General features: G+C 31.8%; 5 protein-coding genes across 6 annotated transcripts in view; 1 reads left to right on the top strand and 4 right to left on the bottom strand.

The window, feature by feature from the left end:
* Nucleotides 1-205, bottom strand: part of LOC123195672 (probable disease resistance protein At4g27220) — a 2,232-nt gene extending 2,027 nt beyond the window's left edge. The window contains exon 1 of the mRNA XM_044609489.1: nucleotides 1-205. This exon is cut by the window's left edge and continues 59 nt beyond it. Within this exon, the coding sequence (XP_044465424.1) occupies nucleotides 1-205 (205 nt within the window).
* Nucleotides 206-280: 75 nt separating this feature from the next.
* Nucleotides 281-2,588, bottom strand: LOC123196644. The gene is made up of 2 exons (XM_044610703.1): nucleotides 1,598-2,588; nucleotides 281-977 (listed from the first exon to the last, which is right to left on the bottom strand). Exons 1-2 carry the CDS (start codon nucleotides 2,586-2,588, stop codon nucleotides 415-417), a joined length of 1,554 nt encoding a protein of 517 aa, XP_044466638.1. The 3' UTR covers nucleotides 281-414.
* Nucleotides 2,589-15,262: 12,674 nt separating this feature from the next.
* Nucleotides 15,263-18,508, top strand: LOC123197022. Its single transcript, XM_044611199.1, has 3 exons — nucleotides 15,263-15,544; nucleotides 16,472-17,287; nucleotides 17,443-18,508. The coding sequence occupies exons 2-3, from the start codon at nucleotides 16,520-16,522 to the stop codon at nucleotides 17,497-17,499; spliced, it is 825 nt and encodes a 274-aa protein (XP_044467134.1). The 5' UTR covers nucleotides 15,263-15,544; nucleotides 16,472-16,519; the 3' UTR covers nucleotides 17,500-18,508.
* A 29,671-nt stretch (nucleotides 18,509-48,179) lies between these two features.
* On the bottom strand, nucleotides 48,180-50,545 carry LOC123195726 (zinc finger BED domain-containing protein RICESLEEPER 1-like). Of its 2 annotated transcripts, XM_044609543.1 has the most exons (4): nucleotides 50,366-50,545; nucleotides 50,153-50,293; nucleotides 49,696-49,897; nucleotides 48,180-49,626 (listed from the first exon to the last, which is right to left on the bottom strand). In XM_044609543.1, the coding sequence occupies exons 1-4, from the start codon at nucleotides 50,408-50,410 to the stop codon at nucleotides 48,203-48,205; spliced, it is 1,812 nt and encodes a 603-aa protein (XP_044465478.1). In that variant the 5' UTR covers nucleotides 50,411-50,545; the 3' UTR covers nucleotides 48,180-48,202. The 2 variants fall into 2 exon arrangements, with proteins under 2 accessions (XP_044465478.1, XP_044465477.1); XM_044609542.1 differs by having other exon boundaries at nucleotides 48,180-49,897; nucleotides 50,366-50,544.
* Nucleotides 50,546-58,192: 7,647 nt separating this feature from the next.
* LOC123195814 (zinc finger BED domain-containing protein RICESLEEPER 3-like) lies at nucleotides 58,193-60,612 on the bottom strand. The gene is made up of 3 exons (XM_044609659.1): nucleotides 60,420-60,612; nucleotides 60,207-60,347; nucleotides 58,193-59,948 (listed from the first exon to the last, which is right to left on the bottom strand). The coding sequence occupies exon 3, from the start codon at nucleotides 59,457-59,459 to the stop codon at nucleotides 58,236-58,238; it is 1,224 nt and encodes a 407-aa protein (XP_044465594.1). The 5' UTR covers nucleotides 59,460-59,948; nucleotides 60,207-60,347; nucleotides 60,420-60,612; the 3' UTR covers nucleotides 58,193-58,235.
* Nucleotides 60,613-72,089: the final 11,477 nt, after the last annotated feature.

The following is a 72,089-nucleotide window of genomic DNA, read 5'->3' as shown; positions in this document are numbered from 1 at the left end:
TCCATATGGAAACATCATTTTTCTCTCCTAAGGCTCTTCCAGTAACAATAATCAGCAGTGGCAAACCACCACAGCCCTTAACTATAGTTTCAGCAAAGGACTTGACATCTGACAGTGGAATGTCTCTACTCACTTGTTCATAGAACAGTTCCCTAGCTTCCTTCCAAGAGATACTTTTTACTTCAACCACCTTAAACAAATTCATGTCATGACAAACATCACGCTTTCTGGATGCTATTACTATCTTGCAGCCATTTTCTGAACTGGGACCAGGAATACCCAGTGCCTCTAAATTAATCTGCTCCCAAACATCATCCAAAATCAACAAAAACTTCTTCCCCTTCAGAACTTTATATAATCTTTCTGCAACTTCAGCATCAGTTTCAGAATACTCACAACCTAATGATAACTGTCTTAAAACCTCGTTTGGACCTTTCTTGTGTTCCAAGATCTAGAAACAGGCACTGAAATTACCACATCAAACATACCTTTTGTGCCTGGGAAGTTGATCAAGGCCTTGAGCACAGTAGTCTTTCCAATACCACCAGTTCCAATAACAGCAATTTTTGTAGTTCTAACATTATTTATGTGGCTGAAAATCTTCTGTACAGTTGTCTTAATTGATTTCTTTGCAAATAAAACTGATTCTTGCAACAACTGATCTTCCATTGAAATTTCATTTTCTACGTTGAGATGTTCTACTGCAACTTCAATGGCTTCTTTTGTGGCAACCGTAACTGATTGCTGGGCACTTGCCTTCAATCTGCACTTCATCTTATGCTCTCCTTCAGTTTGAGAAGGTATAATCTCAGATTCCATGTTATAAATAGATGGCATCTTTTCTCTTGCTTCAAGAGATACAATCTGAATTTCAGATTTACGAGCTGGCGGTGTACCCATTTGTGGAGGAAATGGCACCACATCTTCTTCCACAATCTCTGAGCTGGGATCAAGATCTTGTAACAGTTGGACAATTGCTGCAACAAAAAGAACAATTATTAGTATGACACCCCAGTCATGTAAGAAGATAAAGTTTTGCCACCAGTAATGTTTCTCACAAAAGTAAAGAAAAACCATCTCCATCATCCTTGAAAAAGAACCAAGGACAAAAAGAATGGAATCATAATCTAAACTCCACCAGCAGAGGACAAGATATCAGTAGAAAGACACCTTTGCACATTTTCTAATCATTAATTATAACAACTTATAACTTTAAATTGTACCATAGCAATTAGCGACCTCTCCATTAATAATTGTATTTGAAGAGATATCTGTTATGAATTTTCATAACAGAAGTACCATAGCAATTACTAACCTTTCCATTAATAATTGTATTTGAAAAGATATTAACTATGAATTTTCAAAACAGACTAACAGTCTTTCCCCCAGCAACCATTAAGCTACTTATCATAACTGATAAGCGAATAACTGTATAAAGTCTACAAAATGTAAACCAGCTAACACCTTATTGTTTAAAATACCAAACTCCTTATGACACAATTAAAGCTCAAGGCACAATTAAACCTTTCAACCTTATGCTATTTTAGAATACTCAAATTTCCCATCATAAAGTAAAAGCATGGAATAACAGAATTACCATGATGCCCTCTGATTGCAGCAATATGCAAGGGATCAAGCATGGACTTATTCTTCCTTGTAAGACCCTCTTTGGTCAAATACTTCAACAACTCCTTCACAACTTCTATATGCCCTTTATCAGCAGCTGTAAAAAGTGCAGTTTCCCCAAAGTCATTCACCTCATTCACAACTGATGCCCTTATCTCTGCAACTTCTGCATCAAAATCAGCCCCACTTAAGGTATCCACCATTTGGGAATCTATGTCAGTAAGAATCTGTTTAACTGCTCCTAAATCTCCACGCTGAGCAGCCAAATGCAGCTCAGTGTCACTGTGATGACCTGTTACTTGTTTCACATACTTCTTCTTTTCTGCTTGGTCTATGTTTTTACCTGAGTTGGAAAGGACCAAAGCTGGTGCTGTTGCTGAAGAACGTAAAAGGGATGGTGAAGCTGTCGATGACCTCTGCGAAGGTTTACCTATTTGTGGAGGAAATGGCACCACATCTTCTTCCACAATCTCCAAGCTTGATGTAGGAGCCTGATACCCAAAGGTCAGAGATGTTGTATCTGAAGCTTTTATTTTCTCATCCCGAACCTCAAAGTGACCTGCCACAGCAGAAGTTGGCTCATATTTACTTCCACAAGATGAAGCCCACGCGACAGCTTCCTGTGTCAGAGATGTACCTGCAGCTTGTACTCTCTCACTTTCAGCCTCAAAATCCAAAATAGCAGAACGCCATGGATCTTTACTTTCAGAAGTTGAAGCCATTACCACAGGTTCTGGTGCCGGAGATGTTGCGAGAGCACTCAGCAATCTCTCACTCTTAACCTCAAAGTGACCTGATACAGCAGAAGTCGACTCATCTTTACCTCTGGAAGTTGATGCCATCCCTACAGAGTCTAATACCACAGGTTCCAAACCCTGTTCATGTTCAAGCCCTGGAGCTGGACGAAGCAAAGGAACTTCAATTGAAGAATACGACAAGTGCTGCTCTGGTACTGTCCCCATGACATCAGCCACACGTCTAAACCGAGTAGTCACTAAAACACAAGATCCCTCGACTTATAACCACTTCTTTAACCATGATTTTAATTTCTCCAATCTTATATCATCTGCTTCCGAAACATCATCCAATACAAGCAAGAATCTATTATGCGGTAACACATTCTCGCTGCTTCGAGCATTGACTATTGCCTCTACAATTTTATCGATTTCAAGATTTTCACCAACAGAAACCCAAGCCCTAGATTGGAAATAAGATTCACCATCTCATCATTGTAAATTCTTTGAGCAAGAAGAGTACTCTTCTCAGCTCCATGTATCCCCACAAAAGGAATAAAACGCAAAATTTGCTCATCGTTCCGTAGTAACAAAGAAATTATAGTATTAAAATGCAATAATTCAAGATCAACAAAATCTCCTAATCCTGGAAAACTCACATCAGGAATTGCACTAATTTCTTCATCTTCACCAGCAATAAGTTTATGAAACGATTCCAAGACACGTAACAATCGGACAACGATTCTCCGGACCTGTTGCTCGATTTTACCTTTTGACTTTTCAGATTGCTCCCAGTCATCAATCAATTCATCGACTCCATATGCAATTTCTTCAAGTTCAGAGAATCGTGAGGCCACCGACGGAATTTTTTCGTCAAATTCAAAGAGGTGTCTGTCCTGATTTAGCAGATCTTGAACTTCTTCCAGTTTTAGACGCAGCAGCTTCCGTTGCTTGGTGTTCCAGAAAGCTTTAGTGTGGGAGTCCAGTCTGTTGCAGACCGTCTCGAAGACAAGCGCCACTCGATCGGCCATTGATGACACCAAGAGTTTATAAACGAACGGAAGAAAACTGGTTTGAAGTGTTTTCCCGACTATGATGATGATGGGAAAAGTCAGATTCGATCTTTGTTTTGGAATCTAGTGAACCATGAAAAATTGACCGTACGTGCTCAGAAAATTTAACTGTTTAATTTTGAATTTCGAATTGAATCATATTCCTCTCTAATATTATTAATGATATATCTAAAAATAAGTAAATTCGAATATCCTATAAAAATTTAAAAAATTGGAATCAAAATTGACTAATTCCTTAAAATAGACATTGAACCTGGAATTAATAATATAATATATATATATATATATATATATATATATATATATATATATATATATATATAATGAGTACGTACAGATGTGCATATTTCTTCTCATTTGTGCATACCTTTACACACCTGAACGTACCTATATGTATCCACCTATACTTGCACGTAATTGCACATATTCACATGCATCCGAATACATCTACACACACTTGTACATATTTGTGCATACTTGCACATACTCACATGTATCCGCTCGCACTAGTATCAATTCTTTACACTTATGTTTATTTTTTCGTTTTGATTTATATTATACCAAAAATTAATCTATTTGTAAATAAATGTTTAAACCTTCATATCATGATTTATCAAATATAGAGTATGCTTTGAAAGAAAAAATTGTCAAAAAAATATATCAAATCTAACATAATTAACATTGAAAACAAAATTAAATTTACTTAGAAAAGTAAAATTACTTAAAGTTTACCTAAAATATTTAAGCAAAAATTTGTGTACATATTTTAATTAATATCCTCCTATTTTTACGGGTTTTAGATAAATTCTTAAAACTTATATCAAATGACATAAGAATTTAACATTTGTTAAATATTTGTTAAGATAACCATAAAAGTTATTACTTTAAAAAAAAAAAAACCCATTAAAGTTATTGCTTCATTTTGGAATTTAACATTTGTTAAATTTTTTTTTTAATAAGTACCTATTGTACAAACAAAAAGCAAGCAAGAACATTTGTTAAATATTTATTACTATAACCATGAAAATTATTGCTTCATGAAATCAACTATATTTGACCATGCTAACCATCCACAATCCATGAAACCAAATAAGTAAATGTTAAAAATAAAAAACATTTACAATTAGACCAAAAGACCTATTTTTATATAATGTTTTGTCTATTATCAAATTTTATTTATTAAGTTTTAAAAATCTAAATATTCATTTATTAGTTGTTAAAGTTAACAAAACTTATTCAATTTAAAAGTATAATTATAATTTAATTAATAATATTTAAAAAAAATAAAATTTTATTTTGTTTTCCCCTTTGTATTTTAAAAATTAATAATTTTTTCCAATCTAAATTTTAAAAACTTAACTTTTTCCTCTTGAGAATTTTTTTCTTTCTTCTTTAACAACCAGATTTTGATTGGTCGACTTCGTCTTCCCACACATCTTCTTTGTCAGTTTTTTTCTCTTTATTTTGAATTTCATTTCGTTAAAACTGAATGTGTCTACTATTCCCCCAAACAAAGATGAAGTCGACGCTATTCGTCCATTGGCACTCTCCCCCCAAACATCTACTTTCATTTGAATTGAGTGTGACACATTTGTTTGCTCTTTTGTCAACAAAACTAGAGCATTGAATTTGAATAAGAGTGTTGAACATGTCACTCTTGATTCAAGAGAAACTAAAGCAAACGAATGTCGAACTAGACAAAGAGCACTGTCTTCGTCTTTGTTAGGTGGAAGAGCAGACATGTTTAGTTTCGAAGGAGAAAGAATATTGGTTGTGGTCGAACAGATTTCAATTGTTGAAGAAGGAAGAAAAAAAAGCCCTGGGGGGGGGGGGGGGGGGATAGTTAAGTTTTTAAAACTTATCTTGGACAAAATTTGCTAGTTTTAAAAATTTAGATAGGAAAATTAGATAAATTTTATATTTTTAAATATTATTGGTTAAATAACAATTATATCTTTAAATTTAACAGATTTTGTTAATTTTAATAATTGATAATTAAACATTTAAATTTTTGAAATTTAGAATGTGAAAGTTTGACAATGAGTGGTGTTTGGTACATAATTAATGTAGAAGGAAAAGATTATTTTTTCAACCATGTAAAATATTGAACAATTTGAAAGAATAAGTATTAATTTGAACAATATTTGAATTTACCAATTGAGTAAACATTAATTAGAAGACTTTTAATATTTATTTATAGGTTTTGGTTTTAATTTCGATTTTTTATGAGGTGGAATTAGAATCGGGTCAGAGTTGGCCGATTCCATAAATTGGGAATCAAAACCTATTCGAGGAAAGCCATTTCCAAATAGAAATTGGAATGAAAAATCAAGTACCTACAGTTTTGGTTTTGGTTCCCTTTCTTTCGCTTACCCTATGGTAAAATTGTTTTAAAGGATTAAAATAGGAAAGTGATCTCATGTGTATTCTAGGGTATTATTATAATAAAAGCATGCAATATACAAAGTAATAGTATATGTATGAACAAAATTTACTAATTTAATCATATGTAATCATTTCAATTTGTAATTCATGATAGTTGAATTATGTATTATATTGTACATAAAAAACCTAATTTTTTATATTGTATATCGCATCATATAATATATATTTTTATAAAATAAAATAATAGAATTTTTTTAATTGACACGTGATTATTTTGGAAAATTTCATAAATTCTCTTAAAAATTTAAAATATGTCATATACACCTTAATATATTATCATTTTCTCTATAAAGTGTATCAATCCACGTTTGTAATTTGTATTATACTGTAGAATATGTATCATATCATATAATATATTCACTGTGTTATCTATATTGTATCATATCGTATTATAGGATGTATATTGTATATCATAAAATACTGATAACTATAATTTGTATGGATAAGTTAGACTAGTTAGTAATATTTGTTTGTACACATAATTATATATATAGATACTTAGGACTACAGATGAGACAAGTAGCTCATGAGTTGCTTATGGCTTGATTTGTGTTGAGTCAAACTTGATTTAATTATTTACTTGAGCGGAAGTCAAAGCAAGGTATGTCTCCACTTGATGAGCACATAAGTTTAGGCAAGCAATGCAACATCAGTAAATTTTTAAAAGTTTGAATTATTACATTTATACTCAAAAGCCGACCTAGACCTTTGTTAGGATAGCCTCAAGCCCACACTCAAATAAAAATAAGAATGAAAATTTGTCTCTAGGCCCACCATCACTTAAAAAAGGCCAACAGACTTATTCTCACCCAAGTTTTAGTCTAATCCCAAGCATCAATCTGTGAAGTTTCAAAAACTTAAATACCTATTTATAATCTAACTTTTACAAAAGTTTTCAGTTAGTTATCAGGGTAAAATTATTATTTTATAATTAGTATTAAAAAATAAAATTATATTTCATTTTAACCCCTTAGATTAAAAAACTAATAATTTTTCTTTATCCAAAAATTAAAAAAGTTGTATTTTCCTCTAAGGGCTTGATTTTTCTCCATTATAGTGACTACTCTAGGAAGGTCGTTGATTGACCTTCCCACCATCTTTCTCTCTAATGGTTTCTCGATGTGAAAATAATAAAAAAGTTTATTAAAATGGTTGGCCACATTGCACAAATGTCACATAGATTTGTGTGACATTGTATGGATTTGTGTGATGTTCCACCATTTTTGCGTTGGTTAGATGATGCATAGATATGACTCACATGTTTGTGCATTGTTTGACCAACACACAAGAGGATGCACAAATGACCAAATGTCGCACAGATCTGTGTAATGTTGCATATATCTGTGTAATGTCTATGCAATGTCGGCAACAATTTTAGTCTGCTTTTTGATGATTTTCACATCAAGAAACCATCAGGGAAAAAGGTGGTGGAAAGGGTAGTTGACGACCTTCGTAAAGTGGTTGCCAAATTTGGAAACATCAAACTCTAGGGGGAAAATGCAAATTTTCAAACTATTAGGTAGAAAAATTATTAGTTTTTTAAACTAAGAGAAAAATGAGATGTAATTTTATTTATTTAAATATTAATAATAAAATAATGATTTTATCTATATAACTAACTAAAAAATTTAATAAAAATTGAATAATAAATAAATAGTCGAGTTTTTAAAACTTTGCTGAGGGTTTTTACACATGGAGTAAAAGTTCGTTAGGACTAAGTCTTTTGACCCTTTAAAAAAACATATTCCTCTCATTTAATCTCATTGTAACCCACTTCAATTTTAAGATAGGACCAAGCCCTCCTGCCATCTTAAAGATTATTCCCAACCCAAATTGGTGGAGCCCACAAGCAATTTCTTTTAAATAAAAAATTGAATAAAACAACAAAAATTTTAAAAAAATTGAAATAGAATAAAAAAAAGGGTAATTAATTAAAATAAGCAAAATTTTAAGCGTTTATACGTTTTTAGGCCACTCTAGAAAAGTTTTACCAAAATAAGCAAACCGTATTTTTTTTACCCTTTTTACCCTTATATTGAAAAACCAAGTAAAAATATTTTTTCTGAGAATATGCATCGGTTTATGGTGGTTACGATGGTGGCTAGAGATTTTACAGTAAAACCTAAATATGTTGAATTATGTATATGAATGTTTTTGAATGTTTCGAACTCTTAAAATGATGTAGTTTCGGTGTTAATGGATGTCTGGAAGTGTCGCCGTTGAGAGACAAAAACGTGCAAATTTACAGTGTCGCGCAAACGATGAACAGTGTCACGCAAACTGCGCAAACTTATGAACAGTGCCACGCAAACTGCGCAAACACGGTTCAACTGCACAAACCGCTTGCAAAATCGCGCACAAAAATCCTGTTCACAGACTTGAAATCTACTTTTGCGCGATGTAAACAGTGTTTGCGTGGCACTGTTCATCAGTTTGTGCAGTTTGCGTGGCACTGTTCATTAGTTTGCGCAGTTTGCGTGACACTGTTCATCAGTTTGTGCAGTTTGTGTGACACTGTTCATCAGTTTGCGCAGTTTGCGTGATACTGTTCAACAGTTTGCGCGACACTGTAAATTTGCACGTTTTTGTCTCTCAACGGCGACACTTCCAGACATCCATTAACACCGAAACTACATCATTTTAAGCGTTCGAAACATTCAAAAACATCCATATATATAATTTTACATATTTAAGATTTCACTGTAAAATCCCTAGCCACCATCGTAACCACCATAAACCGACGCACATTCTTAGAAAAGTTATTTTTACTTGATTTTTCAATATAAGGGTAAAAAGGGTAAAAAAAATACGGTTTGCTTATTTTGGTAAAATTTTTATAAGGTGGCCTAAAAACGTATAAACGCTTAAAATTTTGCTTATTTTAATTAATTACCCTAAAAAAAAACCCTAATATTCCTATAAATTAAACAACAGAAAAAAATGAATTTGAATGCTCCAACTCCAATAGAAAAAAAAATTCTGTTTGATTATTAGGAAGATTTTTAATTTAATACAGTTTTAGTTATTAATGGAGATTTTGATTTTAAGTCTTCTAAATTATGTTGATGAATTTGTTATTATTGCAAGTTGTAATACATACATACATACATATATATATATATATTTGTATTTAGTTTATTAATTTGATAAATAAATTGATTATTTTTGGACTTGTTTTTTAATAAATGATGTGTAAAAATATTAGAAAGGTTAAAGCTCACAACTGTTTGATATTGCAACATTTGATTGATATTTTTGGTATTTATATTATTTTTAGACTTTATGTGTCTGATATATTATAAGTTGAATTAGAAAATTATATTTTAATTTGAATGGTATTTTGGCTTAGTTGTTAGCTGATTAATGTTGACATTTATTTATAAAATTTTTCATTTAAATGTTTTTAGCTTTGTGCTTGCAGATTAAGAATTTGTATTTGCTTCAACATAACAAAAACATATATATAAAATTTGCTATTAATTGTAAATGACTTTATGTAAGTGTCACCGAATACCATATAGTACAGTACTATAATTATTATAGTTTATTAACGTAAATGTTTGAGAATTAACAAATATATTACGAAATAGACTCTATTTGTAAAAGTAAAAATAACGTATAAATCCATTAACAAATTTTATAGCTCTCTTCACTTTAAAGAGGCTTTTCCATATAGAAAATTACATGGGTAATTACATTATTTCCTTTCATTTTTTTTTTTGATATTGAATCATTTCCTTTATTCAAGATTGGATGATTTTTAAAAATTTTTCACTAATTGATTGACAAATAATGATTAAGGTTAGACCTGAATCACACTAGATTGATTTCAAAAATTATCTTAACATGTTTTGTTTGGTTTGAATTTGTTTCAATTGAACTCAAATTGAGCTCGAGTTAGAAGAGTCAACTTATATTTAAAACTTGATTAAACTTGAGTTAGAAAAAATTCAGTTCGATTCAATTTACAAATTGGACAAATAACTTGATTTATTTTAAATTTGGCTCGTGACTCGATTGAAATTATGTCAAATAATTATTAAAATGATGTTCATTTATCCGTGATTGGATATAACAACATCATTTTGTCTATAAACTATGAACTATGAACTTGAATTATGAATCCAAGTCACAAATTTGAGTCATGAGCTTAAGTCAAATGTTAATCGAACTATTTTTTATTTGAACTATTTTTAACTTTAGTTCAATGAACTGAAATCCAACTATAACCCAAAGAATGTTTAGATTTGATTCGATTTATATCTATCATTGACAATGATAGAGTTACAAAAACTTTGTTTTCAATTAAAATCCTAGGTCCCGCCACTATTTATACCTTCAAAATCTTTTATTTACCCTTAAACTGCATAATTATCCTCCCAAAGTATGACTTTTAAAATTTGCTAATACAACCAATGTCAATTTTGAAATAAGTATATAAATTGTGAGCTTTTATTATAATCTTTTGACTGAAGTTCAAGTCAACAATTCTTACAACTCCCAAACTCATTGAGCTCAACTCTTGCATCCTATCAAATTAAGTTCAAGCCAAAAAACATTTAACTTGATTCAAAACCCATTACAATCCTGCAAATAACAAGTATTAATTACTCGAAACCCCTTAGGTTTTAAAAAACCTTCAAATAGCTCATAACCTTAGCATGTAAAATTTTTCTTGTAAGAAGTTATATAAGATATGTTATTTTTAAGATAACCCTAATATTATTATTTTATTCTTTCTTATTTAATTTTTAATAAATATTACTGTTTTTAATTAAATACTACAAACCACCCAATTTATTATGATTATTTTATTTTTATTTATTCAATTTTTAAAATATAATGTCCCTATTTTTAATTAAAATAACAAACCGTCTCACCTTCATTATTGTACAAAAATAGTATTGAGTTCAGAGTAATTCAAATTCATTTAAAAAAAGAGTTAAAACTCAAATTTATTTTAAATTCAGTTTAATTGGAAAAAATAAAAATCAAGCTTATATTTGATTTTATTTAATTTTTAATTTCAATATAATTTTAGTGGTTAAACTCGAATTCTATTTGAATTCATCTACACTATGGGGTTTAACTAAAAATTTAGTTTGAGTCCTATAAAAAAAAAATGATTAATCAAAATAAAATTAGTTTAATCATTCAGAATGAGTTTGTTCAAACTTGCAAGTCTACTGAGCTTAAGTTTGGGCTTCAGCTTGTCTAAATTACTTCACTCAGCTCCAGCTCGCCTAGGATTCTCGGCTCGAATCCAGCCGTCAACTCTATTCTTATTGTCAACGAAGCCCAAAACGCCATTTCTCCGTCGGATCCGGATCTCTTTCCTCCACCAAGAACCGCGTATTCTACTTTTGTAGTCAGAGGTGATTCGGTTGCTGCTGGAGCTGTGAGTAACCCATTCTTCGTTTGGATTTTAGTGGAGGTCTGAAGGACTTATTAAAGAGGTAATTTAAGTAAATATAATTGAAGTTAGTTGTTTCAATGACTGCTTCTTGATTTCTTCTGTTTGATGATTGTGGTTGCAGTTGTACTCTTACTGATTAAGGCTCGAATTTCCTTCAGATTTGCATATTGTTGTGTTATTGTTGACAATGGTCGACGCTGGGGTTGGAACTGTTGCCAAGAAGTTGGAAGAATCGACAAGACTTCGGTTGAGTTATTTGTGGAATCACAAAAGCAACCTTGAGGAACTTAAGAAAGAAGTTGAAAGGGTGAGGGATGTTAGAGCTGATTTGCTGAGTTCAATGGAGAGAGCTGAACGCCGAGGGGAACAGATAGAAAATGATGTTGAGAGGTGGCTGAAGAATGTTGAAGAGTGCATCAATAATGCGACGATGATTATTTGAGGACTTTGAGGGGAGAGCAGGTATTCGATGTTGCAAGGGGCTGTGTCCAGATTTGACAACCCGGTATCGGCTTATCAAGAAATTGGTGAAGGAGTTGAAGGCTGTAAGTGGACTCTTGAAAGATAGAAACTTTGATAGAGTTTCATATGTTATCCATCAACGGGACATATGGTCTAGATATTCTAAGGATTATGAGACCTTTGAGTCAAGATTGTCCATTTTTAATGATATATACAATGCTTTATGCAATGATGATACCAACATGATTGGAGTGTATGGGATGGGGGGCATTGGCAAGACTGCACTGGTGAAGCAAGTTGCCTTGCAAGCCAAGGAAGACAAGTTGTTTGATGAAGTGGTTCTGGCATTGGTAAGCCCAACTCCAGACATAAGAAAGATCCAAGGAGACATTGCAAATCAGCTAGGTCTTCAATTCCATGAGGAGAATGAATCTGGAAGAGCAAGGAGGCTACGTGATCGATTGAATCAAGAGAAGAGATTCCTTTTAATCTTTGATGATATCTGGGAAATTCTTGATTTGGAGAGAGTTGGAATTCCTTTAGGAAACGATCATCAGGGATGTAAAATTATGCTGACGTCAAGAATTCATGATGTATCAGGTAAGATGGGTTCTCAATGTAATTTCTTGGTTGCTGCTTTGAAGGAAGAAGAAGCTTTTAGTCTATTTAAGAATATAGTAGGTGATTCAGTTGAAAATTTTGAGTTCCAATCCTTGGCAATTGAATTTGTCAAGGCATGTGGAGGTCTGCCTATTGCCATTGTTAATATTGCAAATTCATTAAGAGGCAAGAGTCTATTTGAATGGAGGGGGGAATTCCAGACTTTGAGCCATCCTTCATCAAGGAAATTCACTAGAATGCTTGAGGATGTTTGTTCAACAATAGAGTTGAGTTACTACCATTTAGAAGATGAGGAACTCAAGTCAATATTTTTGCTTTGTGGTCTAATAAATTATACTGATGAAGCTTCTGTTATGGATTTATTGAAATATGGAACTGGTTTGGGTTTGTTTAAAGGCATCATTACTCTGGAAGAAACACGAGATAAGTTATATTCATTGGTTCATGAACTCAAAAGCTCTTGTTTACTGCTTGATGGTCATAACTGTGAATGGTTTTCTATGCATGCTATTGTTCGTTATGTTGCCTTATCAATTGTATATAGAGATCAACATGTTTCTGCACTGAGAATTAAGACTATCCCCAAGGATTGGCTAAATAGGGATACAGTAAAAAGTTGCAATGCAATCTGCAGTCATGGTGGTGACATTAGTGAGCTTACCGAAGGATTGGAATATCCAGAAGTTGAATTTGTCTATTTGAATCTGAAGGATTCTATTTCCGAAATCCCTGACAACTTTTTTTCAGGAATGACAAAACTCTGTTTTAAGTTTGACCAAAGTGCATTTAGTGCCACTACCTTCCTCACTTCATCTCTTAATAAACCTTCGAACACTTTGTTTCAATCAATGTATACTGGGAGACTTAGCTGGTATTGGAGACCTGAAGAAACTAGAAATCCTTAGTCTTGTCTGTTTGGATATTGAGCACTTGCCAAGAGAAATAGGTCAATTGACGAAGTTAAGGTTGTTAGATTTGAGCAATTGCTCTAATCTAAAAGCTATATCATCCAATGTTATATCTAGTTTATCACTATTAGAAGAATTGTATATGGGTAATAGCATTGTTGAATGGGCGTATGAAGGAATCAACAATGAAAGAAATGCTAGCCTTCATGAGTTGAAGTTTTTGTCTTTACTAACCACTTTAGAACTTCATATTCGAGATGCCAAACTACTACCAGTGGGCTTGTTCCCTAAAAAACTGAAAAGGTACAAAATATACATTGGAGATGAACGGGACTGGCATGATAAGTATGAGTACAAAAGAACTTTGAAGCTCAAACTCAATACCAACATTGGCCTGGAGAATGAGATTGTCATGCAGTTGAAGGAAATCGAAGAACTTTATCTAGATGAAGTCCAAGGTGTCAAGAATATACTTTATGATCTTGATGCAGGTGGTCTCCCAAAATTGAAGCATCTCTCTGTCCAAAATAATCCCTACATTTGGTGTATAGTTGACTCAGTGGAGTGGCTACCTTGTGACGCCTTCCCACTCTTGGAGTCATTGTTTCTTCGTAATTTAATTAACTTGGAGAAGATATGTCATGGTGAACTGACAACAACATTTTTCTCTAACTTAAGGATGATAAAAGTGAGAAACTGTGATAAATTAAGAGATTTCTTGTCGATCTCTGTTTTTAGAGGCCTTCCAAAACTTCAAAATTTTGAGTTGATTAAATGCAAGAATATGGAAGAGATTTTCACAATTGAAAGAGAAAGTGAAAAGATTGACTTTCATCAATTACGCTTCTTGAGTCTAAAATTTCTTCCACGGCTCACAAGCTTTTACCATGAAGTGAAGTCACATTCTGCTGTACAAATTACGCACAAGGAATTGACAACTGATAAATTATCTAATGAAGTCATTTCGGTGGATGACTTTGATGCTCCCATGCCATTTTTTAGTGGAAAGGTAGGTTAACAATAATTTTGTTCTTTATCATTTTATCTTTCTTGTTTGCATTTTTTTGTAGATATATATATGAAAAGGAATTCCTTGGAGAAAAGTAAAAGTAGTGCTACACATTCTTAAGGATTTGCACTATTTCTTTCTATTCCTTTTGGGTTTTGGTCCTTTTCATTCTTTTTTTTCTTGGTAAGTAATTTTTCTAGTGTTTCACAAGTGTGATAGAGATTCGAACTCAAATTTATTTGAAAGTTCTAATACTCTACCAATTTTGTTAACCCCTCGTTTTTATATGACTGAGGTCCTTTTATTTTTAGTCTCTATCAATTGTCAAAGATTTTTCTCCTTAGTAGTTCTTATATGATTTTGGATGCAAAAAGTACATCACAGTTCAAGAGCTTGTGTTTGCATATTTACTGTGTTAGTAATTTCTTTGTGGCTTTTTTTTTTTGAAGTTATCTGGATTACGGTAAACCTCAGTCTTCTATATGCTGCTTTTACTCATTAATCTAAAGCTACAATTAGGCATGCAATTGGTATGTTTCTATGGTGGTTTCTATGGTGGTTTTGCAAAATGAATATGACCTTCTTTACATTTTAAAAATGAAGGATTCTAACTTGGATGTCATAGGCTAAACTTTATGGTTGGAGAAGTTAAATATTTGCTTGTCTCGGTAGAAGGTTTTCAATCCTTGCGGCATGTCATTTCTCCATGATGAAAAGGAATATTTTATTTTATTTTATGGAAGAGTGTTAAAAAAAAATTTATTTTTCTCTGCAGGTTATGTTCCCTAACTTGGAGGCCTTGGAACTTTGTGCAATTAATTGTGAAAAGATTTGGCCTTGCCAACCTCCAGTACTGCTTTCTTTTCAAAATTTTACAAGCTTGATTGTGTGAGGCTGTGATAAACTAAAGCATCTTTTTCCATCCTTCGTAGCCAGAAGTTTTGTCCAGCTCCAACACCTTGAGATAAGTAACTGCAGGGTTTTGGAGGACATTTGTTACACAGGAAGACAAAGCAGAGTTTACTAAATTTGTCTTTCCACAAGTAACCTTTCTGAAACTCTGGGACCTACCAGAACTGAGAACTTTCTACTGTGGGAGGCATACTTCAGAATGGCCATTGTTAAAAAGGTTGGAGTTAAGTGGTTGTGACAAAGTAAATATATTCACTTCAGAGTCTTTTAACTACCAGGAAATTAATGAGGCCCTGCTGAATATTCCTGTGCAGGAAGCTCTCTTCTTGGTGGAGAAGGTACAAGAGTCATTTTCATTTTCTTCTTCAATTGACTGTGATTAGATATAAACTGAAAGGTGCTGCACTTTTGAATTGAATGATTTGTCTTTTTATTGCCATACTTAGTTACCTAAAATTTTAACATAACCACTTCAGCAAGTGTGACTCTGTCCATATTAAATGAAGATTTCTTAAAATTAAATGATCTATTGGTGGTACTTGCTGCAAATTTAGAGGCATTTTAGCCTTAGTCAGGGACATTGGTTTGCATTCAGTCTAGAAGTGGCCCTTAAGGGTGTAAATTTTGTGGCAATGAATTCTGCTAAAGGCTCAGTCTGATCCAATTTTCATCATTTTATTGAATTTCATCCATATTTAGATTAGTCAAACTAAATTTATTCCAAATTTAACTAGATTGAAATCTCTTCCTTTCCCCTCTAACCAAATTGAGCTTGCTCTTTGCTTCATGAATGGTTTGGTTCATACAGTTGCTTGTTATATGTTGCAACCTTTTTTTTCTCCTATTGGTTTGGGAGGTTTAATAATGGAACTGATAAATTTTGATTTCAAAAGCTCTGATCCAATCAAAATATATTTCAGATTAGGCTGATATCAAGTCTACTTAATTTGAAAATCCATTTGATAACAAGGGAAGTGGTAAGATTCTAATTTTCTTGTCTCTTCCTTTGATCCTCAATATGGGAGTGGAGAAAATTGAACTAGGACAGTCTAATCACATATCTTTCTCAGGCATTTCATATTTTTGTGTAAAGTTTGGGCTGGTCCTGGCTCAAACTTTGCCACATTAGTTGGTCTGCAGTCATACCATCAGTTCTACTTACTCCCCTTTTTTCTGTTGGTGAAGTATTAAACAAAACCACTATAACTACTATATTCTACGAAATTGGGGGAACTCCAACTTACTTTTTTCTGATTGGTGTTCAGGTTGTTACCGACTTGGAGGAATTGAAATTAAGTGGCAAGGAAATTACGATGATATTCCAGGGCCAATTCCCAGATCACCTTTTTCACAATCTTAAAATGCTTGAGATCATGAATGATAGGTCAGAAAATTTCCCACTTGGTATCCTTGAGACATTTCGCTGTCTGGAAAAGCTTGAAGTAAGATCAAGTTCATACAGAGGGATATTCCCTAATGGAGACGCTGTGAGACATGCTCCAATGCTTGAAAGCATAAAAAGTTTGAAGTTGTGGAAACTTCCTGATCTGAAGTGCATCTGGGAACAAGAATCTGAAGCAGATTCTATTCTTCAAAATCTTGAGATTCTGGAAGTATGGTGGTGTGATGATTTGATTAATCTGGTGCCATCCTCAGTTTCTTTCCAAAATCTTACAATTTTGGAGTTATGGTGTTGCAGAAGATTGAAAAGCCTTCTAGCACCATCCACAGCCAAAAGTCTTGTGAGACTCGAAAAAATAGGTATAGAAGGATGTGAAATGATGACAGAAATAATAGCAAGTGAGGTAGATGTGGGAGAACATGAGATTATTTTCAGAAAATTGAAGTTTTTGTCACTTGAAAATTTAGAATGTCTCGTAAGTTTCTGTTCTGGCAATAGCACCTTCACATTCCCATCTCTGGAAGATTTGTTTGTGATAGAATGTCCCATGATGAAGATTTTCTCTACAGGAGTCTTAGAGACACCAATGCTAAATAAAGTTAGACAAAATCAGGAAGTAGATGAAGGGTTTTGGCAAGGCGACCTCAACGCAACCATAAAATGGTTAAGCAAAGAAAAGGTATGAATCAAGTTTACAAAATATCACATTATTTTTATTCAAAGATACTTAGGACGTTAAAATGCCCATGACACTATTTTAATTTAAATAGTATGAAGTAACACTTTGGTAGTTCATAGGTTCGCCCTAAAATGTGTTATCTTTTATGGTTACAGAATGTCCAGAATTTTGAAGAAGGTTGTGATCATCCTTTTATTTATCATGTGGAGTAAGGCCATTTTGCAATTTGATTTGCGGGCGAGTACCACAATTTGCTTTTGTTCATCTTATGCAACCCTGTGGCTTGGCACTATTTGTATATGTAGTCCACATTTGCAAACACTGAGCTTTAGACTCAAACATGCTGAAGAAAGATAGGACCCATCATTTGTACAGCTGAGATACGTAATGATTTTCTGAGCAAGGCAAGCAGAAGTCTATAAAGAAACAACATTCTAAAGAATCTTACTGCCAGAAGCCTTGAAGTGCAAAAATTTCAGCTGGCCATGATAATCAGGTTCTGTAATTGCAAGATGAGTTATTGCTTACTATATTTCAACTCAGAAAATGCACCAAAATGAGACTTCTGAATATGGCAAATTTACTGTCCAGCTTTAGATGCACTAAGTGCTGTTTGGAAGATGGTGAAAGGTAGGGGTGGCTTTGAGCCCAGCTGGCCTCAGGCTTGAATCCACATTCGGATTGAACATGCTGAACTCAAGCTGGAACTTCAGTTCAACAGCTTGGCTCAAGTTTGGATCGATTTGCCCATCTGACAACACTGTTCTCTCCCCTAGCAACATAGCTCATCCCTCCGATGACACTGTTTACCCTTAGTTGGCAGAACTGCTCACTTTGTGGTAGGCCTAAGAAGATACGATACATCAGCACAAACGAGCTCGAGCTTGAGCTCAAGCTTAAATACGAGTTGGGCATTATGGATTCGAACCAAGTTTAAGTTGGGCTCTTGTTCAGCTTGGTTAAACTCAAGTCCACCCCTTGTTAAGGAGCCGTTCTGTATGTGTCTGCTGGAGGGATTGGATTTATAGTCTACTTATTAAACGTAATGGTCCCAATCCACCATATATATGGGCTCCTGTATGACAAATTCAGTAACATTTCTACATTTGTTCTGGACTTATTTGGTTATGTTTTGACCTTTTTTTTTGTTTATCTGATCAGAGTGAAAAACATCAGCTATATCCACAATATTGATAGATTTTAGTTCTTTTTATTTGTTCATGATCTATGATTTCCATACAAACCTTCAAAGAGTCTGTTGGTTAAGGCCAGAAGAGAGTTCTGAGTTTCAGCTTTAACTAAAATTTGGACAGTTTCTATATCATTATATAATTTTTTTTAAATGTTTTCTTATATATGTTTTTTTTAATATAAGAAAAAAGGTTTTTTTCACATCTTTGTAATAAAACTAATAAATATTAATAAAAATTCTACCTTGACCAGCCGAACTTTCATAGGCTCTACCAATCAAATCCACAACATCTAGTCTTCTAACGTTAGGAGTGTTTTTGCTATTTTCAAAACCTTTGGAGGGAATTGTAATTTAATCTTTATTTTTATAAACCGGAAAACGCTTGAGAAATACCCCAAGAGCCTGCAATCATCTAGACCTTTAACTATGGATCGGGTATATTAAGGATAACTTTATTGTAGAATATTACATTGATATCATTTGAATTCTAGAGGTTTTGCAAATAACCTTCGACCATTTAGGAGTTCTTTTATCTGTATTTTCTTAATTATATAATATATGTTAAAAATGATATGTATTTTAAGATAAATAAAAAATTGATATAATATAATATGATGGTTATATTGTGCAATATGATATATCTCAATTTGTATAAGTAATTTTACTATTCTCAATACATATTTTTAAAGAAGTGATAATATGAGAAGGGCACATTTATAAAATTTTAGAAAAGGTGTGATATTTTCTAAGACTATTTTGTGATAATTGACATATTATTCAAATAGGTTTTTGTGATAATTAGGTTTTTTTTTATTTTTAAACACAATATCTATGAAGATGTCTGAATTATTCAAATATCTCCCAAGATACATACCTAGGGAGGTCTAGGAAAGTCAGCTAAAATTTTACATATAAGATATCAATATGAGATGTAAAATTCTATTTTTAGATTTCATTATTTTTTTATTGACCTTTTATATTTTTAATAATATTACATGTATAATTTGTGTATATAAATAATGATGTATTATTATATGATTATGTTGTTTTATCTTTAATTTTTAATTATCTAATCATTTGAGGACCAGTTATTGTTTGTACATAAAATTATGCAAAAAAATTGTTCACGTAACACGGCTTTTATATTTTATTTCTTCAAAATTTGATTAACTGGAGAAAATATTTCATGTTCAATCCACTACCATAATATAACCCTTTCGACAACTAAAAAACACTTGACATAGAGAACAATGAAGTGTTTGATATGTCAGAATTAACTTTGAAATCTCTTCCACAACATAGGAGATCTTTGAAAGAAATCTGGTCTGGAATGTGGTCAAATGAAGCCGTTTTGGAGTATCACCTATAAGCCACATAGTCAAGAAAGCGAGATGCACAACCACTGCCTGGTTAATAGGCGGAGGCTCCAATCTCCGGTGATAAGTATATATACATATTATTCTTACAAATGAATGATATGATAATCCACTAGCAAACACATTCATTATAACGAAAGAAGTTTGAAGATATTGATATAATATTCTCCCAATTGATTTGACCAAGACTCGGTGGCCAGTTTGGTCTGGGTGGCAGTCTAATGGCTATGTGGTGGCTATTCTGCTTTGAGTGAACGGTCTAATTGCTCTAGTCATTAGACCACATGGAACCGCAGTTCAACTTAGTTAACTGCATCAATTCACAGTTGAAGTTGCAAATATTAAGGCTTGAAGTTTCATTTGTGGAACTGCACAAACAAGCTTGATTTGCTAGACATAGGTAGCACCATCAGACCCCAAGTTTTACTTGTGGTATACTATAAAATATTTGTGTATTTAAACAGTGTTATTTTCTTAGTGTTAGTTGAATTGATCATATCTGAAAAAACTAAAAGTGGGCCTTCGCCTGGGTCAAAGATTGGTCTGGTAATTTAAAATATTAGAGTTCATACGTGTAGAACAAAAAGTTATTACTTTTTCGATTTATACCAAAAAATATTAAAACAATTTCTGCAGGATATGTTTCCAAGTTGAGGGCCCTTGGAACTGCCCGAAATTAATATTCAAAAGATTTGTCACAATGGATTCCAAAGAATAATTTGAATGATAAAAATGAGACTCTCCAATAAAAAAATAAAGCATGGGTGTGTGGGTTCGCACCCCTAAACAGTGATAAAGACAAATATTCTTTAAGTAAGACGAATTTGATTATGGCCACACATCTACCATTTGGTGAGATATTCAAGTTAATGGAACAGACACTTTGTCAAATTCAATGTGGAGTGTCAATACTAATTTGGTAACACATTAAATATAAAGTGGTTGAATCGATTAAATAACATGTATCACAATGTAAAATGATAGAGATACACCCAACTATCTTTAACATGTATTGATCTTGATTATATATATATTTTCTTAATTGAATGAACATATAGACTGAGGATAACCTCCAAACACTATTTACCCTTAGATGATGGCAATGTCCTCTCCACTTAAGTAAACAAACCAAGAGGGAGACAATGGTAAGAAAGATTCTATTTATCTTTTTAAGATCATTCTCTATTCAACAAAGATATTTTCTAAATTGTGTCTAAGATTCATTCGAAAATCTATAAGACTCAATTAACATAAACACTCTTCATTATTGTTTCGGTAAACATATTATAAAAAAAAGAGTAAAAACATAATAATAGATGTAAGTTTGCTCAGGCAATCAAAACATTATTTTATTGCTTCATGTTTCTCACATGCATGCCCTTTTCAATGCAGTTTTATCACAAATCTCACGTATCATCTCTAGATAGCTACATTACTATGGTAGTTCAATTTTCTGCATCAACATATGCAATCCTCTATCTATACTTCATAGAAATTTGTCATGCTGAGTGCAATATATATAATATATATATGGGGGGTTCATGACTAAAAATGGAAGTTGGGGTACTTTGTTAGATCAAAAATTGGGGTGTTGTGACATTGTTGTCTATTAGACTTGCTTGAGAAAAACATAGAATCTCAAATCGGTTCATGAGTTGACCGTTGGGTACTCATAAAGCCAAAAATTCTGAAGGCATCCATCTCCATCTAACTCTCGAACTCAGCCTTCCTTCTCAGAATTTCATTTATGGATTGCGATTTGAATCCGCCGAGTTTGAAGAAACGACTGCGTTTGAAGAATTGGGCAACGGTTGATTCAACCGAAACAAATTGTTTCATTGAAAATGGTAAGGGAGTATACGACGACGTTTTGCGAACGCGTAGCAGTTAAGACGCTTCATATAGAATCTTTTAAAAATGCATTTTGTAATCAGTGGAATTAGTTATGAAAAAGTGCACAGGAAATTCACTGTTTTTCTTCCTCCTCTTTCTCTGGTTTTCTGAATTCGTTCTCTCTCTAGAATTCTGCTTCTCTTATCATTCTTCTGATCTGAATTGTCTGGATAATTGTTTAATTTGTATCATGATGCCAAGACTTTCTGGTAACAGTGGTAAGTTTAAAAATATAAGAATTCCTGTTAATTTTGATTATGTTAATCAAATCTTGTGCTAGAGTATTTTGGATTCAGTTAAACTTTTTTATGTTGTTGATTCCTTTGAATATGTTACAGTTGCTTTGTTAGAAACAAAATGTAACTTTTTGATATAGTACCCGGGTCCATTGTCAAAATATTATCCTTTTTACACACATTCTTGCCAAATTGCTGATTAGTAGTTAACAGTCTATTTAACTAATGTTTTGTTATCATCCTCAAGCCATGTGAGATGTCCATTCTCCTAGGATTTGCTTAGGGTTTTGCACAAAAAATTAAAGAAAACTAAGGGAATGTTAAGACTTTTAAGAATGGACAATAGTAGAGCTTGTTGACTACTTTGTATTGTAATTTTAGTTTATGAAGTGTAAACTTGAGCTACTCAATCATTAATTTATACAGACCAAAAGATTTGTTCGCACCTAAAATATAGTGAAATTTCAAACTCTTATTTTTCAACTTTTAAAAACTTAAACATTGATCCATGAGTAAATTTTTGTGAAAAATCTTAGTTAGGATTGGGGATAAAACTATCATTTAGTAAATATTTAAAAAAATTAAAGTTTTATCACATTCTCCTCCCCAGGTTTAAAAATCTCACAAGTTTCCCCTAACCCAAAGTTTGAAAAGTGACAAATACCTCTTAGGGTTTGTTCCTCTCCTCTTTGATGCTCATTGGTGGTCTCTTACCATCAGTCGTCCTCCCTCCCGCCTTATCTCTCCCTACAGTTTGTCTCCCTTGTCTCTTCGACCGTATTTGTTTGAGACAAAGATTATTTCATCTTTTTCTTGATCGAAAATGGTTGAAGAGCCAAGAGAGAAGGACTGGAGGGAGAGATAAGGTAAGAAGGAGGATGATTGACGGCCGAAGACCACCAATCGGTGTTGGCGAGGAGAGGAACAAACTCTAGGGGGTATTCATTACTTTTCAAACTTTCGATTTGGGGGAAATTGTGAGATTTTTAAACTTGGAGAGGAAAAAGTAATAAAACTTTAATTTTTTAATTAAATGATGGTTTTACCCCAAACCTTAACTGAGATTTATAATAAAAATTTGTTTATGTATGAGTATTTGGGTTTTTAAAAGTTGATGGGTGAGAGTTTGACGTTACACTATGCCTTGGGTGGGAATAAGTCTTTTGGCCATTTATAAAAGGGGCTTTTAATTTTTGATGATCTGACAATTGATTGGCACAGGTACATATGTATCAATCATCTTATTATTTATACCATGGTACATATCATTCGGACACATTGTTGAGATACTTAATAATTGTAATGCATATTATTGTTCAGCTAGCAAAAGCCTAATAATAATATTGAAGAAGTATTGTAGTGCTAATTACTGATATTGTATATGCTTCTCATAGATTGTTCCTTTGACCTTTTTATGAACTTTGTAGGTCACATGGAATTAACTTGGTGTGGGATGAATTCACCTGCAGTTTCACATTGTCAGGATATTGGCTGTCCTAAAAGGCGTGGAAGAAATTTTGATTTGCTTTTACAGAAAACTGAATATTTATATGATATGAGAGATTCTGTCAAGTGAGAGCATGTGAAAGAATTGATGCATGGGATGAATGAGAGGAAGAAATGCCGCAGGTGGCTTAAAAAGGAGATCGAATGGTGTGTTAATGACATAGTTAGATTGAACCAAGTGAATACGGGTGTTTCAATGTTCTTGGATGAAACTACCAAGTGGCAACACCATGAACACACTTAATGAGCTTACTTGCCATTTAGAGAATGCTCCAGTGGGGCATCATTCTCAAGCACTGCATAGGGCAACAAAGACATTGACCAGTGGAAGAATTGGGTGGGAAACTTATGGACAGGGTGAAAAGACTAAGAATGTGAACCGGAAAAGAATTTTTGAGACAAAAGGTGAATCAGATGTAGAAGTTCTTGCTCTGGGAAAAGTAGCTGCACAGAGGGAAGAAGCTTCATCACCTGGTGAACCGGATGCAGAACCTGAAACCATGGTATTCACTAAGGCATCACATGATTGTGCAGCTCATTCACCACATTGGATAAAGGAGACATTAAGCAGTCCAAGAATCGGAAGCAAGATATATGAACAAAATGAAACTAGTATTTATAGGAAGGTGAAGAGAATTCAACCCATAAAGACTAGAATAACTAACACATCACTATCATCATTTAAATCTATGGTTCAGGCTTTTGCAGGAGTAGATTCAACCTTTGGACTTAAAGATGAGGTGGGTCCTGCTACATCAGGTGATGAAGTGGTGTTAAGAGAGAAAGTAACTACAGCAATTACAGAATCTTTGCCTCCTGCAGACAAGGTTCCTGTGTCACAGATAGAAATTGTGACTGAAGATACATCAACAATGGATGAATCTGATATTCAGCAAACTTCTGAGACAGTTTCTGTTGGAAATGAGATGATGTTGCCAATTGTTGAGGTGGGGCTTGAAACTGTACCTTCTCAATCTGAAGGAGGTCTGATGAGGCTTAAATTGAGTTCAACTATCAAGCAATCAGATAAGCCTGCTGCCCTGTTGAAGCCTTCAAATCAGGCAGAAGTATTATAACTGTATTGGATCCAGTGAGTGTTTCTCCCTTAAAAAAGGATGTTCAACATGTGAATAAAGCTGTGACAGAGATAGTCAGGAGGTCAACAGAGAGAGCTGTACTGAAGATCCTGAGCTGCATGAGCGATGTTGTGGCTAAAAAAATTGGTGTTCATGGAATTGGTGGGATTGGCCAGACTACTGTGCTGAAGACTTTAACAAATTACCCCAGAACAAAGTGCATGTTTGTCTTGATCATGCAAGACATCTGACTGTTTGCTCAAGCTGTCGTTGAAGGCTGTGGTGGTTTGCCACTCTTGATTATGGTTACTGCAAGAGCATCAAGTGTGTGGGAGCATGCATCAAGTAAATTTTCACTGCCTACTGTGGGAACATATCTTGTTGAAGATGTAATCCACCAATGAACTTCAGCTTTGACCAATTGAAAGATCATGAAACGAAAAGTTTTTTCTTGCATTGTTGCTTGTTTCTAAGAGATGGAGAGGTTAATATTTCTGAATTTATTGAATATTGTATCCAGGAAGTTATTATTACTGGCAGTTGGGCTGATGCACATAAACGGGGACTTGATATTGTTGAAATTCTGGTGCATAATCATCTGTTGCAACTTACCGAAGGTGATGATTCCATCAAAATGCATGAATTGATTAGAAATTTAGCTCTCTCAATTTTGTCAGTGGCAGAAGGCGTCCAGTATATTGCCTGCTGTAAGCTTTTGTTAGCTGATATTTATGAAAGTTTTTGCGGCATTTTCAATTCTCTGGTGTTAGCTCTTGTACTTTGTTTTGCTAATTTTCCACTTCATTCTTGAAGCCTCCAGTTCTTGCACACACGACTATGTCGAAGTAGCTAGCTGGGTAATGCTGGTATGGGAAATGGTGTTTTCTGCAGGATAAGTTGACATTCTTCAATTGAATAACCTCTAGGCTGTTGAGTGACAATAATTTGAGTTTTCCTTCATGGTTTTGAAATTTGATTTTTCATCTCTTGTTTGAGGAAGAACTTCGGACAAGGGAATGAAGAAAAGGATAGTATAGTCTTGAAGAATTCAACCCATTCTCGATCCTCAAATGATCAAGTTCTTCCTCAAATGGGGTATCCAAGGAAGCAAGTCAGTTCACGGATGGAGTTTTTTGTCTGACAAGATAGAAAAGAAATTAAAATTTTGATTCATATCAATCACATGATAATACATCAATTTGTTTGTACTCATTAATATACATACTTTTGTACCTAAGTATTATTGTTAAATTTAGTATAAAGAATTTACTCATTTCATACATTCAAAGTCGATAAATCAATGGGAACATCTGCTATCTTACAACTGGGGTCATGTCCAGCAACTTCTACTACATCACTACAAAACTCACAAGTAACGCCAGGTGGAGACAAATGCATGCAGTGGTCGATTCTATTTTCGTGCCAAGCTAGTCGTCTCTCAAAGCTCAGTACACCAATATGCATAATTCGAATGTCGACCAGGGCGACTCTAGCACAAGCACGAAGCAATATGTAAAATTTTCATGTGCAGCATACATAAAGGCGCCTTCATCCTTCTTCCGAACATAGCGTAGGTAATCGGGGACTCTTGAGTTTGACCCTTGGTGGAATATAACAGAACCTATTCTCTTCCATATCTGATTTCAACTGTCATATGGCTCTCTCTACCGAAGCTTTATCATTGGCTCCATAATGATCAGCTGTTAAATCCTTCTGTGAATTATCAAAACCAAGAAAGGTTCCATAATGATCAGCTGGCATACCATTACACCCTTTTTCTCTGGTTCTTTTGTTTCCTGTAATCAACAAAAAGTTTTACAAGTTTGCACACACCTTTGAAATCAAACCTCTATCAATATGTTTATCAAAACCTTCCCTCACTTCACAAAGTATAATTTGCAAAAGCAAATTATATTGAACTCCAACCATAGTAGTATCTAAAAAAGATAGCACAATTTGTAAATTAAGGAAATTGAACTCAAGTCCTACAATCATTTAAAAATAGATACTACATCAAAACATGTCCAGGCTTTTAAACAAACATCTTACGAAAGCTTTAGAAAAATCTAACAAATAGTTTAATAATCTATCAAAAATAGAATGTCTGGTTACTTCCATGCATCGTTGAGGAAGAACTTCATAATCTCAGCATTTTTCATGGGTCAAATTTTTCTAGACAATGCAATCCCTTTCCTGAATTCCTGTCAGAAAGCTTTTCCAGGGGCAAAGAGAAAGAAAACTTGGGAGTCAAATTTCAACATGATAGAATCTTACTTATCAGTGAACAGGTTGCAGGTTTCATTTATAGATTTAACATGCTCTTATTCTGCATGGAATCCCATTTTACAGTTCCGGATAATCAGTTTTTCTTATCAACGGGGAAATTGCATGTCAAGAAGTAGCAGCCGTTGCTTGTATGCATTTTGTGAGAAGTGTGACAGAATTAACCATATGATTATGTTCATTATCCTTTTTTAATTAAAACAAGTACAGAGAAATTTGTAGCTTCAATTTTTAATTACAACCAAACATTACTCAGAAGATTGGCTTCACTGTTCATACAAAATCTTTGTTACATTGCAAATCGATCAATCACATCAGTATACAAATATTTCAATAAAAATCACATTAAAAAAAAAATGAAAGAGTTGTACACTGATAAACAAAAGCCTTAAAATGAATTTCAACACCCAGTATATAAGTTTCAGCGTCTAAGGAATGTCAGGCCATCCTTTCTAACCTTCTACTTCTACCAGGATCTTAATCCCTGCGATAAAACGAAAAAAATAGTTAAGAATGTTAAAGGATCATTACTTTTTTGTAAATAACATAAATTAATTACACTCAGATAGAGAAAAAGATGCAACATACGAAGATGTGATTGAAAGGGGTGGTAGCATCTGGTAAGTTACTAATCTGATTATAACATAATTCAAATTTTGTATTGCTTCTTCCATTGAAATTGATGTTATTGAGAATGAACAACTTGGAGAAGAAAGAGAGTGGAGCTTTATGGAGCTCAAAAGAAACAAGTTTAAGAGTTTATGCACTTGAGATACAATGGTGAAAGAAACCAGGACAGATATTTATAGTAACATTGAAGTATATTATACCATTAATATTTGTTAGGAATCTGGATTGGTTGGGAATTGAGTTGGGATTTTGTGGATGCATCAACAAGTGATATCATAGCCCATGATTCCAACTCTACTTTTCTTATCAATGAAGGCCCAGTTGAGGTGAAATTTTGCGGTGTCTAAGTTTGGTGGTTTAGGGAGTGCAAGTTCGTTTTGTGTGAAGAATTACAAAGAATCCCACATTAGTTGAACTAGTTTTTGGAGTGGGAAGAGACCTAATGACACTTTATACATTAAAATAAGAAAAAATATGAATTAAATATTTCAAAATAATAAGAAATATAAATCATTAAAAATATAATTTAGTTTACAGATTCTTTGGCATCGAATTATTAAATGCACTAAATTTACTTCCACATTAGAGAAAAACTTCCATACCTAACATAAAATTTTTAATAATTATTAATTTTACTTCCATAGAAACTCAACACAATTAAATTAAGGTAAGGACATTCTCAAGTTCTCTGTAGGTAGATCTAGGAGTTCGTGTTATTAGGTTGTATTCGTATTATATCAGTTCGAGTTTCGTATCAGAGACCTTTAATTCTAACATGATCCAAATTAAAATCATATCGAAATGTTTTAATTCTAACCCAACCTTATAATATTCGAATTGACTCGACCTAACCCAATTTGATTCGAAATTATTTATTATTTTCACTTTTTAAAATATTTTTATCATTTTAATTTCTTTAGTAAATTATCTCAATCTATTATTAATAAAACACACAATATAATATTTTGTCTTATTGACAAATGCTCTAAAAATTTGTATACTAAGACTTTTAAAATAAGTTAATAATTTGATTAATCAAATTAAATTCTTACTACTTAATAATAAAATAGAATATTTAAATAAAAATAAAAAATAATATGAGTAATTATAATTAAACAAAGATATGGTTATATGCAATATATAAAGATTTTAAATTCTTATTACAAATAAACAACATATAATTATAAAATGAATAAGGCCTTTAAAAACACATGTATAATCAGACTAACCAAATCAAATTCTTTTTACTTAATAATAAAATAAAATATTTAAATAAAAATAAACAATAGTATGAGCTTGAAAAAGCTTTTTTTTTTTTGTAATTGATGAGATACAATTGTGACAACTTTGCACTCCTCAATTTGTAGTCACACTGGTGATAATATACTATTATTGCAAAATTTATATTCAGATTATACATTTTTTAGCAATATTATGTGTATCCTCTTTAGGTATACAAATATTTACATACTTATACTTGTTATAATATGATTAGGTATTGTTTTATCCTTAATTTAAAATTACTCAATCACATGATGACATATAAAGTATGTACACATTTGTATACCCAAAGTGGGTATATGTAGTTTTATTGTATATTTTTAAGATGCATTATACATTGTAGATTATAATTAATGTCATTTAAAATGTAATCTAGCCCAGAGATTTTTTTGTTTCACTAATTAAATGTAATAGATTTACTTCCATAGTAGTTATAAGCTTCCATCTTTAACATAATAATATTACATATTTTTGGTATCCAAATATTATATGTACTAAATTTAGTTCCATATTAGCTAAAAATTTCCATCTTTAACATAAAATATTTAATGATTATTAATTTTACTTCCATAGAAACTCTATACAATTACATTAAGGTAAGGACATTCTTAAATTCTCTAGATTTCCTCATAGGTTCTTAATTTACACAAAGATCCTTACCACAGGTTAACTATTAATTTATAAAATGTTTTTTTTTAATACATAGAAAAACTTGAAAATGTCTTTAGCAAAATTTAAATTCTATGGCAGATTATTTACCTTATACACCTAGCTAATAGAATAAAAATATAAATACAGTTTAAATTAATAAATAAATGAACGAAATACAATATATATTCTAGTTTAAGCATTTTACATAAATCTGCCTCTATATAAACCCGTCTCAAAGTAGAGCTTCATTCCTCGGAACAATAATAAAAAATGGTTTCAATTAGTTAGCGTTAGAGAAGGAAGTGCAGACGATGATGATGAGGAGGAAAAAAATCTTTAATATTTTGTTATCGGATTAGTGGTTTACCAGATTATTAACCTATCGCGCAACGGTAAATTGAAATTTTTTATTATAATTCCATCAATATCTCTTTTTTTTTTTTTTTCTGTTCAATCTATTTTTAAACAATTATGCTCATATATATATATTCCAATCCACTGAGAAACTTGATTGGGGCTACTTGTATTTTTTGTAGTATTATCTATGCTCTTTGATATATCTTACAAAAAGAACCATAAATTAAAACCTAATATCAATATTTGTTTCTTTGTATCTAATCAGATTAAGTTCTAATTGAATTCTCTTGCTTCATTGGATGCTGAGATCTCGGTTTGAGGAATTAAATTCAATTGTGAATTAGTCAAATCCTGGTCTGAATTTTTCTCAAGAGAGAAAATAACACCCTGGAATCAGAATTTCATACTGCTTTTGAGATGCAATGGTGAAACTGAGACTAGGATTTATACTAACAACGAGGATTGCCGTGCAATTAATTTCTCTGTTGTTACTATATATTAACACAAGTTACAGCTTCACAATATTGCACCTCAACAGGCAGCATTGAATTTATTTTCTGATGACTTGGGAGATTTATGCATAAAATCTGAACATGCTTGATTGAGCATATAGAAACTCTTAATTTGATCTCTGCATTATTCTATTTATATGTATAAAGATCTAGAATAAAACGCACAATGTATAGTCTGTTGTGTTGTCTGAATAATATTATGAATCCAAATACAGTCAACATTATTCAGCTAGCTAACTATACTTTAACATAATTCATCACTTTCTGAAGATTATTGACCCATCTGAAGATAAGTTGCTTCTCTCATTAGAACTGTTGTTGAAAATAAACAAACTAGAGAAGATAGAGATTTAAGCTCCATAAAGCTTTGAAGAAACAATTTATCTTTCTGGTTGTAATTGATGAGTTGCAATGCTGATAACATAGCACTCCTCAATTTATGGTCACATTGGTGATAATATATCATTATTACAAATTGTCGATAAAGATTATACAATTTTAAGATGCATATTAAGAATTGTTTCTTCAGCAAAACATCATGATAATATACAATGGAACTCCATTGTGTATAGTATCAAGAGGTATCGCCAGAGAAACAATCCTAAAATTATATAATCTTTATCTACATTTTGTAATAATGATATATTATCACTAATGTGACCATAAATTGATGATTGCTATGTTATCAGCATTGCAACTCATCAATTACAACCAGAAAGATAAATTGTTTCTTCAAAGCTTTATGGAGCTTAAATCTCTATCTTCTCTAGTTTGTTTATTTTCAACAACAGTTCTAATGAGAGATGAAACAAAGAATTAATTTTCTCTCATCATCAGATTAGTAACTTACCAGATATTTGTTTACCTTAAAATCACATCCCAGTAAGTGCTAGGTATCTCTTTCTATATTCCAGATTAATTTATGTTAGTTACATCAATAATAATTATTTTTTATTTGCAATTTATAATCACATAGAGAAAAAATCCTTGTGGATGTAAGGGCTGGAGGTTATTTACAGGAGGGTAAAATTCCATATTAATTTTTATTATGATATTCATTTCTAAGATTTCTTATAGAATTCTCCAAATTGACGATGCCGGCATAATAGTAAATATAGAAATGATGACGTCTGCATGGCGTTTTCAAATCTTGCAGGCTTCCCTTCTAACTGTTGCCTAAGAAGATGATCTCCAATCTCTGAAAATCAAGTCTCTTCTTGGATAAAACTTATAAGTTATTGCCTAAGAAATAGAAATGTAAAGAGGCAAAATGGAAACACTGAAACACAAATATAGGAAATAGAAATCGACATGTGAAATCGATTAAAATCGATTTTGAAAATTTTTATGCAAATAAACACGTTTTTTTTTTTTTTCTGAAACACATTTTGAACTTTTTAAATATTTCTCTACATTTTCATTTCTGATAATTTTGAGAGAATACATTTCAGCCTTTCCGTTTTTGCGTTTCCAAATTTCAGTCTTTCCATTTTCATGCTACTTAGGAGATGGCACAGCAGACAATACAATATTTTATTCTAGATCTTTCTGAATAAAAAGGATAATGAAAAGAACAATTCAAGGGTTCTATGTCTTTCTCAGAAACTGCCCGACATGGAGCCAGCATGTTCACATGTTCACATTCGGAAATTGGACTGATTGCAAAGATAAGCTGATGACATTCTTCACTTCTTGAGATGATATCCTTAACCATAATTAAACAGGAGATGTTTAAGTTTATCATGTGTAGTTTTACGGTAACAATAGAGATAGATGAAAGTTTAAGTGTGTTTTGAACGTTGAAGGGTTTCTTTTCTTGTTTCCTATACACTTAGTTCCCATGAAGATCCAACGGGAGAAATTGCAAGGTTTTGTGTTTGTTTTGATAAAATTGAATGGTTAAAATTGTACATTACATGTTGCAAGCCATAAACCCTAAGATTAAATGAAGAAAATTACTGTTATTGGACCATAAGCACTTTTCTCTGTAAGAGCTCATGATATTGAGGATCATTTAATAAATTTGATTCCTTATTCTACTCCGTTTGCACTTGCAAAAATAGAAGATGGAATTATTACTGATAAACAAATTAAGCCATTGTACTCTAATTGGAAGAGAATTGATAAATATTTGATGAAATAGTTGTTGAAAATTAATTTTCATACTCTAGGTTCATTTATTTAGGAATTTCAAGAATCACCTTTATGGTTCATGTATTTAGGAATATCAAGAATCATTTTGGATTTGAAAAGTCACCTTAATTTGAAAAGGCGTCTGGATTGGCATAGTCACATTGTTCAAAAGAGTCATTTTATATCTATAAATACTTCATTAGTTTCAGGTCTGGAAAATGAATAAAAATTTACATTGTTCCTCATAAACAATAGTATATTCCAAAATCTCTCTTCTCCCTAACAAAGTGGTATCAAAATTTTGATTCTTTTGATAAATAGCAATTGGTAATGAAGTTTATTCGTTTCAATTTTCTCGCTTCACAAAAGAAAATTATGGAACATGGTGTCTCCACATAAAAAGTTGTACTTGGCTCACAAGGTGCATGAGATATTATTGAGAAAGGTTATGTGCAACTTGAAAATGAAGTCGATTTACCCCATAATGAGAAGGATGCTTTGGTGAAGACAAGGAAGAAGGATCAACAAGCTCTCACCCTCATCCATTAATGTTTGGATGATTCAATGTTCATAAAGGTGACTGATGCAACTACCTCAAAGGAAGCATGAGAGATTTTGTAAAGTTCATTTCAAAGAATTGACAAAGTGAAAAGAGTGTGACTCTAATCGTTATGAGGTGATTTTGAAGCTTTGTGTATGAAGGAATCCAAGTTAATTTTGGATTATTGTTTAAGGGTGAAGGCCATTGTAAGGCAAATGAAAAGATATGGAGATCAAATTGAAGATGTTCGCATGGTAGAAAAGATTCTTCATGCTTTGACTCCAAAGTTTGATTACGTGGTTTGTGTCATTGAGGAGTCCAAAGATTTAGACTCTTTGTCACTTGAACAATTAGAAAGTTATTTACAAACCCATGATGATAAGATTAAAAGGAGGGACGATGAACCTTTAGAGCATGCTCTAAAAGTGAAAGTTTCATTGAAAGATGATAATGGACAAAAAATTTGTCTCTAATTCAATGTACAATTAAGGGCAAAAAATTTTATCTCTAATTTATAGACGAAAAAAATTGTCCCCAATTTAATGTATAATCAAGAATAAAAAATTTTGTCTCTAATTCATTATATATTCAAGGACCAAAAAATTTGTCTCCAATTTATTGTACAATCAATAACGAAAAATTTTATCTCTAAATGTGCTTTTTTGGGGACAAAATTTAATTCATTTATGGACAAAAAATTTTGTCCCAAACTGTGTCTTTTTATGTCGAAACATCATTTCATCCACAATAACTGGTCTTTAAGAATGATTTCCTTCTTTGTGGGTATTACTCTTTGGTAAAGTACTTTTTTTGATGATTTGATCTTTCACCACGATTGACTTTTTGGGACGAAAATTTTTGTCACTTTTTATAAAATTTGTTATTGTGAAATGGATGTTACTACTGCTTTATAGATATTCATAATAGAACATGTCAAGAGAATACTGGGTATGGATATAAGCAGAAACAGAGTGAAACACTATTTAACTTTATCACAATCTACTTATATTAGAAAAGTACTAAAATTGTATCATATGATCAATGCTAAGTGTATGAATGTTCCTATAGGTGTTAATTTTAAATTGAAATATACTGGATTTAATATTATCTAAAGAATATGATTTTATGAAAAATATATCATATTCTAATATGGTAGGAAGTCTAATGTATGCCATTATAGGCACTAGACTAAACATATAGCAGGGAAATTAATTAAAATAAGCAAAATTTTAAGCGTTTATACGTTTTTAAGCCACCCTAGAAAAGTTTTACCAAAATAAGCAAACCGTATTTTTTTTACCCTTTTTACCCTTATGTTGAAAAACCAAGTAAAAATATTTTTTCTGAGAATGTGAGTCGGTTTATGGTGGTTACGATGGTGGCTAGGGATTTTACACTGAAACCCTAAATATGTCGAATTATATATATGAATGTTTTTGAATGTTTCGAACGCTTAAAATGATTTAGTTTCAATGTTAATGGATGTCTGGAAGTGTAGCCGTTGAGAGACAAAAACGCGCAAAAAGTGAACAGTGTCACGCAAACTGCGCAAAAGGTGAACAGTATCACGCAAACTGCACAAATCGCGCAAACACTGTTTACATCGCGCAAAAGTAGATATCATAGTCTGTGAACAGGATTTTTGCTCGATTTTGCAAGCAGTTTGTGCAGTGAAACAGTGTTTGCGCGGTGTGAACAGTGTTTGCGCGATTTGCGCAGTTTGCGCGGCACTGTAAATTTGCGTAGTTTGCGTGACACTGTTCACTTTTTGCACTTTTGTCTCTCAACGGCTACACTTCCAGACATCCATTAACATCGAAACTACATCATTTTAAGCGTTTGAAACATTCAAAAACATCCATATACATAATTTGACATATTTAAGGTTTCACTGTAAAATCCGTAGCCACCATCGTAACCACCATAAACCGACGCAGATTCTAAAAAAAAATATTTTTACTTGGTTTTTCAACATAAGGGTAAAAAGGGTAAAAAAAAAAATACGGTTTGCTTATTTTGGTAAAACTTTTCTAGGGTGGCCTAAAAACGTATAAACGCTTAAAATTTTGCTTATTTTAATTAATTACCCAAACATAGCATATGTAATTAATCTTATTAACAGGTTTATGAGTAATTCATTTAAATAACATTGGAGTGAAACTAAATGGTTATTAAGATATCTAAAAGGCATATCTAATTTTTGCTTAGTATTATTGCTAATGTTATAGATCTATTTGTTGTGAAAGGCTTTGTGATTCATATTTTGCAACTAATTTAGATAAAATAAATATAATGATTATAAGTGCATCTGAAAAAAACCAATTGAAAGAACAAAATCATCAAATTTTTTGTACTATTGTCTAAGAGACTATTTAAGACCATATAAAGATTTATGAAACAAACAAACCTTCTATTTATTATAAGATTTTACAAACCCTGCAGGTTGTTTTATGAATTTAAGAGAAATCCACTTGTTTCTCTACCAATTTAACCTTTTCATCATCGAGTTAATGTCATTCTTGTTGTGGTGCTAGATTTAGGTGCGATTGTAGTCTGTTTGGTTGAGTCAAATTAAGTTTGGTTATGTAAGTATACCCTTTTTCTTTATAGTGGATTTTGTTAGAGGATTCACCTACTTTGAATGTAAGGTTTCAAGTTTAACACCCGAACCAGGTATATTGTTGTGTCGTTTTTTTATTTGTGATGCTTTTTTGGTTTATTGTTGATTCTTGGATGTTTCTTGAATAACTATAATCTGGAACGAAAATAATATTCGAAATCTATAGCGTTGAACATTAACATACTAACTAAGAGTAAATCATGAATAGAGAAGAGGTCGATAGTGTAATGTGATGGTGATGACACATGGGTTAAGTGACAAGATGAAACGTCATGATTTTGAAGCAATTTGGTTGGAATTACACTAAGATTTGAGATTTTGACCAAATTGTACTATCTTAGGTGTTATTTGGCCAAAAAATTCCAAAATCATACTGAGATGTGAGAAAAATAGAAGGAAGGAAAAGGAAAAATAAAGAAAGAGAAAAATATGAGCGAACAAGAAAAAGAAAAAGAGAACGAAAGGGAAATTGAGAAAATAAGAGAACATAAAACCACATGTACACCAATTGTTGATCCCATCGGGTTGTTAAAGCTAATGTCACTTTGAAAGATGGGTGTAAAATGAAAGTAAAGTTTAGTTCTTAACTTCAAATAAATAACATTTTAATAAGCAAAAATTAAGCTTGTAAATGGTGTAGATTCTATATTTTTGGTCTTCTACAATATTACCTTCCATGATTTCACCTTTTTGAAATTTACAAAAAATTACTTGAAAGTGTTGTAGTCGAATGATATGTCGTATTATATATCATATATCAAAAACTTAATTTTCTTTATCTAATCATAAAAAATGGTCATTTCAAGTAAAATAATAACAACTTTATATAATCATATCATCATCTTGTAAAATATTATAAAAATCTCGTAATTATAAAATTTAGTGGATACATTTTTGTCACATTATCACTTTCTTTAAAAATTGATATCAGTACCATATCAATAAAATTAGCATTGTGTATTGTATTATATGGTACACTCTTGATATAGTACCAATTTTTTATATACTCTAACATAGATATTATTTTTTTCTTATATTGTATCCTATAATACAATATTGTACATGACTTCATGATGGTAGAAATTGGTCAGTTGTTTAATTAGGAAAATGTAAAAGTTCAGGTATTCAATTTGAATTATCTATTGTAAACCCCTAAATAAAATGTTATAAAATAAAATAACAAGAACAAATGTCTGGCTTTCCCATGTACATCGTCCGATGAATTCTTCACCCAAAAGAAGATTCCTCTAAGAAAATCATATACCCTTCAAAGGTTTGATCATGATCATTACAAAAAACAGCAGTAACATGCTTCTTGAAGCCACTACACAAAACCAAACCTACATCTTTTCTTCTTCTTCTTCTTCTTCACCATCATAAGTTTCCGCTTCTTTGTAGATACTAAAAACAAAAAGATTTATAGAACAAAGAAAAACAATGTGTCTAGAAATTAATCAATGAATGAAAAGGATGAGAAAATAGAAAGGGGTTTATAAAAAAGAGAAAGGTAAGAAGGAAGAAGAAGATTGTACTAGAGAAGATGATGAGATAGGGTAACATTGTTTTCACATGTTGGGTGGTTCTGTTTATCTTCACCTACTACCAAAATGAGTTTTAATTAAAACAAAATACCATTCTTCTTTAATTAGACTTTCATTATCTCATTAGTGATTTAAAATCCGATCGGTCTGACCAAAAATTAGTGACGAATCTGATTGAAATTAGGGCTAAAATTTGTTTTTATGTTTTGATTGTAATAATCTATAGTTGAATAAAGTAAATCATATTGAGTCGTAGTTCAATCATTGGGTCAAATCAATATGACTAATATGTTAACATTATTAATTTATTAAAACTAAAATTTGTTTTAAAATCTTAATTATATTATATTGATAATTTCGATCCATTTGACCAATCTACTTATAAACTGATTTTGATCTAAAAACTTTTATATAAGTATATTATTAGGTTTTATACAACACTTTTTATGAAAAGTTTATAAGAGTAAAATTTTTGTGAATATGCGTTGATTTTTTTATTAGAAAAATATAAAATAGTTTTCAAGTATTAATTTACCAAAGATAAGTCCATTTATAAAATAATGCAAGGATCTTTTTAAATTTTAATAATTAAATAAGTTTTAAAAGAGCTTACCAAAGTTTCTCCCATAAATCCTAAAAAGGTTATTAAAATTTTATAAAAAAATTTGAAAAATAAACCAAACGAATAGCCTAAAATAAAATAAAAAATTATTATAGTTTTAGCGAGTTCTTTTAGCCAATAGATAAGTTGCAACTCTCATTTTTTCTAATTATTTTTTCTAATCAATTAATTTTTTCAAATAATTTCTTTTATATATTATTAAATTAATAGTATTTATCATACATAAGGAATTTTATGTAAAATAATAAATTTTAAATATTTATTATTTGACAAATAACTTAAAACTTATATTCAATTTTTAAAAAATTATATATATATAAAATAGCATATCATTTAGACATATACATAATGTCCCTCTGTTTAATATAACTTATTTAATCAAGATTATTTAATTTTGTATTATTGAATTAAATAATCAATTATGATATGTTTAAGATCATTTATGCTAATAATCTAATTGTGAATTATAATCACATTTTTTTAAAGTTATTTAAGTCTTAAACTAAAAGCTAGTAAGTTTAGATTTTTATTGAATTATTATATTAATTGACTATATTTTAGATCCAAAAGCTCATGCTTTTTGAGCATTAGGGTAATTAAAGAGATTTGTGATACAAGGATCCTACAGAAGACATGTGGAACACAAAGATCCTCTTAAACATGTTTGAGCCATTGATTATGTTCCTATAAAAGGTGTTGTACTCATAGAAATGACACACCATTCACATAATGCACCCACAAAGAGGTGTTATAAGAGAGTTCATAGATTATACCCACTGGAATGTGTTAAGACAAGTTCATACATACTATGACGTATGATAGCCTAAGAGTTTGAATCATGTGGTCAAGATGTTGAATCCATATCTTAGTCTAATCCTATCGATATAGGGATACTGATAATTTTATCATTTTGATTTTGAAAAGTGTTTTCACCAATTGATTTTTGAAAAAAATGATTTTTTATACATTTGCATTCCATGTCATCAAAGTCGAGGTCTAAAGATGCACCTTAGATGATGAGAGGGAACACAAATAAGAATGTGAGATAAGATATGTGGAAATAAAAAAAAGATAACATAAAATTAGATACTCCTACTTATTGATTGAGTAATCGCTCACTTATTTCCTTTTTTATATTTGAGCGATGTTATATGTACCTACCTTTGAGTATACATATATTGTGTTATCATATGATTGAGTGTTATTTTATCCTTCATTAAAAATACCCAATCATTTGATGATACATATTAAGTATGTACTTATTTATATACTCAAAATAAGTACGTATAACTTTATTATTTATATTTTGTAAACAACATGGGATTCTTGTGGCAATGTATAGGGCTGGATTTGACCGAGCTGAGCTCAAGTTTGACTCGGTTTGTATATAGTAAAGCTCGAATTTGAGCTCAAGCTCGACGAACTCATGAAAGCTAAGCTTGAACTCGGCTTAAATTTAGCTCAGCTCATTTCAAGCTCAAGTTTTTCATTATTTTATTATTAAAACGACATCATTTTAATACATATTGATCGAAATAACGTCATTTTGTATTAAAATTTTTAATTGTCAAATTTGGCAAATAGCTTGAGCTCGAGCTCGAGCGAGCTTGTATAGGACTATCTCGTTTTGAGCTTATTCGAGCTAAGTTCGAGCTCGAACTCGAACAGACTTTGTTTGAATCCAACCCTAGCAGTGAAGCAACTTGTCAACTGGTGATCATGCATGATAAGGACTAGTTATGAGTCTGTTTTTACATTCTTGATGTTTCCGGACATATTGTTTATGATGACTTATGTAGATGATATAACTTTTATTTATGTAATGGATTTTTACACACACTTAGATAATATGGTTTATTATGAGATATTTTGACCATTTCCGTTGTTTATGATTTAATTAAGGGTTTTTTGGAAGTATTTAAATTTTTAATTTTTTTTTTCAATCATGTTAAAGTAATTAAGTGAAAGTAACTCTTTTCTTCGGAAAGTGTGACTTGAACAGAGGGCCACACAAGTATTGTGTGCCAAGAACCACGGGGGAAATTTCATGGCTCATGCCAAGAATAATGATTATTTCCCACCCAAACTTTGATTATACGACAATTTATCGTCCTTTAAGATGAAAAGTTCATTTATCCTCACGTCATCCACTTCCTTTGTGAAGTTCATTTGTTTCAATTTAAATTTTTGTTTTCTTCATTATTAGTGTAATGACAAAAAGGGCATCAACATATAGTTGATCAATTTATCCTCTAAAAATATTTAATGTACCAATTTATCTGTTGGTAATTATAATTATATTGTTTTTCTTTTTTATAAATATTTTTTTACTGTTTTTAATATATCTTCTTCTCTTGTTATTTTCAACACCAAAACCACCAGCCATCTGCGACACTAATCATCTTCACCACCAACAACACTACCCATCAATAACCTCTCTTCAAAGAAAATTCCACTTATGTTCTTTTTGTTGGACTCAATCTTGTATGCTCTTGATCTTATCTTCAGTCATTTTCGCCACTAATACAATTAGAATCAGATCAAATTTAAATACACTAGTGTCATCTAGGGTTGGATAAGAACTATACTGAGCTCGAACACCTATTAATTTGAGTTTAGCTCAAATAAAAGTAATTTGACTTGAGTTTAAGTTGAGTTTATTGAGTCAAAATTAAGAGTGGTTCTACTTTGACTTAAATAAAAATGATTCAATTCGAGTATAGCTCAAGTTTATAATTTGAATTTATGGCTCGATTTGTGGCTCAAATCAAACATGAGATTTAGGGAAAAACAAATTCAAATGTAAATCCAAATCAAATTCAATTAAAATTATACCAAAATTAGATTTAGGGAGGTAAAGATGGTTGCTGGTGATGACTGTTGAGTACATTGTGAAAAGCAAGAGAGATCAATGTTGTGAGGTGACGGTGATGATTCTTGGGTTGAGCAACAAGAAATGTCACGATTTTGGTGCAATATGGGTAGAATTGCACTGACATGTGATACTTTGCCTAAATTGCACCATCTTGGGTGGATTTATCCAAGAATAACAAAATTGCATTAAGATGTGAGAAAAATAGAAGCCAAGAAGGAAAAGGAAAAAAATGAGAAAAAAATAAGAAAAGATGAAGCCACATGTCCTCCATTGATCGGTATTTTAGGAATTATTTTAAAATTGTTTTTTTTTTGTAATTATTTTAAAATTGTTGATTCTTGTATAAAGTGACAAAAATTACCCATTTGACCGTTACACTAATGCCACTTTGGTAGGTGGAAAATGAAAGTAAACTTTGGCTCTTATCTGTTAATAAATAACATTTTAATGTGCAATAACTAAGCTTGTAAATAGTCTAGATCCTACATCTTTGGTTTTCTACAGTAGTACCTTCCATGAGATTGCATATTTGAAATTTACACAAAATTACTAGAAAAGCATGATATACGAATTGTGTATCTTATTATGTATTGAAAACTAGATTTTTTTTTGTGTCTTATCATAGAAAAATATGTCTCTTCAAATAAAAAAATAAAAATTTCGTAAAGCTAGGTTATCATCTGGAAAAATATTAGAAACCCCATCATAATAGCAAAATTTCTCAGATACATCTTTATCTTATCACTATTTCTCCAAAAAAAATATATCAATCCATATCGGTAAAATTACTATTACCTATTATATTATATGATACATCATATATCACACCAATTTTTTATATATCATAAGATTTGTATCATTTTTCATTTGTATTATATTATATATATATATATATATATATATATATATATATATATATATATATATATATATATATATATATATTATGCATTGTGTATCTTAAGAGATTTTTGCTTATGACTAGATGGAGGTAGAAATTTGTCAGATTTTAATTAGAAAAATGCAAAAGTTCAAGAATTCTATTTAGATAATCTACTGTAAACTCCAAAATAAATCTTTATAAAATATAAAGAAGAAAGAAGAAGAACAAATGTTTGGTTTTCCAATGTATGCCATTTGATGAATTCTTCACCAAGAAGAAGATTCCTCTGAGCAGATCGTATACCATTTAATGTCAACAACAAAGAGATCATGTGTATTGATAATGATCAGACATTATCATGATCTGTGTCTGATCATGATCAATACAAACAACAGTATAAACATGTTTCTTGAAGCCAATAAACAAAACCTTCCCTACTTTCTTCTTCTTCTTCCTTACCACCATAAGCTTTTGCTTCTTTTAGGTGCAAAGAACAGAAATATTTATAGAACCAGAATATATAAGAAAGAAAAGCGATTCACAGGAAGAAGAGGAGACTCAGTAATATTGTTTTTAGAGGCGGTTCAAGAACAGGCTTTTGTTTCACATGTTGGGGTGGTTTTGTTTGTCTTACTAAATGTCATAGTGGATTTTAATTAAACATAGTCTCTTTTGTTAATTAGACATTTAATATCTTGTCAGTGTTTTAAAACCAATAAAAGACCGAAAATTAGTAACAAACCTTGTTTAAGTTAGGGTTAAACTCCATTTTAGTCATTAAGTTAGATTAATTTAAAGTTGAATAAGGTGAATTGTATTAAGTCACAATTCAATCATTAGATTAAATCGATATTACTATTATACTAACGTTATCTAGACTAAAATATATTTTAATATATTAATTATATTATATCAAAATCATCGATCCATCTGAACAATCGAGAAAACATTGATTCTAACATATTATTAGGTTTCACACAACTTTTTCTCAGTCAAGCTTGTAAGAGCAAATTTTTTGTGAATATTTGTTAATGGTTTAATATATATATAAAAGAGTTTTCAATTATTAATTTACTAAAGATAAGTCAATTTATAAAATAATATATATTTTTTATATTTTAATATTTTAAATAATTTTAAAAAGAGTTTATCACAGCTTCTCCCAAAAATCGTAAAATAGATTATTTAAATTTTTGTAAGAAAGTTTGAAATATAAACCAGTAGCCTAAAATCATTTTTAAAATGCTTATAGTTTTAGCAAGTCCTTTTGGGCAATAGATAAGTTCTAACTTTCATTTGTTATTATTATTATTTTCTTAAAGTTCATTGATTTTTTTCAAACAATTTTTTATATATATTATTAAATCAATAGTATTTAACATAAATAGGATTAAGTTCTAACTTTCATTACGTAAAATTTAATGACTGAATATTTATTATCAAACTTTTGAAAAATATAAGAGGCATATATATATATATATATATATATATATATGTCATCTTTTATCTAATTTGTTGTAATGAAATTGGGTTTGAATTTGAATAGAGTCGAGCTCGAGCTTGACTCGTTTCAAAAGAGTCAAACTAAAGTTTAGTTTGAACTTTTAATTAGTTTGTTATTAAAATTACATCGTTTTAATATATATTAATCAAAACAATGTTATTTTGTATTAAAATTTTTAGTTTGTGAACTTGTGTTAATTTGAGTTTAATTCATTTTAGACTCATTCAAACTGAGTTTGAACTTGAATTTGAATGAGTTTAATTTAAATCTAACCCTAAATAAAACAATAAAATTACATCAAGATGTCAGGAAAATAGAAGAATAGAAGGAAAAGGGGAAAAATGAGGCAGGGAAGGAAAAGACACAAAAAGGGGAAATTAGAAAAGAACGGAAAAAAGAGAAGATGAAACCACTTGTCCACCATTGGTCGATATTTTAAGATTTATTATAAATGATTGATTTTTGTGTAAATTGACAAAAAAGCTCAATTGGCCGTTAAAGCTATTGTCATTTTAGCAATATCTTGATAAATAAACTTTTAATGTGCAATAATTAAGCTCGGAAAGGGTCTGGATTCTTTATATTTGGTCTTCTACAATAGTAGATTATGAGATTACCTTTTCCAAATTTATAAAAAATTACTTGAAAGAGTGGTAATCTAATTATATATCGTATCATAAATAAAAAATTTAATTTTTTATTATAGAAAAATATGTCTTTTTTCTGATAAAACAACAAATATTTCATATCATTACTTTCTCATCTTTAAAAATATTAAAAACACTCTCCTAATTATGAAATTATCATAATGTATTGTATTATATGATACACTCTCTACATAATACTAATTTTCATTATACCTTAAAATATGTATTATGACAAGTATTGTGTAGCTTAAGAGATTTATGCTTATGACTATATAAAGGTATAAATTTATTAGTTGTTTAATTAGAAAAATGCAAAATGCCAAAAACAAAAAGATTTATATAGCAAAGAAATGCGATATGTCTATAAATTAACCAATGAATGAAAAGGAGAAGAAAATAGAAGGGGGTTTATAAGAAAGAGAGAGATAGGAAGGAAGGAGAAGATTGTACCAAAGAAGTTGAGAAAAACAAGTCTTTTTGTTTGGCACGTTAGGGATGATTTTGTTTGTCTTCACCAACTGTCGAAATGGGTCTTCATTAAATAAAATCTTTCTTCATTTCTGAGATTTTTAATATCCATCATTGTTTTAAGGCTCGACCAGTCCCACAAAATATTGATGATAAACCCGATTCGAGTCAAGGTTAAAATTCGTTTTAGTTATTTAATTGGATTAAATGAGAATTGAATATGATAAATCATATTGAACCACTGTTTAATCATTAGGATAAGTCGATAAGATTGTAATGTTGACATTATCACCATTATAATTCTTTTTAAAATTATAATTACATTATACTAAGATTATTGATCATCTAATCGATCAATTCCTAGATCAATCTAGGTCTAGAAACTTTGATTGCAATATATTATTAGGTTTCATGCAACTTTTTTTAAGTAATTCTCATAAGAGTGAAATCTTTGTGAATATTTTTCAATTGTTTGAATAGAAAAACATAAAAGTTTTCAATTTGCCGAAGATGTGTCAATTTATAAAATAATATAAGGATATTTCTTAACTTTTAATATTTTAAGGCCGAAAGACTTATTCCCACTCAAAGTATTCTCTTTTTTCAAATTTTTATCTCTTAACTTTGAAAATCTCATTTATAAACAATTAACTTTGTTAGTTTTAAAGACAAAATCATCATTTCATATATAATGTTAAAAACAAACTTAAATTTTGTTTCCTTTTCCCCTAAACTCTAAAAACTAATCTTCCCCCCAAGACCAAGTTTTAAAAAATGGCATTCCTTTGCTTAGGGTTTAGTTTTCAAACTTTGACACTATTACCGACGGCCTCTCCCTCTAATGTTTCCTCTCCCTTCAACAATCTCCCTCCTCTCACCTGGATGCCCGATCGATATCGAATGAAGCCAAAGAGACAAAAACGAGATCTTCGTCTTCGTCTAAAAAGACGAAGAGCTTCATCTGGGAAAACGAGGCTTTTCATCTCCCTACCTTCATTTGACTTCAATCAAAAGTCTAGGTGAGAGAAAAAAGATCACCAGAGGGAGAGAAACTATCAAGAGGGAGAGGCCATCAATAATGGCATTAGAGTTTGAAAACTAAACCCTGTGGGGGGGGGGGGGAAATGTCATTTTTTAAAACTTGGTCTAGGGGAAAATGGTTAGTTTTTAGGGTTTATGAGGGAAAAAATAAATAAAATTTTAAATGATTAGGGTTCTGATAATTTTAACTACCTATAGGTGGATAAATAGGATTTTCAAAATTAAAAAGGTGAGAATTTGAAAAAAGATGATACTTTGGGTGGGAGTAAGTCCTTTGGCCATATTTTTAAATAAGTTTAAAAAGAGTTTATCAAAGTTTCTCCCATAAATCATAAATAAGATGATCTAAAAGGCCAAAAGACTTATTCCCACCCAAGGTTTAATGTATATTTTAACTCTCATTCGTGAAGTTTCAAAAACTCAAACAACCTCCTATAGGTTGTTAAAATTAATAAAATCTATTATTTTTAGAGGTAAAATCATCATTTAACATGTGATAATAAAAAAATAAAATTTTATCTCATTTCCCCTCGTAAACCTAAAAATTAGCAATTTTTTCCAAGAATTAAACTTTGAAAAGTTACATTTCCCCCTAGGGTTTCCATTTTTCAGCAAATTCTCTCTCTTTTTGGCAGCTAGCACCCTTCGACCCTTTCTCTCCCTTCTTCCAGTCTCATCTCCGCAAGAGAAGACTAGTCTTCGTCTAGACAAAAAATGAATATGAGAATCGTTTATCGAATCAACGAAGATGATTTTCAATCATCTTTGTTGACAAAGACGAGTCTAGAAGAAGGGAAGGTGTTGGTTGTCAGAGAGGAAAAGGGTTTGCCAAAAATGGATACCGTAAAAGCAGAATGCAATTTTTCAAAGTTTAATCAAAGAGAAAAATTGTTGCTTTTTCGGGTTTAGGGGGAAAATAAGATAAAGTTTTATTTTTTTAGTATCACTAGTTAAATGATGATTTTACCTTTAAAACTAACAGATTTGATTAACTCTAACAGTCCATAAGTAGGTGTTTGGGTTTTTGAAACTTCACAGGTGAGAGTTTGGATATACACTAAACCTTGGGTGGGAATAAATTTTTTGGCTTATCTAAAATAATAAAACTATGTGTACACATTTTTTAGTATACAATTTGATGCATAGATGATTTATGTATACAAGTTATTTATCATTATGTGATTTAATAATATTTAATCTATATATCAAATACATATATTCAATGAAAGTATATCACTACCATACACAAGAATGGATTCAAAATGAGTTTGAAAAAAAGTTAGCTTAAACTTGGTTTGAATCTTGAATGACTAGTTTAAAATCGAACTTAGTTCGTTTAATTGGTAAATGGTAACACCGAAGGGAAAAAAAAGAACAATTGCTAGAGAAGAAAAAGAAAAATTGTTGGCAAAAAAAGCTTTGATGTGGCAACATTAGTGAGGTGCCGATTTCAAGCCAAACTCAAGATTAATAAGTTGAAATTTTTTAAGTTTGAATTCAACATATTCAAGCCAAACTAATATTTGATCCTTATCTAGCTTAGACTGCATCCTACTTATTTGATAGAAACACATAAAATCAAAGGTGTCAATGGGCTGGGTCGGTCATGACTCAGTCCATCGGGCTAATGGGTCAGGCCAGCCCATTGATATATAAGGCCCAACCCATTTAATCAATATTTAAAAAAAAAAATTTAATTAAAATTTTTAAACACAAATTATTTTTTAATTATTAAAACCAAAGATAGTACCCCGAATATTTTATTTATAATCTCTCACTTATAATAGAGAAATATCATAATTATATAATAAAAAATATTATAAATTGATAACATAGTATAAATTAATTAATTTACATACTGTGTAAATTACAAAATATAAATAAAATATATCTACTATATAATATTTATCTACTCATCTTCTACATCTAAATTTCTAAATTCTTTAAAGACAAAAAATTATTATTTACGAATTAAAATATTTTGTAATGATAAAATTAAAATAAAAATGAAATTTAAACACAAAAAATTATTATTTGCGAATTCAGATATTTTTTGAAAGAGAGTTGATAAGAGAAAATGAGATTGAAAATATAATGAAATAATTAAGATTGAGAGATTTATAAATAAAAATGAAAATAAAGAAAAATTAAATAGGTTTATATAAAAAAATTAAGCAGAGACTAATGGCTTTTGCGTACCAAGTGGCAAATGCAAATTCTGCCTCTGCCTTGGCAGAAGCTTGCTTTCGCCACAAGGTAGAAGGAAAAAAATATATTTTTTTTATATACAGTATCAATCCGGGCGCGTAGCCCATGGCTTCATAGTAAAACCCCAAGTCCGGTCTGATAGGACCATGGGCCTAGCGCGACATACTACAGTACCAGACAGGGTCTTCTCATGCCAGGCTTTCCTTTCATGCTTTGGGCCGGGCCTAGCCCAATTAACGTGTATACATAAAGTGTTGAATAACTACATAGCTCGTGAATAATAAGTCCAAGTACAAAAAGGTTCAACGTGTCGCCTGAATCAGGTAAAATCTGGTATATAAATCAGTTTAAATTACTGTTCTGTCTTTTGTTTGTATAACGAAAATGCACTCACCATTCTCATCTTCAACGTCCAAAACAAAATGTCCTCACTAACCTTTCTCATTGTTTTCCAACTCAAACCCCAATCAAATCTAAATCTAAGTCCCAATAAAGAATACTTTCTGCACACTGCTCATCGCGGCATACGCCTATTTATGGAGGGGCGTTCCATTGAAAATGCCCCCTACCAATATTAGTACTACGAATCTTACCATTTAGGAATATTTCTAATAATTAGTAATTGAACAGATGCACATGTCTACAATTGATACACTTTGATTCTTGTTTCTGAATCTCCAAATTAGTAAAGACTTCATATTCATGGTAAGCAATAAGAAACTAAACAATAAGAACTTTAAATGGAGCTGTATAAACACATGCACTGCAAAATTTCAGGTGTTTCAAATTAGTAAGGGGATTCAACTTTCAAGAGGCTACAGAAACTTAATTTCATATATTCAGTAAGACAACCAAAGTTTTGTTTGTAACATAACTAGTTTTAGATAACCATCCAAGTCTGGATTCATCAAAATCTGTTCATCATCTGCCACCACGGAATAACCAAATCCTGTAAATTTAGGCACTGGCAGAAAATCTCGTGCAATCCTTGCAAGTGTGGGATAAGTGGAAGCATTGAGATGCCACCAAGTTAAAATGTCAAACTCTTCACCAGAATCAACTTTAGGATCTTTGAAATAGCTATTGAGTTCTACTTCTGGTGAAGCATTTGAGATAGCACTATCACCATAGTTGATGCCCCTTGCATATTCAATATAAACATTTGTAGTAACTTCAATGATTTGCTGAAGGTAAGTGTCTGCCTCATTGCCGTAACTCTCTTTGAACCACTGTTCTATGCCATCCATTTTGAAACGTGGATCAACAATTACATTCATCACTAAAATCTTACAATTGTTCCACAACTGATCACAAAATTCACCAAACCCTGATGCTATCTCTCGAACATAATGATCATCACTGTTTTTCCATTGAAGCAGATTAAAATAAATGTCAAAGACCACTTGGAAATGCAAGAGTGCAGTGATAATTTTGCAATTATACAAGCTACGAAAAGCACCTTTTACCACTTTCAGAATGCTATGCAGTGCGATTGTCTTATCCCAATCCTCCTTCGTAAAATTTATTGAATTGCAATTTGTATCTATATGCCCCAGTTCAAAAAGTGCTTCTTTATATCCAATAACCCACTCAAGCAAATACACATTCTCATATGGTTCAGGAGGAAAATTTTGAGATGTAATTTTTTTGCCCATGGATAGAGCCTTTTTAACAGAAGATTGGAACTTATTACCATTTGTTGAGGACCTGACATAGCCCACAAGACTTCTCACTTTATCTAAAATTTTGTATGGCCATCCACCCCATAATACATGATGTTCAAGATGCTCTAGTAAAGAAAAAACTGGCACAAAGTTCACAATGATTGGAAGCGAACCTCGTTCAAAAATGTCATTGATCCTTTTAATTTCAGCACTGCTGAAATAGCTGCAATGAACAAAGCATATCTTTTTGTCAATGTTAAAATTCTCAAGCGAACGCTTCAAAACTTTTTCATATGAACCTAAAGAAACTTCTTCTAAACATATTATCCTAGCCTTCTGTTTCCATTTATCATCAATAAATCCAACTTTGATAGCCAAATATGAAAGGGAACTGTCCCTAGTGGAAAACACCTCAAAAGCTAAAGTAAAACGAGATGGGATTTTTTCCAAATATCCACAAAGTTCATCTTTTTCTTGTTTGTAAACATCAACTATACCATTCTTTATCCCGTTTAGCCCATACTTAATAATCTTTCGTATCACATCAAAGCCATTCAATTCTCGATCAACCACACATTCCTCTTTTGCTTTATTTGCTCCTGCATTTGGATTCCTCAAATTAGGGCATATTTGTAAATGACATATGAGAAATCTGGTTTCACTCTTACTTGATACTACTATGTCTCTCTTACAATATTTACACTGAGCCCTTTCCTCCCCATTTGAGTCCACAAAAATGAAGTTTTCCCAATCATTCGAACACCTTTTTCGTTTGAATCCCGATGAATTCTCCAAATTTGCATCCAGCACCATCTCTTCGTTTAGAGTAGTTCTAAATTTGTCATTTTGTTGTTTTATTTCAATGGTTTCCTGTTAATATGCATAAACTCTATGACTTAATACCCAATAAAAAAATTATAAAATCAAGCAACTCCATTGAAACACATTTAAGACAATCCGGCAAGGAAGGAGACATTGGCCAAGAAACACTTAGTGGCATTTTGTTCTTCAGGTTTGAATAGTTTCAGCTCAATTTAAGGACCCAGATGTTAATATTTGAAATAAGTGTACTTGAATAGAAAACCAAAACCAGTTTTAAACATGACGGACAGTATGAAAGGTTACCTGTACTTGTCGTTGAAGAGATTGAAGGTAGGTCATGGATTCATCAAGGATTGCAGCATTTTCTGGGGTGAAGTTGCTTTTGTACCATTGTACTAATTCTTGCAAACATTTCATTCCCTCACTGATTTTGATCTTTCCCACCTACAGAAATTACACAGATATCAGAGAGATGTATAGATTTAACACGAATAACTGAGAAAACATATACTTAACTTGAAAATAAAGACGAGGATCAGATCCAACGGATATTGCTTCCATGGCTTTTGAATAAGAAAAACAGAGATACCCTTCAGTGTAAGTACAGGAATTAGGGCTACTTCGTTGGGCTTTGTAGAAGCAAATTTAAAATTTGAAATAAACTCACTCTCTGTTACTATTACTACCACACTCTCCCAGTCCACGCTGATTAATGCAAGATGTACAATTAATATTTAAATATTCCATTCACTGGTTTCCAACCATTTTTATCTGCAGTCATAAGCTATATAAAGCTGACGAAACGAGGGCCTGCCCATGGTCCGGGCCGGATCCTAGGGACTGGCTGATCCGGGCCTTAATAAAAAGAGCTTGCAACAGCTGTAGAACAATGTTTTTATAATTGGACATGATATCCAATCGGTGGAGTGATCAGGCTATTAAGTGGTTGGATCGGTTGATCAGTGATGTTAATTATTAAAAACTTTTGTATAATTTATAATTAAATATATAATTTAACATTAAAATAATTATATATATATATTTAAATATGAAAAATATAGTTTTGATTCAAGCTTTTGTAATGATTTTTTTAAAAAAAGTCAATTTTTTATATTAATTGAGGGGATATTAATTAAAATAGGTAGCCGCATTCCCGCCTAAACTTGTTTCGGCAATAATTACTCCTTTTTACTTTTTTAAGCAAACCGTTATTTTCATTCCAAAAATACCCTTAGTATAATTTTTCACTTTACCGTAGCATTTTCCCGATTAATTGCTTCCCTTTCACGAAAAGTATTAAGATTAAATTACCGTAATATTTATAAATTATAAAACAAATTAATATTTTATAAAATAATTTATTCTTATATATAAAAAATATAACGTTTTTCTGTAAATTATCTATAATGAATAAAATTTATAAATTAAAAAATAGATTAATATTTTATAAAATAATTGATTGTTATATATAAAAAAATGTTAAGTTTTTTTCTAAATTATCTGTAATGAATAAAATTTATAAATTGAAAAACAAATTAATTTTTATAAAATAATTGATTCTTTTATATAGAAAACAATGCATATATCGAAAACGGTATGTTTTACTTGAAACGGTGCGTTTTCTTCTCAAACAGGTTATGCAAAGAGATCCGGGAATTTGGAAAGGGGTGCGGAAACCTTGTGGAAAGGGGTGTGGGTGCGGGACTTTGGAAACGGGTGCGGGAATTTCTGAAAGGGTGCTTGGACGGTGTGGCAGTTTCTAAAAGGGTGCGGGAATTACTGAAAGGGTGCGACAGCTTTTGAAAAGGTGCAGCAATTGCGAAAAGGGTGCGACAATTGTGGAAAGGGTGCGATAGCTTCTGAAAGGGTGCGACAATTACGAAAAAGGTACGACAACTTCTAAAAGGGTGCGACAGCTTCTAAAAGGGTGCGGTAATTGCGAAAAGAGTGCGGCAGCTTCTGAAAGGGTGTGAAAAAAGGTGCGACAATTACAGAAAGGGTGCGACAACTTTTGAAAGGGTGCGGCAGCTTCTGAAAGGGTTCTGAAAGGATGCGAAAAGGGTGCGACAATTGCAGAAAGGGTGTGACAATTACGAAAAGGGTGCGACAACTTCTGAAAGGGTGCGACAGCTTCTGAAAGGGTGCAACAATTGCGAAAATGGTGCGACAACTTTTGAAAGGGTGCAGCAACTATGAAAAGGGTGCGACAACTTCTGAAAGGGTACGGAAAGGGTACGATAATTACAGAAAGGGTGCGACAGCTTCTGAAAGGATGCGAGAATTGCTGAAAGGGTGCACCAACCATGAAGGGTGTGTAGAAATTGTGGCAATTGCGGAAAGGGTGCGGCAACTTCTGAAAGGGTGCGACAATTGCGAAAAAGGTGTGGTAGTTTCTAAAAGGGTGCGACAATTACGGAAATGGTGCGACAGTTTCTGAAAGGGTGCGACAGCTTCTGAAAGGGTGTGGGAATTACTGAAAGGGTATGGTAAGCGTGGAGGGTGCTTGAAAGGGTATGACCATTTTTGAAAGGGTGCGACATTTTCTGAAAGGGTGAGTGGAATTGTGCGATAACTCACTGTTGGGTGCGTGGCGCGTAGCGTTTCAGTTTGAAACTTAACCCTAACTTTTTCTAATAACTTTCATTTTGCAAATCAAAACTTCAACAAACATTGACAGTCTTGCCAAAACCAAAATTACTCACACTCGATTCACCGTCAGAAAATCGTTGTCGAAAAACTATGGTAATGTCGTCTGAGTCGTCTCAGTCGTCTCAGGTGCGTATTTGTTGTTACCATTGATTCGACATTGTCACATTATATTTCCGCTTCGACTTTGGCACATTGTATGAGATTTAGGTTTTTGTTTGGTTGGTTGGATGTATGTATATGGATTAGTTGTTCATTGTTTAGGGTTTGTGATTGATTTGCCGGTTTGACTGTGTTAGTTCTGGATGTGATTTGCCAGATTTATTGCATTGCATTGGTTGATTTCATACCGTTAACACATTCACATTTTCCCGCACCCTTTCACGTTTCGTCGTACCCCTTAGCACTTCCACGCACCCTTCACTCGTTCACGCACCCGACGCACCCCTTTAGTAGCACTTCCACGCACCTTTCACTCATCCACACACCCCTTTAGCAGCACTTCCATGCACCCTTCACTCATCCACGCACCCGACGCACCCTTTTAGCAGCACTTCCACGCACCCTTCACTCAGCCACGCACCCCTTCACAGTTTGCCGCACCCTTTTGCACAGCCACGCACCCCTTAACATTTTCCCGCATCCTTTCACACTTTCACGCACCCCTTAACATTTTCCCGGACCCCTTTGCACTTCCACGCACCTCTTCACATTTTTTCTCACATGTTTGCAATTTGTTGGATTATATTAGTTATATTACCTTAACCTTTCAACATTTTCCTTATTTTTTTGAACATGTTGATTACTTTTAGGAAAATGGAGTTAATGAACTTCCTAAGGAAATGAGGTATAATGACAGCCATTATATTTTTGTGAAGTTAAAAGTCAAAGGTCATACGAAAACTATCAAAGAAATCAGAAATGCCCTTACTAATGCCTAGAAAAAATTGTTTAAAACATGTTGCTTCGAGCGATTTTCATAGATGGATACTTTGAAGCATACCTCCAGTTTATTACATTCTGTGCTATTTCGGCAAATCAACAAATGAGTGGTGGGAGAGGAATTGTGGTTTCGGCTTAATGGGGTGGACTGCAGATTTGGTCTTGTTGAATTTGCTCTAATAACAAGATTAAAATTCAGTAGGGAAATGGTTAAGAGGAAGGTTATAGGAAAATCACGATTGAAATCTTAGTATTTTCCAGGCAAAAAGGTTGTTACCTATGGTGATTTAGTAGCAGTATTTAAAAAAAGAGTATGGGTAGACAATGATGAGGATGTCATTAAAATATATGTTTTATATCTACTTCATTTTGCATTATTGGGATCAGACAATAGAAAAACTATTCTAGAGAATATTTTAAGTATTTTTGATGACTGGGATACTTTTAACTCATATCCTTAGGGTATTCTTGTTTGGAGGATGACAGTGAAATCTTTAGGTGATGCTTTACTAAAACAATACAATGAAGTTTGTAGATTGTATCTACCAAATTCAAATGATATCCCAATATTAACTTATAGTATACGAGGATGTACCTTAGCATTTCAGTAATATTAATCCCTTTTTAATATTTCATAAGTATATATGTCTGCTCATTTTATTTATTTATAGTATGTGCATTTTTGAATGACAGATTTGGATATACGAGACGCTTAATAATTTGGAAAGTTTTGTGGTTTGTAAATCGGTTAAGACAATCCCTCGAATGTTGAGGTGGAGAAGTTTAGAAGTTCCAAGTTAGGAGGAGATGGATCGTATTTTAAACTCTTTTGAAGTAAGTTCTTATGCATGATACATACTTTATTATTAGTTCACTTTAAACCTCTCTTAATAAACTTGATTTGAATATCTTTAGGATGTTGTCACCTCTCGTATGATTGCATCCAAAGTTGAGAGGCAATCATCGTATTATGAAGATGTTATAGATGACATTGATGATTCAGAAGAATCTGATATTACTTCTCCTGTCGTACCTTCATCCCCTCCAGAGATCCTACTTGGTGTAACATCCCCTCTAGACATCCTACATGGTGTTACATCCCCTCCAGATATCCAACCTACACCTGTCAGTTGGAGTACTCCTGTTCGTAGGCGACGGAGTTCATTTATAAGTAGTCATGTGCCATTGGCTATGCTGCAACCTGAGCGTAGTGCTTTTACATCATCGCCTCAGCTGGCTGAAGAAACACATATTTACAATATTCCAAGTGCATCTACCCGGAAAGATGATGATAAATTTGATAGACTTTAAGAGCTTCTACAAGGGTTCATGTAAAAAATTGATGAACGGCTTGGAAACATCGATGAACGACAAACACTACTTGAAGCACGTCAAGCATCTATAGAAGCTAAGTTGACAGAGCTTCAACATACGCACCATACAAACCCACCAAGCCTAACTGAAGTGGTATATCTTTAAACTATATTTTGACATTTTGCATTTTTTAATAATTGAATGATGTTATTTTGAAAATTGATAAATGTTTTGTTTTTTATTTTCAAGATGAGCCAACAGAAGTGCTGTTTGAGTATTTTGATCGGTTTGATACGAATATCCAACAAACAATGGATGTCACAAATAAAACTCAATCAGAGCACCATTCCATTACTCGGAGGACATTACATGGAAGGATAATGAAGAAGGGTAAAGCACTTCGGAGCCCATACACTGATCCTTTCGAACATCGTCGTGCACGGGCGGTGTTGCAGGCAACCTGCAAAGAGGATATAAAAAATAATATGTGGGAATATTTGCAATGGTACGGGAACCCTCCAGAACCGGGTTTGGGCAACACTTATTTATATGGACCATGCGATAAAATAAAGTGGTGGAAGCTATTATGTGAAAATAACCAATGGCTACTGGATTAGGTATATTAATCTTTAAAAGGCAAAAGTTATATTATTTTTAGATTATATTATTATTTTATAATGTTTGCTCACTTGTTGTAATATTATTTTACTTTTCAGCATATCGATAGTTATTTAGTGGTATTACGACATACATTTCCATCCGCTAAATGGACTTGTGTCGAAACTTCTTTTGATGAGTGGTTACCGCATATAATCAAAGAACGAGAAAATTATGGGTTAGATAATTATCGATGACCACGATTATTATTAGATCCGATTGAAGGGATAAATGATCCAAACTTACATAGAGGTTATATCTCATGGGCTAATGTTGATTGGGTTTGTATTATTTAAATTGATATTTATATATTATTTCGATAAAGTATATTAGACAAATTTTGACTGATGGTAATGAATTTATTTTATTATAGGTTTATATTCCGATCAATTATGAATCTCAACACTGGGCATGCGGTGAATTAGACCTAAATGCGTTGACTTTGATGGTGTATGAGTCATCGAAAACATTTTTTTACTCTACAGAGAAGTTCTTGGAGGCTATGAAACGTTATTCTTATCTTTCGTCTATTATTAATGCAACCAACTATTGAGAGTCACAGGGTCTTGAGCCAAAGTTAGAACCATTGACCATCACGAGATGCATAGATGTACCACAACAAGGTCTTGCCTCCGGTGACTGCGGGATATTCTCATTATATATTTTAGAGTATTTCACCACTGGCAAGAGATTAACTTTTAGGGCAAAGAATGCTTCTGTCATGAGTTGTATGGTTGTATAAAAAATATGGAAGCATGACGGGAATTCAATTCTTTGATTTTTTGTATTATATATAAACTTATGAATATTCTTATTTTTTTTGTTGTATAGTATGTCAATTTTATATATATATTTTGTATTGATTGGTTAATATGTATTAAGTTTTAGTCGTATACATGAGTTGATTAATAACATTTCAGGTATTTGATATTGCATATTTTGAAACAAAATGATTACATTGATACCATGATCTTGATTTCATATGAGTCAATTGCTTTCCTTATGGACACATTTAGAGAATAGGAAAATAACCTTTTAGATACTGAGTTTCTATATGATTGATGAATAGATTACGTATCTAGTCATTATTCTTATAGTTCGTTACTAATTAGTCACATCAGTGTTGGTTATTATGCGTTCAATTGAAGAGGAGTTTTATCGTATGATAACATAGATTACATCAATAAAAATAAATAAACTACAGTTAACATAAATTAAGGTGACATTTTTACATATAGCTATGGATTTATCAATTGTGGTAGTGGAATAATGTACATGTACTCCCAGAAATCATGTAAAAACTATTACACCAATCAACAATAAGAAAGGCATGAAAATTACAATAACAATAAGATAACTCTCAAGCAATTTACAACCAGAAAAAAGAAGATGATGCAAAAGTAATTAACATAAAAAGACAATGGCTCCAAGTCAATGTCCCAAAATTCCATCTGGGTATCCAACTTTGAATTCAAATTTTAATTGCATGTATATAATCCAAGGGATAACAATATTTGAAAATATGAAATTATTACATTTTTTCTATTAAAGATATAATTTTGATTTTTACTGAAATGACTTAATTTTTAAAATTTTTATTGAAAAAATTAACCTTTTAAAAATAGTTAAGTTCGATTAAATTTAATCATGTCAAAAGAAAAAAACTGAAAAAGGTTGATTTTTTCAATTAAAAAAAACCCCCTCTACCCCTCATTCTACTGTTTGGACCGAGATGTCTTTCTCTTTCCTGCTACATAATAAATAATGACCCAAATATTCACAATTACAAGAACATATCTTCAATTCTTTATTCATATTCCACCACAATTACAACAAAAAGAAGTAAAACAGTAAAAAGTAATTAAAAACGAGCTCTGCATATCAAATAGTGATGAGGGAGATTGCATACAGAATCCATCAAACACACTTGAGGCTCAGACGAAAAGGTATTGCAATGGTGAAAACCACAGTGGCGGTAACCAGGAGGCCTAATGCTTTCTCCAAAATTTGAGCTAGTGAAGTAAAATTACCACCAATAAAGGTTGAAAAAAACAGAGAAAGAAAGATAAGCAAGACAGCAAAAGAGAGGATATGAAAAGAAACAGGGAGTTGGGATTCAATTTGTGCAGACAAAAAGTGGGAACAATTTGGATAGTCTGATATTCAATCCAAGTCTAGAAATTGGCTTCACCTAGTTCTGTCTAGTTAAAAAAGGAACATTGAAAATCATTAAAGAAAAGATTAAGCAATAAAAAATTGGATATACAACTAAATTTAGACTCTTCAATTATCGATAAAAAAATGTAATCAAATATATTCAAAAGACAAGTTTAATTGATAATTGAAATTAATCCTCTTTAAATAATTATACATGTTTTTATTATAGAGAATGTTATGCTACAAGCAAATTGAATCAAAAGATAAATGGATTTTGTAGTATCATAATTCAGGTCTTGCTTCCGGATTTATCGGTTATCCTCATAAAATAATGTAATTCATTAAATCATGTAACAATTATTACAGCAACAATCAAAAGATAAATGAAAATTACAGCAACACCACAAAGATAAAATAGTACAGAATAATTAAATGTAAGTTTTGCAGATCAAAATAATTAACAGAGAGATTGCATACAGAGCCATGCAACACACTTAGACTTGGAGGAAATGGAATTGCAATGGCAACAAAGAGGGTTGCTGCTGAAACTTGAGCTTTAGAATTAAAATGCTGACCAATAAAGCTCAAGACAATAAATATAAGCAAGATAGCAAAAGAAAGGACTAATTGGGAAAAATATAAAACACATATTTTTATTTCAACAACTTCATTATACATTTGCAGGGTCCTTCAACCAAACTTTTGAACATACCAAAGCATTTTTTAAGTCGTCATCCAACCCACCAGTATAAATATTTTCAACTTCATTCTTCAAAGAATAATCAAAATGTGTTGGAAGAAAGGGCTCAGAAATAGGTATTGACAAGAAGTCACGAGCCATCATAGCTAGTGTTGGATAAGTTGGAGAATTAACCCGCCACCATTCTAGTATATCAAACTCTTCATATAGAGGAACCTTGGAATCTGTCAAATAGCGGTTGAGTTCTGATTTTGATGAAGCAACCTCATTTGGAAATGCATATTGTCTCACCATGGAAGAATTGTTGACATCCTTTGCATATTCATTGTAAATATTTGAAACATCATCAATGATTTTCTTAGAGTGTAAGTCTGCCTCATTATCATGAAATTCTTTGCAGAAATGTTCCACAATATCCATTTTAAATCGTGGATCTAGAATGACTGTGATCACAAAAACCATGTTAGTTTTATCAAGCAGTTCTCCGCATAGTCTTGCAGTGCTGTGAACGAGATAATATCCATTTTTTACAAACTTCAGCATTTTCAAAAGAAGAGGGAAAAACTCATTCGCCAATTTAATTTTAGAAACTTCATTTAACACTGCCAAAAAGCTTTGCACCGAAGTTGCATCATACCAATTAAACTTGATAGACTTGATACCAGGATCTGTATGCTCCAATTCACAAAATGCTTCTTTACATCCTATTACCCAATCAAGCAAATCAGAACTTGGAAGAGGAAATCTATCATTATTTTTGGATGTTACTTTTTTACCAATGGACTCAACTTTTTTCACTGCTAATTCAAACTTATATTTGTTTGACGACTTCACATAGTAGTCCTCAAGCTGCTTCGCTTCAATGTAAACAAGATGCGACGATTGATATCTAACTTTGTTTACATAATGTCTTAAAAAATTAGGACATGTATTCCAGATGAAAGGAAATGGAACCCGTTCATTAAGCCAATTTTTAAGCTCAATAACCTTTGATGCATATCTATATGCATAAGCTAAATAAAATATTCCATTGTCAATATTTTTGGCAGCTATAGACAATATTCTTTTGTCTATGTTCCAATCCAGAAACCAACGCTTCACTCTTTCAAGTAAGTCTACTCCCATTTCATCATTTTCCAATTGAATAATCTTCTTCTTCAATTCCCAACTATCATCGATAAACCAAACTGTCATAACCCAAAAGTCAACCTTGTCTTTCGACAATAAGTTAATTGTTACATTAAAACGACCTGGGAGTTTATCTAAATAGCTCTGCAACTTATCTTTTTCTTGTGCATAAACATCAAGTATTTCATCTTTTATGCCATTTATCTCATACTTAATAATCCTTCGCACCAAATCAAAGCAAGTCAATTCTCAATCAATCACACTTTTCTCTTTTGCTTTACCTACTGCACCATGATTTGTCAAACCTGGGCATCTTTTTAAATGATGTCTGAGATGTAAGGTTTCACTCTTACTTATTCTTACAAAGTCTCTCTTACAATATTTACATTGAACCCATTCCTTCTCATTTGAGCCTAAAGAGATGAAGTCTTCCCAATCATTTGTCCTTCTTTTTCGTTTAGAACATGATGAATTCAGAAAATTTGTATCGAGCACCATCTTTTCATCTAGACTAGGTCCAGAATTGTCATTTTGCTCATTATTTTCAATGATTTCCTGTTAATATACATAAACACTATCACCTAATACCCAATAAAAAGACAAATAAAATTAAGCTGAATGAAAGATAAGCCGAGTAAACCTAGCAAGGAAGGAAACATTCGCGAAGAAACGCTTAGTGGCATTTTGTTCTTCAGATTTAAACAATTTCAGCTCAATCCAAGGACCCAGATGCTAATATTTGAAACAAGTGTACTTAGATAGAAAACCAGAACCACTATAGTTTTAAACATGACGGGCAGTTGGTAAGGTTACCTGTGCTTGTCGTTGAAGAGATTGAAGGTAGGCTATGGATTCATCAAGGATTCCAGCATTTTCTGGGGTCCAGTTGTTTTTGTACCATTGTACCAAATCTTGCAAACATTTTATCCCCTCACTGATTTTCATCTTTCCCACCTACAGATATTGCACAAGTATTAGAAAGAATCATGGATTTAACATGAATAAATGAGAAAACAAATACTTAACTTGAAAATAAAAACGAGGATCAGATCCAACGGATATTGCTTCCATGGCTTTTCAATAAGAAAAACAGAGAAACCCTTCAGTTCAGTGTAAACATAGGAACTAGGGCAACGTCGTTAGGCTTTTGTGGTGGCCGACAAGTCATACCTTTTCCCAGATCGTGCTGATTAGTGCAAGATGTACAATTAATATTTAAATATTTTATTTCAGTAGTTTCTAACCATTTTTCTCTTCTATTATAAGATGTATAACGCCGGTAAAACGGGGCGTTTAGGGCTCCTAAGCCTAGCGTTGCTCATGGTCCAAACGGGCATGTGCTAGAGGTGGACAGAATAGAATTGGGCCCTCTCCGAGTAGTCCTCGTCTCGAATTCAGTTTTAATGGATCATAAATCAGTTTGAGTTTAATTTGATTCATTGATTCAAAATTAAGATTAATTTAAATTTGATTTAAATAAAAATAATTTAATTTAAATTTATAGTTTAAATTCATAATTTATATTTATGGTTCAAATTAGTGACAAACTGTTATTATTTTATCAAATAATAGATAAAATAATATTGTTTTAATAATTACTTAACATAATTTAAATTAAGATATGAGTTAAATTTGAATCAAATTAAATTATCCATTCAGCTCATAAGCCAAACCAAATCAAAATTTTTTTAGCTTGAGCTCAATTTAATTTTAAAAATAAGTTAAATTTTCTAAATTGAACTTAGCTTGAATGTAAATTAAAAGAATTTGAATTGAACTAAATTGTGTCAAACCAATTTTTAAGCCTAAACTAGTTTGGGGCAAGTTGAACCTGTGCTCGCATAGCCTAGTCTAGGTTAAATCTTAAGGAGAAGTTGAGATGGGCCCTACTCATAAGGACTTGTGCAAGTAAGGTCTAGGCCCTTGGCGTATTCAAAAAATAAATATAAGAATTTTAGGTTAAAGGGATTTAAAGTGTAAGATATATATTTTAATAGGACTAAACTAAATATAAAAAATAAAAAATTTAAATATTTTGTAACCAAAATATAATATTTAAAGGAGAAATTAATTTAAATAGCTACTTTGAGGGAGTATACAAAATTAGTCAATACTTTTGAAGTCATCTGATCAAAACTATTAAAATAGATTTAGACAAATTTTATCTAATCTATACAAGATTTTTTTTTTTCAACTAAAGTTGACCAATATTCAAATTGCAAACGTAACAAAGGTAGAGGCATTCCCACTCAAAATCATCATTTTTAAAACTACAACTTACTCTAAATGAGTCAAAAGTTTAGTATATAGTGTTAATTGGTTTGGGATTGTGTTTTCCATTTTCAATATGGATTCAGGAATTTTAGCTGATGAATGTTCTATTTATCTGTGAAAATTGATTCAATATTGGTAGAAAAGTGATTTAAGAAGGTTAGAGATTTTTTTTTTTCATATGGAACAAAAGATTTGGCATGAAATCATAAAAGTCATGTTGGCAGGCATCATTTGCCAAATAGGCAAGATTATACCTATTAGCAAATCACATCTACTGATAGGGTTTTGATGAATATGATAAACATCAATAATTTTCCTGTAGGCTTTTTGTGGGGTAGCTCAAAATTGTACTAAGAAAAAATTGTCTAGAAGGTAAATGATGTCTCTAGTAGGCAAAATGAAGGGGTTATATGATATACTACTAAGCATCAATGCCTACTAGGGGTTACTTAAAATTTGTATAAAAGTGGTGATGGGGAGATATTTGATATTATACTAGATGACAACGCCTAGGGGTTTCATTGAAATTTTTCACTGATAAGCATTAAGTATTAGGTGAAGTTATGTTTTTGGCAGGTTTGTTGATTTTTACTGGGTGCTAAGACTTTGGGGGGTAACTAATGTTTTCCACTAGGTGAGGTTAGATTGTGGTAAGCGTAATTTTTCAAGTGAGATATGTTTTCTCAATTTTCAGTGATTATCTTTGAATTTTTTCTAATTTGAGATAGAATTTGATGAATTTCATTTTAATTAACAAAAAAAGATTGAAATTTGATGAAATTTTTTCAAGTGAGATATGTTTTATTAAAGATTGTTTCCACAATGTAGAACATAGCCTCATCAATTGATTTATGTATTGTCACTAGATCACTAGAGGTTTTCCCCTAAATCTCTTAGTTGTAGCATTAAACAAATTCATTTCCAAGTGTTGATATGAATATTTATAACAGCAAGAAGTATGCAAAATCTTACATAGTAAATGAAAAATAGTTGAATTGAGGATGTGACTTAGGGTGAGATATTGTGAAGATAAGAATGTTCTTAGCGTATTGTAGTTTGTTACTTACAAGTCTACTTCAATGATTATATTATTTACGTCTTTTTTAAATGTAAAAGAATATTGGTGTTAGTTACAAGATAATTGTTCTCCCCATCCCGGTTAATTTTGTAATTCTTTATATTTATAGGATAAGGAAATGGGGTTACATGTAATTATGATATTAAGGTATTTTTAATACAACAATGAATATAAGATTTTATTCATATTCTAATTCTATTAAAAAAAAAAAAACATGATAATTACATTGATTACATGATTCTAATTTGGTAGAAAATGATAGCTTTCATATGTAGACACAATGTGAAATATAAATGTAATCTTGTAGATTGCATAAAAATAGAAATGGCTAGTGTAAGAAATCTCCTTCCTTGATCTCTAACCTTCATCCTCCACCCTTCCCTTTACTTTTTTGGTTATCTATCACCTGTGTTCACCTCTACCCACTAACCTCTTGGTTGTCTCCCTTTTCCCCCGTCCTACTCTCCCTCCCCCTCTTTATTCCTTCCCTCTTTCTTTGCAGTCTTTCCCTCTCTTCATTGTTGTGTACTTTCATCATTGGGCGTTGACTTTACTTTCTTCTTTATGGTTCTTTACCATGGTCTCAGTTAGTGATTCCTCATGTTTGTGTCAATAGTGGTTGGCTTTTAACTGTCTTTTATTTTCTTGTGTTGGTGGTTTAGGTTATGGTGTGCAATTTGCCTAGTAAGTTATGTTTATTGTTTGGGTAGTTTTGTCCTTAGGTTGTTGGTTCTCTTTTGGACACTCCTCCAATATGGTGCAGTGTCTTATTTCTTGGTTGTTGTTTTTTTAGTGCCTGGTGGTTGGTCTTACTTCCTTCTCTTGTTAGTTTTATTGATAGTCATTGGCAGGACTTTCCTATTGCTAGGTTTTGCAGGTGTTGCATTAGTGCATTTTGCTTATTGGTTCCTATTGAGGTGTTCACTTTGCTAGTCGTGTACTTCTTTTTATGGGTTTTGCGTTTTCATCTAGGTTGGCCTAGGTGTGTTATGCTAGGGGTCTTTTGCGACTTGATGTTGATTCTTTAGGTTTGTTATTTTGTGCTAAGGGTGTTTTGAGTATAGGCTTGTCTTTGTAGTGTGAGGTGTGTTTTGGCCAACTTAAAAGGTGTGAGGTTGGGTTGTTATTTGTGGTCAAGTGTTTTTAGGTTGGGCTGGTTATTGACCTAGTTTAGGTTGGGATTGTTTGCTTGGTTGTTGTTGTTTTCATTTGGCCTTTCTTTTGTCTATGCATCGTTCATCTACAAGTGTTGTTTGGTTGCTCTATTCTATTATGTTTCTATAACTCAATCTTGGTAAGTGTTTTTTATTCTTTTTTTTTTTCCCGATTCTTTGCCCACATGGGTAATGGAATGGATTTGTTGTTCACCTATCCTCTTAGGTCTGCTTTGGATGGCCTTCTAGTGTCTTATTCTACAAAATTGTCTCATAGTTTGTTTATGTTGGTTGTTAGTTCCTTTGTGCCTCTAAGTCCTTTTAATGCTCTTAGTAGGTTGTGGTTGAAACTCTTTGATTGTAGTCACTTTAATTGCCCATTGGAATTTTTCTCCCCACTTTTAGGCAAATCCCACATCGACAAAGTATGAGAGAGATGTTGGGTCTATCTATATTCTGTCTATGTATCCCACATTAGTTAGACGTGAGAGAATTTAACAAGTTAAATAACCTATGAGTTCCTTAAACTGTTAAGACGCGTTTTGAGGTTGCAAAGCCTAGAAACAAAACCATGATAGACTATGTGTCCAAAGTGGATAATATATAAACAGTGGACTAGATTATTAGACCAAGGATGTTACAAATGATATTAGAGCGACTTCATGTATCCTCTTGAATGATGGAGAGGTAAACCTCAACGAGGATATTGAGTTCCATAAGAGGGGGTTTATGTGATACCCTTAAGTAAATCCCATATTGACAAAACACGGAAAATATATTAGGTTTATTTGTATTCTGTCTATGTATCCCACATCGATTAGAGGTAGAAGAATTTAACTGGTTAAATAACCTGTGAGCTTCTTAAACTGTTAAGACGCGTTTTGGGGTGTAAAGCTTAAAAGCAAAACCATGATGGACTGTGTGTTCAAAGTAGACAATATCTTGACAGTGGGCCGAATTAGAGCTTGTGTTGTTCTTCTTGAAGAAATGGCTATCTTATGAGCCAAAAAATGGGAGAATTGTGTTGTTAGGTTTTGTTTAGGGAAAACTTGTCCTTTCTTGGTGGTTAAACATTTTGCAAACAAAATGTAGGCTAGCCTTAGCCTTATGGAGGTGTTTTCGAATGAACAAGGTATGCTCTTCTTCAAGTTTAAGAATTTAGATGATTTGCTCAAAGTTATTACGGATGGCCCTTGGTTCTTGTGGGGTAACTTTTCTTTGTAATAAATGGACTATGAACCTTAACTTAATTTCGAAGAGCATAACAAAAATTGCTATTTAGGTTAAAATATTTGGTGATCCTTTGGAATGTTTGAACCCAAAGAAGTTGATTTATATTGCGACTAGTTTAGAGAGCCCCCTCTTTTATAGATGTTATTATTGAAGAAGGTACTAGGTTGTAATTTCACCAAGGTAAGTGTTGAGATGAATGTGGATAAAGCCTTTCCTAACTTCATTGATCTAGTTTTTCCAAATGGAGACAAAATTAAGCTCAGAACATAATATAGTTAGAGACCTTTAAGATATGTTTCATGTAGGAAATTTGGCCATAGCAACTTGAATTGTAAATTAAGTGTAACTAAAAGTTGACAAGCTAGTAAAATACCCACCATGGGCAATCTAGTGTCTATTCGAAGGGTAAAACTCCTAGTGCTAAAAGTAGGGGAGATGACGATGAGAAAAATGTTCTTAGATAGAGGAAATTTTTTGGAACTTTTCTTAATCCAAGAGTGGAATCCAATAAGCTTGATGTGACACTTAGAGAAATCCCACACTGAAAATGCACAAGAGAGATGTTGGGTTTGTATGCGTATCTCACATCGCTTGAGGATGCTAAATTGAGATTGGTTAAATAGCATGTGAGCTCTTTAAGCTATCAAGATGTTTTTGGTTTACAAACTAAAAAAAAAATCATGATGAACTATGTGTCCAAAGTGGATAATATAATTAAATTGATTAAGAGAGCCAAAACTTGAGGCTCATGTATGACGAATAACATGGCCTTCAACATTATTATCTTGTCTCCACTTGTACCTTACACTAAGTTCGTTATGGACTTTATGAAGGACAACAAAAAGGAATCCACGAAAGGATTGTTAAAGATAGTAATGTATGTTAACATATATATAAGAATGGCCAAATAGGTTGAAACCAGTTTGACAAGGGAAAAAGAAAGAAGTAAGACAAAGGCTAAACTGAATTATGAATCTCAGCCTATACCTTAGGACACAGTAAACACTCATTATGGTGCAGTTAGTAAGAGTAAAGAAAGTTGCTTTCAATGTGGTAAACCTAGTCACTAAAGCAAACACTACAAAACCTTACCAACTAACAAAAAGAGGAAGACTTAATTTTTAACTTTAGGTATGATTAAGAATCGAACATTTTCTCAAAATTTTATGTTATTTAACTTGGGATTTAAAATTCTCATATTTGATTGATGTGTAGGAACCAAGACATGGTGGATGTCTGCCGAAAGAAGATATGAACCTATAAGTTTGAAATGCAGCATGTGCACGCCACATTAGTTGTAGTTGTAGGATTAATGTATTCACTTTTGTTTACTAGCAAGATAAAATAGAAATAAAATCAGTTGTAATATTTTTTAGAAATAAAACTTTTGTAAGATTTGTAACTACGATTATTTCATTAATTTTAAATCATATAAATTAACTAGACCATAATTTGACACATAAAGGACTTAGTTAATAGTATTTTGAGTTGTTTGATTTTTGTTCAATAATGAACATTAGTTATGTCTATCAAGACAAAGATGAATGTGTCGACCTCTTACTAACCTTAGAAAGAGTATTATCCAACTATTGAATACTATCTTAATAATGATTATTAAACAATGATGTGTTAGATGACACGAAAGACTTAGTCATGATCAGTATTTTGAGTTGTTGGACTTTTGTCAAATAATGAATGCCAGTTATGTCCATCAAGTCAAAGATGATTATGTTGATCTCTTACTAACTTTAGTAAAAATATTATTCAACTATTAAACATCATCTCAATGAAGATTATTAAATGATGTTATGTCAAATTGCATGAAAGATTAAGTCATGGCTATAATTTCAATTCATTCAATTTTTGTTATATGATGGATACTGGTTATGTCTTTTAGACAAAGGTAACTATGTCAACCTCTCACTACTTTCAGTAGGAGCATTACTCAACTATTAAATTTCGTCCAAACAACGAGAATTAATAGTTAGTATCGAATACAACAAATTTTGAATTTCAATCGATTTATTAGAAATTCCAGTGAATATGATTTGTACACCTTCAGAAATACAAATTTGGATACCTTGAAGAAATTCATGGAAATCAAGAATGAAATAAAGAATTTTATAACATGTGTTTTTAATCACTTGGGTTAAATCAAGAAGGTGAATACATAAAACAAATAGTCCAATGTACTACCTAAGGTGTAGTGGGAGTTTTGATACCCATTAACTGTTTTAAAGTAATACGTTATAAATTATAACCCATATTCATGTTTATATATATAACACATTTTGTATATGTTGAATGTGTTAGTGTATGTCCTAAGAACCATTCGTATTGTTGGTTTCAAAACATTTCATCTTGTATATAATCTTTTAATAATTAATTAATAAAGATATAGTTTTTTTGTTTATATGCATAAACTATTTCCTTTATTTTCAATAATATAAAGTATGTGTGTGAACTACCCAAATAACTCACTTAATGCAAACTGAATAATTTAATTGTTCCCAATGGACATGATATAACTTGGGCAATTATATCATATAATAGACATACTAAATACCTCTATTGAATGTCATGAGATGATATTAATACGGATGATGACAATGGTCTTGTCATTAAGGTATTAGTATGAATTAATACTTAGAAAACTATTTTTCAAACATGACTAATAATGATAAATCGCATGGTCATTAAATCATAGTTAGTGACTTAACATATGATCCTACTAGTGTATGAAGTAATCCGTTGACCTAAAATGCCATAATTGGATCTGATATGGATACGTGTGATTCATGTGGTGTATAAATACAGTGTTAACCACATTATGTATGAGAAATCATGTTAGTTATGTGTTATTTGTGTATGAAGACAAATGATGATCAATATGTGATTTGTTGACTCGAAAAGTATTAGGTTTTTAATATCTATTTATTCTATTCAAATCTAAGTTCTAAAGCGAATGTCATTAACTATTGGAAATCGAAATCTCTAGCCAAAGTATAATGTAAGTCATATAAAGGATGTTCGTAATTACGTGTTCTGAATATTTAAATCAACGATTCGTAAAGAATTAAAAATTAAGACTTTGATGATCCACGAGTCCGAAATTGTTTTAGATTGGACAACGGAAGGATATTACCTACAGAAAAAGTATCATTGGAGATATTAGGTTTGGTTGAGTATTTCTTCATCGTGGTTTAAGGGCTATGACACATTACTAGTTGTTTACTATAGTATTCAGTTTTCTGGATACACTTTTGAATCTTCTAAAAAAAGACTCATGGCTATGCCATAATGAACCTAAAGGGTCACACCAATAAACCAAGTTTACGAGAGGAAGAATTAATTATCCAAGGTTGGCTAGCACCTTCCAAAGGATAATGAAAATCATATAAAATGTTATATGTGTGCAAAAATAACATTTTAAATGTTAAGATGTTAATGAGATGAAATTCAGGTAGCTAAGGTGTATATTTGATATACATGCATGACAAAACTTCAAATTATGAATTAGTTGGGCCAAATAAGAATTTTTAAATTACAAAAGAGGCCACCATTATATAAGTGTGATTTTAGTTCAATTTTAGACTACTAAGTCATTTTCACACTTTTTCTTCTCACACTAAAAGTCTAAAACTCTTTCTCTTCTCTCCTTTTGTCTTGGCCAAGAAGAACCAAGCTTGGAGGTGGATTTTCTTTAGAGGCTTCTACATTTGTAAAGCTTATTTATCATCCTATATCTCTATAGGAAGCAAAGGAGAAGGTAAACTTCTAATCCTTCTCTTATATGCTTTAATCATATTTTGATTTTTATTCTTCTTGCTTGCATGACATTTTTTGTATCTTTTTCTTCATCTGAGAGGATTGAAGACCAATGATTTATTTAACAATGGTAATGACATTGATGTTAAGCAATTAATTTGAGTTAGTTAAACCAAAGTTTTTCTTATGTAATATTCTAAAGAAAACTTAAAGAATATTGTCTCTCCAATACCAAACAAGTTTTAAAATCTATCCTGGAAGATTCTTTTAAATATAATTCTCTAAAAGATCAAGTCAGAGAATAACATAATTCAATCAATCGAGTTCTAGCTTATAAGAAAGATAGACATAAAATATATGATGTACCATCGAAAGATGGTTGAACATCACAACAAAAATTACTCATTCAAAAAAGGAAATGGGTAATCAGTCTATGTATACATAATAATGTAGGAATAATGAGGTGCATTATGAGTTTATAAGAAATAAAATTCTTATAACTCATGATAAATGCACTAGTCCTTTATGACGTTAAAATTTGATACCTATGAGTGATATTAAAATCTAAATACGCTCATAATTGTTGCATTATATTAAAGGTTTGACAATTAATTGTCAATAGTAGCTTTAGTGGATAAAACTTAGAATTGTTGTGACTATATCATAACCAATGATATCAATCTAGAATTGGAGTTGGTTGGGTATACAAGTTGGTGAATTCTATTTAAGAACTCATGTGAACGTCAAAATTAAAAAAAATATTTATATAGATAAAACCATAAAATCTTTTGGTTTTACTTAGATAAATAAGATATTTGTATACGAAAGCAAGTGGGAGTACAATGACAAATCTAACATTTTATATCTATACAATGATATACCTATCTGAATTAAATGTCATATTTGCATTTGGCATAAGGATTAGATAACTTTGTAATCTTTCTTAAAAGAACTTAAACAAGGTGCTTCATATTCTCACTTGATCTATTGTTGTATATCGTATAGACTATTAAATTTAAGTTGGAGTGTTTATAATAGATGAAGACTAAAGAGATTCAATAAATAAGAATCCTAAAAGATTCTTCTTCATCATGATGATACATGTTTCTCTTGAATTATGTGTCATTGAACATATAAATTGAGAGACAAAGATGATTAGACTTCTATTAGCATTAACTCTTAAAATAATCATGAATAACATAATATACACTCGAAGTTGATATCTCAATTTTTAGAAATATCAACTACTTTTAAATAAGTGTCTTTGGACAACACACTAGAAATTACCGTTGAATTCCTAAAAAAGGAACAAGGATAATTCTAGAGATCTTGAAGGATGAAGTCATTGAATGAGGAGCTATGACATAAGATAAATCATGTTGAAAATAATGAATATCAATTCAAAGGATAAGTCATATATACATATGTTGAATAAATTATACATTGAAAGTCGAGTATGAGGGATTTAAAATACAAGACCTTAAACGGTTTATTAGATCATAAACTTTGACTTTTTCCATCATTGAATTGTACTATTAGTATCAACAGATGTTTCATGGAATCATAGTCTCACCAAACTGTCTAATTGCATGCTCTGACAATTTCACCTTGTCAATAATGATTAACAAAAAGAAAGGTTCATCGGACTGACCTAACAAAAGGATTTCATATAGATGGTTACTATAGTATTTATGGAAAATATCTTTTTAGTGAATAGAGGTATATATGATCTTTACAGTTGAAGTCATCAGATCGTCTTGTACAAGAATCGATATTATTTGACACTAGCCCAATATAGTCTGATTAGAGGATTCCTAGAAAGGTAGTGATTGATCATATTGAGATTTGTATAAAGACTATGATGGATTAATAAAAAATTCATCACTCCAAATACGAGAGCTAATATCTTAGTTAGGGTGTTCTTACAAATGTCAATAACCAATTAAATCTGTAGTCATAGTGGGATTGAGTTGTTGTTTGATTCAATATTATCTAGTCATTGAAAGAAGTCAATCTATGTTATTCGAGGAGTCTTGAGGAATACACTTAATTTGTATGTTAGCCTCAAAGATATATTGTATGATAAAATGACCGAATTATATGAGTAATCATATCACTGACAAGTTAAAAGGAGTCATATGTTGATCTCTACTAATTGAGTGGTCATGATCCTTGCTAGAGGCCAATCTTTGTATATGTTCAGATAAATGCCAGGTCGAAAGCTTGATCCAATCACTATCGATTTAGTGAAGAGCCTATAAGTAACGCATGAAAGGAGTTGATGAACTCTAGAAGCATGAGAATTGTCCAAATTAGATTCAGTCTGGACTTTGAATGGAGAGTTTAAAGCCTTGGAAAGACTTATGAACCCAAATGTATCTTATTATACTTTTAGAATTTAGTGTAATAATCCTGAGTTGCTGAGGTGTATGCGAGAATTGGCAGGATTGACTTAGATTATCACAAATCCACATCCTCTAATTTATAGTTCAAATTAGGGTGATAATCCCATGATTTCGAGTTAAATGCTAAAAATCATGGGAGAATTAAATGGAAAATTATATGCACATTAAATGTGTTGATTAGGTGTACAACTCATGTGAGTTGTATGTTCATGCAAACTGGTGGGACAATTACCACCCATGTCGTGCACATCTGGGATACTCATTGGTCCCAAGCATGTATGGAAGAGCCACTTGGAACATGTTCAAGTCATTGGCAACACATGTGTTTGTGTATATATATGTGCTCTTCTTGTAGAAAAACATACAATTATTTTATTTTATATATAACCCTAGCTTCTGAGTGAAATATTATCTCTTTCTTTCACAATAAAGTTATTCTTGAGTTCTAACAAGCCTTTAGCACAACCAAGCTTTGTGTAGGAGATTGTTGGAGTTGGTGCCTTAGAGCCAATTTCCATAACAATACAAGTTTATTAATAAAAGTCATATTTAAAATTTCCAATAAATTTCTTTGTCTGTTATAACATATTAATATATACTCAAATAAATATTCTAAGAATAGTTGAACTGTAACGAAGGGATTAGTGTATAGCACTTGATCATAAGAACTCTATATGCACGCTATGAGGTTGTTCTTAAAACGTCTATAACTCTGATATCACCATGACTAAGGGCAAGGGTAATAGTAATAAAATTATTATAATATTGAATGACTTCATTAAAA

This window comes from Mangifera indica, chromosome 14 (assembly GCF_011075055.1).
Source record: "Mangifera indica cultivar Alphonso chromosome 14, CATAS_Mindica_2.1, whole genome shotgun sequence".
Taxonomy (NCBI): Eukaryota; Viridiplantae; Streptophyta; class Magnoliopsida; order Sapindales; family Anacardiaceae; genus Mangifera; species Mangifera indica.
The sequence above is the reverse complement of the archived record's forward strand: the minus strand, read 5'-3'. Positions and strand labels throughout refer to the sequence as shown.

Excerpts from the sequence above, each read along its gene's own strand:
- LOC123196644 (XM_044610703.1), bottom strand. The coding sequence starts at position 2,588 with ATGGGGACAGTACCAGAGCAGCACTTGTCGTATTCTTCAATTGAAGTT. Across the intron at positions 978-1,597 it reads TGCAATCAGAGGGCATCATG|CAATTGTCCAACTGTTACAA; the intron begins GTAATTCTGTTA and ends TTTTTGTTGCAG.
- LOC123197022 (XM_044611199.1), top strand. The coding sequence starts at position 16,520 with ATGATATTCCAGGGCCAATTCCCAGATCACCTTTTTCACAATCTTAAA. Across the intron at positions 17,288-17,442 it reads AATGGTTAAGCAAAGAAAAG|AATGTCCAGAATTTTGAAGA; the intron begins GTATGAATCAAG and ends TTATGGTTACAG.
- LOC123195726 (XM_044609542.1), bottom strand. The coding sequence starts at position 50,410 with ATGGAAGCAATATCCGTTGGATCTGATCCTCGTCTTTATTTTCAA. Across the intron at positions 50,294-50,365 it reads ATCCTCGTCTTTATTTTCAA|GTGGGAAAGATCAAAATCAG; the intron begins GTTAAGTATATG and ends TAATTTCTGTAG. Across the intron at positions 49,898-50,152 it reads CTCTTCAACGACAAGTACAG|GAAACCATTGAAATAAAACA; the intron begins GTAACCTTTCAT and ends GCATATTAACAG.
- LOC123195814 (XM_044609659.1), bottom strand. The coding sequence starts at position 59,459 with ATGACAGTTTGGTTTATCGATGATAGTTGGGAATTGAAGAAGAAGATT.